The 57,235-nt window shown below is 45.3% G+C and overlaps 1 protein-coding gene across 1 annotated transcript; it reads right to left on the reverse strand.

Moving 5' to 3' along the window:
- Nucleotides 1-7,825: 7,825 nt before the first annotated feature.
- Nucleotides 7,826-37,262, reverse strand: LOC137525517 (uncharacterized). Its single transcript, XM_068246640.1, has 3 exons — nt 36,585-37,262; nt 22,829-22,933; nt 7,826-7,889 (listed from the first exon to the last, which is right to left on the reverse strand). The coding sequence occupies exons 1-3, from the start codon at nt 37,112-37,114 to the stop codon at nt 7,886-7,888; spliced, it is 639 nt and encodes a 212-aa protein (XP_068102741.1). The 5' UTR covers nt 37,115-37,262; the 3' UTR covers nt 7,826-7,885.
- Between the last annotated feature and the right edge of the window lie 19,973 nt (nt 37,263-57,235).

Here is a 57,235-nt window from a genome sequence, read left to right on the forward strand (position 1 = left end):
TGTGAGAGTGAGTGAGAGAGAGTGTGAGAGTGAGTGAGAGAGAGTGTGAGGATGTGAGAGAGAGTGTGAGGATGTGAGAGAGAGTGTGAGGATGTGAGAGAGAGTGTGAGGATGTGAGAGAGATTGTGAGGATGTGAGAGAGAGTGTGAGGATGTGAGAGAGAGTGTGAGAGTGAGTGTGAGAGAGTGTGAGAGTGAGTGAGAGAGTGAGAGAGTGTGAGTGAGAGAGTGTGAGTGTGAGTGTGAGTGTAAGTGAGAGAGTGTGAGTGTGAGTGTGAGTGTGAGTGTGAGTGAGTGTGTGTGTGTGTGTGTGAGAGAGAGAGAGTGTGAGTGTAAGTGTGTGTGTGTGTGTGTGTGATAGAGGGCGTGTGAGTGTGCGCATGTATGTGAGTGTGCGCGTAAGAAAGTGTGTGCGCGTAAAAGAGTGTGTGCGCGTGTGAGTGTGAGAGAAAGAGTGAGTGTGAGAGAAAGAGTGAGTGTGAGAGAAAGAGTGAGTGTGAGAGAAAGAGTGAGTGTGAGAGAAAGAGTGAGTGTGAGAGAGAGTGAGTGTGAGAGAAAGAGTGAGTGTGAGAGAAAGAGTGAGTGTGAGAGAAAGAGTGAGTGTGAGAGAAAGAGTGAGTGTGAGAGAAAGAGTGAGTGTGAGAGAGAGTGAGTGTGAGAGAAAGAGTGAGTGTGAGAGAAAGAGTGAGTGTGAGAGAAAGAGTGAGTGTGAGAGAAAGAGTGAGTGTGAGAGAAAGAGTGAGTGTGAGAGTGAGAGAAAGAGTGAGTGTGAGAGTAAGCGAGTGTGAGAGAGTGAGTGTGAGAGTAAGCGAGTGTGAGAGTAAGCGAGTGTGAGAGAGTGAGTGTGAGAGTAAGCGAGTGTGAGAGAGTAAGTGAGTGTGAGAGAGTGAGTGTGAGAGTAAGCGAGTGTGAGTGTGAGAGTAAGCGAGTGTGAGAGAGTGAGTGTTAGAGTAAGCGAGTGTGAGAGAGTGAGTGTGAGAGTAAGCGAGTGTGAGAGAGTAAGTGAGTGTGAGAGAGTGAGTGTGAGAGTAAGCGAGTGTGAGTGTGAGAGTAAGCGAGTGTGAGAGAGTGAGTGTTAGAGTAAGCGAGTGTGAGAGAGTGAGTGTGAGAGTAAGCGAGTGTGAGAGAGTGAGTGTGAGAGTAAGCGAGTGTGAGAGAGTGAGTGTGAGAGTTTGTGAGAGTGTGAGTGAAAGTAAGTGTGAGAGTGAGTGTGTGAGGATGTGAGAGAGAGTGTGAGGATGTGAGAGAGAGTGTGAGAGTGAGTGAGAGAGTGTGAGTGAGAGTGAGTGAGAGAGAGTGTGAGAGTGAGTGAGAGAGAGTGTGAGAGTGAGAGAAAGAGTGAGTGTGAGTGTAAGCGAGTGAGAGAGTAAGCGAGTGTGAGAGAGTGAGTGTGAGAGTAAGCGAGTGTGAGAGAGTAAGTGAGTGTGAGAGAGTGAGTGTGAGAGTAAGCGAGTGTGAGTGTGAGAGTAAGCGAGTGTGAGAGAGTGAGTGTGAGAGTAAGCGAGTGTGAGAGAGTGAGTGTGAGAGTAAGCGAGTGTGAGAGAGTGAGTGTGAGAGTAAGCGAGTGTGAGAGAGTGAGTGTGAGAGTTTGTGAGAGTGTGAGTGAAAGTAAGTGTGAGAGTGTCTGTTTGAGGACGTGAGAGAGAGTGTGAGGATGTGAGAGAGAGTGTGAGGATGTGAGAGAGAGTGTGAGTGAGAGTGAGTGAGAGAGAGTGTGAGAGTGAGTGAGAGAGAGTGTGAGAGTGAGTGAGAGAGAGTGTGAGGATCTGTGAGAAAGTGTGTGAGGATCTGTGAGAGAGTGTGTGAGGATCTGTGAGAGAGTGTGTGAGGATCTGTGAGAGAGTGTGTGAGGATCTGTGAGAGAGTGTGTGAGGATCTGTGAGAGAGAGTGTGAGGATCTGTGAGAGAGAGTGTGAGGATCTGTGAGAGAGAGTGTGAGGATCTGTGAGAGAGAGTGTGAGGATCTGTAAGAGAGAGTGTGAGGATCTGTGAGAGAGAGTGTGAGGATCTGTGAGAGAGAGTGTGAGGATGTGAGAGAGAGAGTGTGAGAGTGAGAGAGTGTGAGAGTGAGTGAGAGAGTGTGAGAGTGAGTGAGAGAGTGTGAGAGTGAGTGAGAGTGAGTGAGAGAGAGTGAGAGAGAGAGTGAGAGTGAGTGAGAGAGAGAGTGAGAGTGAGTGAGAGAGAGAGTGAGAGTGAGTGAGAGAGAGTGTGAGAGTGAGAGAGAGAGTGTGAGAGAGAGAGTGTGAGAGTGAGTGAGAGAGAGTGAGTGAGTAAGAGTGTGAGAATGTGTGAGAGAGAGTGTGAGGATCTGTGAGAGAGAGTGTGAGGATCTGTGAGAGAGAGTGTGAGGATCTGTGAGAGAGAGTGTGAGGATCTGTGAGAGAGAGTGTGAGGATCTGTGAGAGAGAGTGTGAGGATCTGTGAGAGAGGGTGTGAGGATCTGTGAGAGAGGGTGTGAGGATCTGTGAGAGAGAGTGTGAGGATGTGAGAGAGTGTGAGGATGTGAGAGAGTGTGAGGATCTGTGAGAGAGAGTGTGAGGATGTGAGAGAGTGTGAGGATGTGAGAGAGTGTGAGGATGTGAGATAGTGTGAGGATGTGAGAGAGAGTGAGGATGTGAGAGAGAGTGTGAGGATGTGAGGGAGTGAAAGTAAGTGTGAGTTTGAGTGTGTGAGTTTGAGTGTGTGAGTGAGAGTGTGTGTGTGAGAGTCAGAGTGTGTGTGTGAGAGGGTGTGTAAGTAAGTGAGTGAGAGAGTGTGTGTGTGTGAAAGAGAGAGTGTGAGGGAGTGAGAGTGTGTGTGAGAGGGAGTGAGTAAGTGTGTGTGAGAGAGGGAGTGAGTGTGTGTGAGAGGGAGGGAGTGAGTGTGTGTGAGAGGGAGTGAGTGTGTGTGAGAGGGAGTGAGTGAGTGTGTGTGTGTAAGAGAGAGGGAGTGAGAGTCAGAGTGTGAGTGAGTGTGAGAGTATGAGAGTGTGTGTGTGAAAGAGAGTGTGAGGGAGTGAGAGTGTGTGTGAGAGAGAGAGTCAGTGTGAGGATGACCCTTACCTTACAGCTCCTCTTTTCCCTGCAGGCTTCCCTCTGGCGGCTCCTCTTCTCCCTGCAGTGAGAGTGAAAGTAAATGTGAGAGTGAGTTTCAGTGTGAGTGAGTGTGCGACAGTGCGAGTGAGAAAGTGTGAGGGAGAGAGTATGAGGGAGGGAGTGTCACAGTGTGAGATTGAGTGTGAGATTGTGTGTGTGAGAGTGAGAGTGTGTGAGGGAGTGAGAGTCAGAGTGTGAGAGTAAGAGATTGTGTGAGTGTGTGTGAGCTTTACCTTACAGCTCCGGCGGCTCTTCTTCTCCCCGCAGGCTTCAGGCTTCCCTCCGGCGTCGCCTCTTCTCCCCCCAGGCTTCCCTCCAGCGGCTCCTATGCTCCCAGCAGGCTTCCCTCCGGCGGCTCCCCTTCTATCCCCGCAGGCTTCCCTCCGGCGGCTCCTCTTCTATCCCCGCAGGCTTCCCTCCGGCGGCTCCTCTTCTATCCCCGCAGGCTTCCCTCCGGCGGCTCCCCTTCTATCCCCGCAGGCTTCCCTCCGGCGGCTCCTCTTCTACCCCCGCAGGCTTCCCTCCAGCGGCTCCTCTTCTACCCCCGCAGGCTTCCCTCCAGCGGCTCCTCTGCTCCCCGCAGGCTTCCCTCCGGCGGCTCCTCTGCTCCCGCAGGCTTCCCTCCGGCGGCTCCTCTGCTCCCGCAGGCTTCCCTCCGGCAGCTCCTCTGCTCCCCACAGGCTTCCCTCTGGCGGCTCCTCTGCTCCCCGCAGGCTTCCCTCTGGCGGCTCCTCTGCTCCCCGCAGGCTTCCCTCCGGCGGCTCCTCTGCTCCCCGCAGGCTTCCCTCCGGCGGCTACTCTTCTCTCTGCAGCGAGTGTGAGAGTGAGTGAGAGTGTGAGTTGTGAAATAGTGTGAGAGAGAGTGTGAGGGAGTGAGTCAGAGTGTGAGTGTAAGTGTGAGAGAGTGAGGGAGTGAGAGTCAGAGTGTGAGAGTGAGTGTGCGTGAGATGGTGAGAGGGAGAGAATTAGAGAGAGTGAGGGAGTGAGTCAGAGTGTAAGTGTGAGAGAAAGAGTGTGAGGGAGTGAGAGTGAGTGAGATAGTGAGTGAGAGTCAGAATGTGAGAGTGAGTGTGAGGATGTGAGTGTGCATGAAATAGTGAGAGTGAGTGAGTGTGAGGGCATGAGTCAGAGTGTGAGTGTAAGTGTGAGAGAGTGCAAGGATGTGAGAGAGTGTGAGGGAGTGAGTCAGAGTGTGAGAGTGAGTGTAAGTGTGAGAGAGTGCAAGGATGTGAGAGAGTGTGAGGGAGTGAGTCAGAGTGTGAGAGTGAGTGTAAGTGTGAGAGAGTGCAAGGATGTGAGATAGTGTGAGGGAGTGAGTCAGAGTGTGAGAGTGAGTGTAAGTGTGAGAGTGTGCAAGGATGTGAGAGAGTGTGAGGGAGTGAGTCAGAGTGTGAGAGAGAGAGAGTGTGTGTGAAAGCAGTGTCCAAGGGATCTTCCCCCTCTAGAGCTCCACTTCTCCCCGCGGCTGCCAGGCTTCCATCCGGGTGGCGGCTATACCGGTGTTCCAACACTTTAGCATACCCGACAAATGCTACTGAGCATGTTGGAACACCGGCTCCTCGGCCTGCTGGCGGCGGCGGCAGGTACGTGTCCTGTCCTCTTCCTCCAGCGGCTATGGGGCTCCACTTCTCCCCTGGTGGCTGCACAGGCTCCGGGCAGCGGCGGTGATGTGGGCAGCGGCGGTCATGTGGGCAGCGGCTGAGCGGTGGTCATGTGGGCAGCGGCGGTCATGTGGGCAGCGGCGGAGCGGCGGTCATGTGGGCAGCGGCGGTCATGTGGGCAGCGGCGGTCATGTGGGCGGCGGGCAGCGGCAGGCTTCCTCCAGCTCCTCTTCCCATGGTGGCTGTGACTGACACCTGTGGCGACTAGTATAGACGTCACATGCGGTGTCAGCCAACCAGGGAAGAGGACAGATGTGGGTGGGGAAGCAAGGAAGGGGTGGGTGGGTTAGAAGGAGGGGAAATGGGTGAATATTTTATAGATAGGAGAGCGCCGGCAAGCAAAAGTCCGGCGATGGCGAAATAAATGTCCAGTAATGCAATACCCCCAAACAATACCTGCAGACATATTTTTTTAAAATTTTGAATACAGCATAAGGATCTATATTGCACAAAAGACTCAGACCAGTTGCTGTTGAAATTTGATTTTTATGGTGACAATACCGCTTTAAGGACCAGCGCTGTTTGTTGTGATCTGTGCTGGGTGGGCTCTGCAGCCCCCAGCACAGATCAGGGTGCACGCAGAGCGATCAGATCGCCCCCCTTTTTTCCCCCCTATGGGGATGATGTGCAGGGGGTTCTGATCGCTCCTCCTGGCTGGCATTTTGCGGGGGGGGGAACCTCAAAGCCCCCCTCCGCTGCGAAATTCCCCCCCTCCCTCTCCTACCTGCCACCCCCGTCTCCGTCCTGTGCAGCCAGTGACAGGACGTCCCCTGTCACATGGCGGCGATCCCCGGCCGCTGATTGGCCGGGGATCGCCGATCTGCCTTACCGCGCTGCTGCGCAGCAGCGCCGTACAATGTAAACAAAGCGGATTATTTCCGCTTGTGTTTACATTTAGCCTGCGAGCCGCCATCGGCGGCCCGCAGGCTATTCACGGAGCCCCCCGCCGTGAATTGACAGGAAGCAGCCGCTCGCGCGAGCGGCTGCTTCCTGATTAATTAGCCTGCAGCCGGCGACGCAGAACTGCGTCGCTGGTCCTGCAGCTGCCACTTTGCCGACGCGCGGTATGAGTGCGCGGTCGGCAAGTGGTTAAGATACGCAACACACATAATACCAGTGCCAGTTTCTTACCATCAATTGCCGTATACGTGGAAACCAATTGCCTGCGAAGAACAGAAAGAGGAAGTGAAACTCAAACAGTAGAGAGCTACAGTCACAGAAACATTATGAGACAGACTAATCACAAAAGATAAAAAAAACATCACCTACTGGAGGAAAGACATGGAAAAAGGAAACGCCACTAGTAGAATATCAGTTATTTTACTATAACTAATACTAACCCTATTCTAACTTGAATCCTCTCTCTAACGATACCTAACTCTAACCGACCCCCTTTTGCCACAATATCCACCACTAAACACTTCCTTCTGTCAATTTTTACTATGAAATTGATGCAATTTATTTGGCACCAGAAGTGCCCAAATTACCACAATTGCCTGCAAAGCTGCAATTAACATTGCAGTCTATGCGGAATTCCTTTTACTCCCACCAGCCCAAATTACAAGTTTCAAAAAAGTGTCTTCTATAAATACATTCTTATCTGATTGCCGTGGACAGTCTCGTGTGGTTCTGCAAAAATAATATGTTGTATGCTGAGCTCAAGTGAAATTGAAAAGTTCTATCAAGGGGTGAATTAGGCTGATTTCGCTTACCAAATTGTTCTTGGAAATAGGCCCAAATATTGCAAAATTAATGCAAGCACAGCCCAAGGTGGGGGGGGGGGGGGGGGGCATTGGAACAATTTCAATAGGAAGCGGGGGTATTCTGCACATCTGCTAGGTGAATCATTTGCTCTCAGCATAGACAGCAAGCCCCCAGCAGCCAATCAGCACAGATCCCACAACAGCCATTTATAAAGTTGGGCAGATGGGGAGGTTTTTCACTTGTGATGATCGTAATCTGCAAATTACAATTTTGTACAATTTAGCAGTAAGCTCCATATGTAATTGTGATTTGGAAATTCAACAGAATTTTGTTCCAACTTTAGCAGTTAAAATGGGTACTGGTGGGAGGGGTTGATTAAGTTTTCAGCTGGTGACGTTCCATGGAGCACAGTGCTCACGGCGCACGCTCCCCAAAGACTGACACTATGGAGATGACCACTTCCGGTCCGCGTCTTCCGTCTGTTGGAACGCAGCCAGCGTCCCGGAAGCCCTGAATGCGGTGTTTGCGGGTGCGCTTCACATGGCGTCCTCCTCCGTCTAGCCGCCCATTCGTAAGTACAGTATTGTATTTAAGAGGTGTTTTTGAGGGGGTCAGTGTCCTGAGGAAGCACTCTTTTGTGGAGTGCGAAACAGCTGTCGACAATCTCTTGCATGCTTAATCCTCTCTCTCCCAGCTGACTCCTGCCTGTGTGTATGTATTGAACTTTTAATCATATCTTCAATAAAGGTCTGTTTAAATGGATGTGCCCAGCCGCTCCTATCTCTTCAGCAACAAGCCGTGTGATATTGCTTTTTGGGCTTTGAGCACTCTGGAGTGACCTGTTTGGTGGTCCTGTGCACCTCCTTTCTACTTACTTGCTGGATTTAGCAGTTCATAGCATGGGCATCCGCAGAAAAATTTCCGGGGGGGAAAAAAGGTGGGGAAGAAGTGGTCCGGCGCGCGTAGCAAAGCCCCCCAAAGAAAACAGCACTGTAGTCAACCTAAGTTTGGTCAGAGAGCTCAGAGAAGCTCTTTTGCATAGATAACAAGTGATGTTTCTTAACTCTTCCTGTACTGGAAAAAAACATGAGAATCATGTTTTTGCTACTAATACTCTATTTATTAGCTGTACTATACATACAATCCATTATATCATACATTAATTTCCGCTTCAGGTTTGCTTTAATGCTACTTGTACTGTGCCCAATGGGCACATACAGTATTTACTTATTGCATTAAATATTTGTACTTACCTGAAGTCATTTCTATCATCCTGTTCACCTTTCTCCCCATTATTCTTGCTGGTGATTCTTTTGAGTTGATGGAGTCCGTGTCTTGCTGTGTCAGGGTTATTAGTGTACAGTTAGAGAATTTTCCATTTTTCCATCTCTCTTTCAACTCCTTCTCATGGCCACTGTCTGCCACATCCGTAATAATGACAAATAATTTACCTAAACAACACATGGAATATTATGTGACATACTGGTCATAATAAATCCGTGACTCTTCACTCGTAATGTTTTTACTACTGTATGGTCTCTGAAAAAAGAAACACGGATACGAACAACAACACTAACACTGAAATAGTATAATTTAAAGGGATTCTTAACTGAGAGGTATGTGGATGTTTCCTTTTAAACAATACCAGTTGCCTGGCAGTCCTGCTGATCTCTTTGGTTGCAATAGTGGCTGAATCACACACCTGAAACAAGCATGCACCTAATCCAGTCTGACTTCAGTCAGAGCACCTGATCTGCATGCTTGTTGAAGGGCTGTGGCTAAAAGTATTAGAGACACAGGATCAGCAGGAGAGTCAGGCAACTGGTATTATTTTAAAATGAAAAAAAAAAATCCATATCCTTCTCAATTTATGTTCCCTTTAAAGAAAAAAAAAGTAGGCTACCTGATCCAGGGGGCTGAGCAGATCAGGTAGCTGAAAAAACCACCACTCCTGCGGACCGCAATGGCCCACTTTCACTTTCATGACCTGAGGTTCACGACGCTGCATGGAGAGACTGTGTGTCTCTCATAGTGTTCAGGGAGGCGGGGGGGGGGGGCACAGGGGGCGCGGCCGGGGAGAGAGAGCTGCCCAATAGCATCTCTGGAAACCCTGCAGGAACGCCCCTGGTGGGTGTTTTGAACAGGAAATCTCTCTCCCTGTGTTTACCTCCGAGTAAGCAACAGATATTGTCGCTAGTCTTGGGGGGCTATACCGTGGCGTGGGGAGGGGGAGAGAGCAGCGGTGTGGGGACACAAAGGCATGTCATGAGGCAGAGAACATGCTTCTCTGTCCCATCTGCCCCCTATCTGCCCACCTCGGGTTCCCTTTAAGGTTTCCACTCTTTCTCTGTCACTTGTTATGTCCATTAAATTGACACAGTAGATTGGTTTAGTGTGCAATAGTAAGACTAGTGTTTGTTTGTTTAGTAATAGGCCAGTTTCCTGAACCTACATCCCAGTACCACCATGAAAGAAGTATAGTTAATTAAAAACATACATTATTATTATCATTATTATTATTATTTATTTATAAAGCGCCAACATATTCCGTGGTGCTGTACAATGTAAGAAAACAAACAAGGGATACATAACGATACAGACAATGATATACATCAAACATGAACACTGATACAAAATACAGCACTGCTGATTACAATTTGATTTAACATGATGACTAAAGTGTATAAATGTCTAACAGAGTGCAAGCAATTAAATTAATAACAGTCCATGACACAAAAGGATGAGAGCCCTGCCCTTGCGAGCTTACAATCTAAAGGAATGGGGTGGAAACAAGAGGTGGGGATGTATACAGTATATGTACAGGCAGTGCACAATTAGGTTATTTAGTGGGTGCATGGCCTAAGCTAGAGAATATGCTTGTCGGAAAAGGTGGGTTTTGAGGGAGCGTTTAAAAATTTCAAAGGTGGGAGAGTGGCGAATGTGTTGTGGAAGGGCATTCCAGAGGAGGGGTGAGGCACGTGAGAAGTCTTGTACACGTGAATGTGAGGAGGTAATTGTAAAAGAGGATAAAAGAAGCTCGTGTGCATATCTGAGATTGCGGTTGGGTTGGTATCTGGAGACTAGTGAGGAGATGTACAGGGGAGAGAGATTGTGGAGAGCTTTGTAGGTTAGGGTTAAGAGTTTGAACTGAATCCTCTCATTAATTGGTAGCCAGTGAAGAGCTTGACAGAGTGGGTCAGCAAAGGAAGAGCGAGAGGAGAGATGAATGAGTCGAGCAGCAGAGTTCAGTACAGAATTGAGCGGTGTTAGTCGGTTAGTTGGAAGTCCACCCAGCAATATATTGCAATAGTCCAATCGAGATATAATAAGAGCATGTACTAACATTTTGGTTGAGTCATGGGAGAGAAAAGGTCGGATACGAGCTATGTTTTTCAGTTGGAAATGGCAGGAGTTGGTTAGGGAGTTAATGTGAGGAGTAAATGAGAGAGAAGAATCAAATATTACCCCCAAGCACCGTGCTTTGGGAACTGATGTTATAGACGTGTTGTTAACATTTATTGTAATATCAGGCAAAGGGGTGGACAGGGATGGTGGAAAGACTATTAGTTCAGTTTTATTCATATTAAGTTTTAAGAAGCGAGAGGACATGAAAGAGGAAATAGCGGCCAGGCAGTCGGGAACCCGTGTGAGGAGGGAGTTAAGGTCTGGGGCCGAGAGGTACAGTTGTGTATCGTCTGCATATAGGTGGTATTGGAAACCAAATGAGCTGATTAAGTTACCAAGACCGTGCATGTAGATGGAGAAGAGGAGGGGACCCAGGACAGAGCCTTGAGGTACCCCTACAGACAGAGGATGTGAAGAGGAGACCTGATCTGAATAAGAAACAGTGAAAGACCTTCCAGAGAGGTAGGAAGATATCCAGGAGAGAGAGAGGTCCTTTATTCCTATAGATGAAAGGATCTGTAGGAGTAGAGTGTGGTCGACAGTGTCGAATGCTGATGACAGATCTAGAAGGATGAGTATGGAATAATAGCCTTTGGATTTAGCTGTGAGGAGATCATTAGCTACTTTGGTGAGGGCTGTTTCTGTGGAGTGGTTTGGCCGGAAACCAGATTGGAACTGATCAAGCAAGGAATTTGCAGATAAATACTGACTTAGTTCAGCTTGAATGTGGCGTTCAAGTAATATAGATGGAAATGGAAGAAGTGACACTGGGCGGTAGTTAGCAAGGTCGGTGGGGTCTAGAGATGGTTTTTTAAGTAGTGGTGTTACAACAGCCCTCTTGAGTGAGGATGGAAAAATTCCGGTGGAGAGGGATAGGTTAAACAGCGATGTTAGGGCAGGGATGAGGGATGTGGATAGCTGTGGAATGAGATGTGATGGGATAGGATCTAACGAACAGGTGGTTAGATGGGATTTGGAGATAAGGGAAGAGAGCGAATGTTCGGAGAGTGGAGAGAAGCTGGAAAGAGAGCAGTCAACAAGAGGAGTGGAGGTGGAGTTTGATGTCTGCGTGGAAAACACACTACGGATTTTTGCAATTTTATCTGTAAAGTATGTTGCAAATTCTTCAGCTGATAGGCATGAAGAAGGAGGAGGAGGGGGTGGACGGAGAAGTGAGTTGAAAGTACTGAACAGGCGCTTTGGATTGTGCAAGTGGGAGGATATGAGGGAGGAGAAGTATGATTGTTTTGCAGAAGAGAGAGCGGTTTTAAACTTGTTCAACTCTTTTTTGTAAGTAATGAAATCCTCATTAGTATTAGTTTTTCTCCAACGGCGTTCAGCTACCCTAGAGCACCCCTTTAGCTGTTTAGTAGCTTTGGTCAGCCAGGGTTGGCGACTGACACGGTGTGGGCGGACATTGGTGAGGGGTGCGATTTCATCCATAACTTGCGTGATTGAGCAGTGATAGTGTGCAGCTGTTGAGTCAGGGTCAGTGATTGGTTGTGTGAGGAGAGGTGCCAAGGCATCAGAGACAGATTGCATGTCTATGTTGCGGTAGTTCCTGCGTGTATATGAGCGTGCTTGAGGCAAGGTGGTAGGAAGAGAGGAGGAGAGAGAGAAGTTTAGTAAGTTATGATCAGAGAGCGGGGGAGGAGTATTAGTGAAATCAGTGATAGAACAGAGACGAGTGAATATGAGGTCAAGTGTATGACCATTAGAGTGAGTTGGAGCAGTGGACCACTGAGACAGGCCGTAGGAGGAAGTAAGTGACAGAAGTTTAGTGGCGGCAGAATTGTTGGTGTCAACATGAATGTTAAAGTCGCCCATAATGATGGTAGGGATATCGGAGGACAGGAACTGGAGGAGCCATGCAGAGAAGTGATCTAGGAAGAAGGAGGCAGGGCCAGGAGGGCGGTAGATTATTGCGATCTGGAGGTTAGAGGGAGAGTATAGACGGACTGCATGGACTTCAAAGGAAGGTAGAGAAAGAGAAGGAATGGGGGTGAGTGGCTTGAAGGAGCATCTATCAGAGAAAAGAATGCCCACACCACCGCCATGTTTATTCCCACTTCTTGGCGTGTGACTAAAGTGGAATCCCCCATAAGAGAGGGCGGCAGGTGAGACCGTGTCAGAAGGCATCAGCCATGTTTCTGTGACCCCAAAGAAGGTGAAGGCGTTGGAATTGAAAAGGTCATGGATGAAAGGAAGTTTGTTGCAGACTGAGCGGGCATTCCAGAGAGCAGCAGAGATAGGTGGGGGACGAGGGGGGAGAAGAGGAATATTAATAAGGTTGTGGCAGTTTCGGTGTGCATGTGGTTGGCTGTTTGCAGTGCGATTAGTGTGCAAGAGTGAGGAGCGAGCCGGCACAGAGGGTCCGGGGTTTGGTGAAATGTCACCTGCAAGGAGTAATAGGAGGCAGAGAGAGCGGAGGATAGGGTGGGATTTAGATTTATGGGTAGTTGGAGTATGAAATGTATAGCGCGGTTGTATGAATAAGAAAGTTTTGTGAGAAGCAACCTGTGGAGATGATAAAAGAGAGGGAGAAATGTAGAGGGTGTTGCTGACAGCAGGAGGATGCAGTGAGTGTACAGATTTGAGAATAGCAGGGTAAAGCAGGCTAATCATGAAGAGCAGAGACAACATTATTGCACTAACCGTGAATCAGATTGCTAAAGTCTTGTGTCTGTTCCTTCTGGTCTCTTCTGGCTTAATTCTGGTGTAATTCGGTCGTTCTCTTTGTACTTAGAAACCGGTGTACTTTGAAATACCGGTGCATAAATCGACCAAGGTCTAATCGACTTAGAGTTGCATTCATATAGTAAGCCTGATAAGCCTGTGCTTAGCAGGCCTGATTGTAGACTGACTGATGCAGGCGAGGGAATGAGCTCAGCCTGCAGCAGATCACAATACAACTCAGGTAATTAAGCAGGAAGCTGCTTAATTGTCTATAGGTGTTGGTGCCAAATTAGCATGGAGCCAGAGGAGAGCAGACTAACTCATGGAATATACAAAGCCAGTCACTTAGCTATAGTAAAATTCAAAGTATTACAGCACTTCAGAATATTCACAGATTGCAGTAAAATCGAAAGTTCACATAAGCGCATATCATACCATAAGAGTTAGATTGCGTTCACAGAAGAATTGCAGTAAAATCGAAAGTTCACAGAAGCGCATATCATACCATAAGAGTTAGATTGCGTTCACAGAAGAATTGCAGTAAAATCGAAAGTTTACATAAGCGCATATCATACCATAAGAGTTAGATTGCGTTCACAGAAGGATTGCAGTACAATCGAAAGTTCACAGAAGCGCATATCATACCATAAGAGTTAGATTGCGTTCACAGAAGGATTGCAGTACAATCGAAAGTTCACATAAGTGCATATCATACCATAAGAGTTAGATTGCGTTCACAGAAGGATTGCAGTAAAATCGAAAGTTCACAGAAGCGCATATCATACCATACATGCCCCATACTGTACATAGATAGCAGATCTGGTAATGATTAGAGACAAGTATTCCATATTAGAACACTGTAGAGAATGATTCTGAACAGAATGCAAATTTCAAACACAGCAGATGGCGGGGAGGGGATTAGGGGTGGGGGCGTTACTCACCCTTGATACCGCCTCCGTGCACTGCCCCTCCTCACAAAACGTTGTCCTTCTGGAGAGCTGCCAGAAAACATTGTGAAGGGCAGTCCACGGGGGCGGTATCAACCCGAAGGGCATGACCAGATACTTGTAATGCCCATTGGGCGTGTTGAATGCCGTCTTCCATTCGACACCGTCTCTAATGCGTACCAGGTTGTATGCTCCTCGCAGGTCTAGCTTAGAGAAGATACTGGCATTAGTCACTTGAGCAAACAAATCGTCAATCAGAGGCAATGGGTAACGATTTTTTACTGTGATCTTATTTAACCCCTGATAGTCAATACAAGGTCTAAGGCCCCCGTCCTTTTTCTGTACAAAAAAGAACCCAGCCCCAGCTGGTGACTGGGAAGGGTGAATGAATCCTTTAGCCAAATTTTCCTTAATGTATTCCTGTATGGCCAGCTTCTCTGGCCCTGACAAATTATACAGATGGCCTCTAGGGGGCATACAACCGGATCTTAAGTCTATGGGACAATCAAAACTCCGGTGAGGCGGGAGTTTATCTGCTGATTCGGAACAGAACACATCCGCAAATTCTGCGTACTGCACTGGCACCCCTTTGACCTGTACCTTGGTGGCACAAACAGCAACTCTCTCTAAACAATGATGATGACAATGGGTTGACCAGCTCTGTAGCTGACCTGAAGTCCAGTCAATCTGAGGGGAGTGAAGTTGCAACCAGGGCATACCAAGGATAATAGTAGAGGTTGCCATTCGCAGAACAAAGAACTGTAATTTCTCTTTATGTAACACCCCTATATTACACAACAACAAGGGAGTTTGAGAAAGAGGTTGTCTACACTGTAATGGAGAGTCATCCACTGCTGTGATCAGAATCTGATGGTCTAAAGGGAGTAAAGGAATCCCCAATTTTTTTACAAAATCATAGTCTATAACATTTGCTGCAGAGCCGGAGTCCACAAATGCCTCTGTGGGTGTGGTCTGGCCTTCCCAGGTAATGGAACAAGGAAGGAGCAAACGATTATTGTTAAGAGGTAGAAACGGCTCGCCTAGGGTATTACCTCTAACTACACCTAGGCGGCAGCGTTTCCCGACTTCTTAGGACAATTCTGGACAATGTGGCCCTCCTCAGCACAGTATAGACAGAGTCTTTCTGACCTTCTGCGATTCCTTTCCACTTGCGTCAGCCTCGAGTGACCGATCGGTTCGTCTGGAGGTGGCGAGGGTGGAGAAGAAGCGTAGGAAATGGCTCGGACAGCGTTTTTCCCACGCATTTGTCTCTGATAGCGAAGGTGGCGATCAACCCGTACCGCCAAAGAAATTGCTTCGTCTAGGGATTTAGGCTCAGGGTGCCCTAACATCAAATCAGAAACTGCATCCGATAATCCTGACAGAAAACAATCTAACAATGCATACGTTCCCCATCTAGCTGATACAGCCCACCTCCTAAACTCAGCGGCGTAAACCTCAACCGGATTATGACCCTGCCTGAGGGTTTTCAGTTTCCTCTCAGCAGTGGTAGCAATATCCGGATCATTGTATATAATGGCCATGGCCTTAAAAAACTCCTGGACTGAGGACAAGGCTTTATGCTCAGCCTGCAGGCTATATGCCCATGTTTGTGAATCTCCTGACAGAAGGGTCTTTATGAATGTTACCCTCCGGATTTCAGATCCTGACAGATTGGGCCTCAACTCAAAATAAGATAACACATGATTCCTGAAATTTTGAAAGTCAGATCTATGACCAGAAAACTTCAGGTACGGACATGCGAAGGTCCGTGACTGGAGGGGATCGCACTGCATCAACGGCTGTTTGGAGTACCTGTACAGTCCCAGACAATTGAGTAATCTGAGTCTGTTGAGTATTAATCACCCCGGTAAGATTGTTTACCGCGGTGGTCAGGACTCCAACTTGGTCACGCAGTGCGTCCATAATGTTTGGTCTGCTGTTCTGTAACGATTGGTGTCAGTAAGAACAGATTTCTCTGATTATTGGTGATCTGCAGTATCACCAATAATACAGATGCTATACCTGATTATGTGTGATCTGCAGAATCACCAATAATACTAATATAGCCAGAACCAGGTTAACCAATGTAAGAACAGATGTTTGGTGCAACAGTAATGATAGAGATACCCCAGAGGAGCTGGTGGTGATAGGTATCTCAATAGAACACAAGAGTATTCACCCAGCAAGCTGGATATGTGATTCAGTACAGCTAAGATCACCCGAGGAGGGAGAGACTCAGACTGTACTGCAGCCGGGAATCACCTGAGGAGCAAGTGATTAAGACTGTACTGTGGTCAGGACTTACACCTGAGGAGTAGGTGTTAAGACTGTGCTGCAGCCAGTGGACACCTGAGGAGCAGGTGTTTAAGACTGTACTGTAGTCAGGGCTTGCACCTGAGGAGCAGGTGTTAAGACTGTACTGCAGCCAGTGGACACCTGTGAAGCAGGTGTTTAAGACTGTACTGTAGTCAGGGCTTGCACCTGAGGAGCAGGTGCTAAGACTGTACTGCAGCCAGTGGACACCTGAGGAGCAGGTGTTTACAAAGATGCTGCAAGTAATGATCACCTGAGGAGCAGGTGATTAAGACTGTGCTGCAGTCAGGGTTTCACCTGAGGAGCAGGTGATACAATACTAGAATCCCTCACCAGTGGCTGACCCACTGGTGAGTACAGGATAGTCAGACAGGCAGGATCGGCAACGTACGGACAGATACAGTACAAAGACAGAAGGCTAACTCAGAGTTTAAGTTCAGGCAGAGTCGGCAACTGGATCAGATAGGCGAAAGTACAGAATCAGAAAAGCAGGAGAATAGTCAAGGCAAGCAGAAGGTCATAACAGATAATACAATGCAATTAGTACTTTAAGCTATCAACAGAATCTGGCTAAGTGTGGATGCCCAGCTCCAGCTGGTTCTAGCACACTTTGGGATCTGACTAAGGTCTGAGCGCTAACACGTTAGCATTCGCAACAGCAGACATGGAGCAACTGACAGACTAGTACTATATATACAGAGATGCCCCGCAGCGCCACCCCAGTCATTCAGCCAATCCAGCGTACTGTTGGAGTCAGCTGACCTGGTAGATCAGCTGACTCCCCTTCTATTCGCATAAAGATCCTGTCGCCTGGCGCACGCGCGTGTAGCCCTCAATCTATGTGCAATAGAAGGACCAGGCAGAGCACCAGCATGTAATTGCGCGGCTGAGGCTGCCGGCTGATATGCGGAGATAACCGCCATGCCGCTTGCTTCTGCGGCGGTATCTCCGCTAACCATTACAAGAAGACTGTTCAAAATGAAATTCCCCAGTCTCAGAGGAGGCATTCAGAGAGGTTGTCACTGGTCTGGAAGCTGGCAAGATCCCTGGGCCTGATGCCTTTACCAATGAATTTTTATAAATTATGTGTAACAAAACTCACCTTCCCTTCTGTACTATGGTTAACCATGCATCAAATGAGAGAATATTTTCACGTCTTTTGAATAAGGCCACTATATCACTAATTCCTAAAGAAGGTAAACACAACAAGGACTGTGCTGATTAGCGTCCTATTTCATTGATTAACTCAGACGGACGGTAAGATATATTCCAAAAATCCTGTATAACTGATTGGTGACCCTTTTACACCACCTTCTGGGCCCCCAACAAAATGGCTTTATACCTGATCGACAGATTAGTGACAATCTTACTGTGGTCAATAATTTTGAATTTGCCTGTAAAGTAAAAAAAAATCCCTGCGGTGCTTATAGCTATTGACGCGGAGAAGGCCTTTGACAGGCTGTCCAGAGAATTTATTTTTTCAACTCTAACCCTTTTTAACCTAGGTACAGCTTTTATAGACAGGATTAAGAATGTGTATGTGTACCAGACCACTTGCATTAACATCAATGGACACCTAGCGAGGGAGTTCAAGATATCAAACGGTGTCCGCCAGGCATGTGCCTTATCGCCAGTTTTGTACAGCCTGGCAATGGAAACCAACATCCAGACTATTCAGGCTAATGATCAGATCAAGGGGCTATCAATAGCGGACACTCAGATTAAGCAGCAAGTCTATGCAGATGACCTGATTCTCACATTGACAGATCCCACCATCTCAATTAAAGAAGCTATGTCTATGCTTGCAAATTTTGCACATTGAACCAACTATAATTTGAATGAAAAAAAAATGCAAGTGCTTATTATGGGCTGCAATAGTGGGATTGTCAATCAGATCAAAGCTCAAATAGATCTTAGCTGGTAAAGCAGCAAAACTATTTAACTTGGCATTAAAGTATGTGCCAGCCCGCAAAAGGTTTCTCCGAAAGCTTTAAGGAATCTATATCACAATGTTCTAAGTCACTGAAGCTTTGGAATACACCGATCTTTAATTGTATTGGCAGAGTGTCTATTATTAAAACTACCCAAATTACTCTTTTTAATACAAAATATTCCAGTGCATATTCCCAAAGCCTGGTTTAATTCTATTTACAGTTTACAGTATTAAAAGGGTCCTCCTGGATCCCCAGCGCTATTCGAGGATCAACATCCTACTCTAATCATCCCTTTATTAAGCCGACATAATAGACTTTCCTATCCCTTATTAACAGTGAAAGGACGAGCCAATCTCCCCTCCAGACAATAAAAATCATTATTTTCTTATAGTTTTAAAATAATACATGCTATCGCAATTAAAACCACACATTTAATTTGCCCTTTTTTACAAGTTATTAAAACGTTTAAAATAATTCCCTAGTACAATGTATGGCGCCAATATTTTATTTGGAAATAAAGGTGCATTTTTATTTTTTTATTTGGCATCTATCGCTTATTGCAAGCCCATAATTTCATAAATTACATGATTGTGCCCTTTTGACATACATATTAGTTCAGTACCTAAGTTAACTATTTATGTATTTTTTTTTCATATGCTTGTAATTTATCTAGGTAACTATGGGAAAGGGTAGGAGGTAAGGGGTTAATTTTAAACATAAATATGGGTCTTTTTTATTAAAATAATTGTAATTTACTGTTATAATAATAGTAATTTTACTATTTGGCAACAAGATGTCCTTATGCCTTATTTCCTATTAGTGTACTATACGTTCACTAGCAGGAAGTAATGCATGGACGCGTTACTTCGGACATTACAAATGATTGCGGCATTTCAGCAATGCCGCTGATCATTCACACGAGGACTTAGATTAATGAATGGGAGCTCTTTCTAACTACAATCTACTGGTGGTTCTAACAATCTCAATATAACCCTGCCTCAGTATTCTTATTTTTTTCTTCCAGACTAAAATGCACCATAAAGTACTTTACTTCTATGTTGCCGTCACTTACAGTAAATAGTAGAGATCTGAAATTACCGAAATATTTTGGATTAGCCCATCTTCTTATGGGGGTTCTCAGCATTTATTTATTTTTAAAAACACTTAGTGAATGGCAGTTGCTCCATCCAACTGCCAAATAAGTGAACGGTGAGTAGGGAGGCTGGCCAGCATCTTCGTATAAATCCTTTTCAGGGAATGTCTTTATAAAGAATAAAGGTCATGCTGAGAATCCCCTATGGAGAGATGAACTAGCCCAAAACCTGTCGGTAATGTCAGATTTCTACTACTTACTGTAAGTGACAGCAACATAGGAGAAAAGTCATTTATGGCTCATTTTACACTGGGAGAAATGTACTTCTTATTTGTATGTGTTTTACATTTTAAGATTTTCGCAACAGTTCCTCTTCAAGTACCTATATCAAACACATATCACGCCCTATCGGCTATCTAAGATGGGGACACAGAACATGATAAAAGTTGGAGATGCGGGGCTTGATTCACTGAACCGTGATAACTCAGTTATCACATGTTAAGGCTTTGCATGTGCAAACGTGCATGCTAAGTAGTTTGCAAGTTTATGCCGTTCGCGTGCTAAGTTTTAGCGCGCAAATGGTGTTACGCGTCGCACGCTAAGTGTGGTATGCCATTAAAATCAATGGTGCTTTGCCCGCTCAGTAGTTAGCGTTTGGTAATGAAATTATGAATAGTGCTTACATTAACATGTGTGGTACTATAACGCAGCGAGCGCAAAAGTCTCATGTGCGTTGCATAATGAAATATATACAGTAATAATTCAAGATATACTTTCTGCTCGCATGATCTGCAGTGACTTTGCATGCTAAGTATCATTATCACGTGAATTCACTGCAGATCACGATACTTTGAGCGCGAAGCGTTTGCACGCAAACCTTTACGTGCGCAAACCTTCAAACCTACCCAGCATGATGTCCTACCATATTATTATACTGTATTGTGCCTGGCTGAGGGAGACCTTTCAGAAATCCCCACCCTTTTAAAATTTTGGGTTTGCCCCTGCGATGGTTCTCTCTATTCAAAATCAATATGTAACCAGGCTCAATAATACACCTGACATGTTATATTATTGCATAAAAATTATTCCTATATACTTGTATTATACTAGAGGGTGTGGGCGGGACCGTTTCACAAGGGGAGATTGACGGACATTGTTTGTATGTTTTTTTTATTGTAAAAAAAGAAAAAGACTCAACATTTTTTTCTCACTGAAAGATTAATAAGTGGGAACTGCGTTCCCATTCATTTATCTCCCCTCTAACAGGTGGCAACATGGGAACACAAGCAGAAGCGAGCGGCGGCCATCCGCCTCGGGACATAGATATACCATCTCAAACCTCCTAAAGGAAATGTCAGGCAAAGTAACCTAGGCAAGCTCTTTTTACCCGGAGCTTCCTCCAGCCCCTGGCAGCCGATATGTCCCTCACTGCCTGCAGCTCCACTCCCAGCCACCCGCCCAGGGTCCCCGGCAGTACAGATGCTGACCTCGCGAGGATGTCCTCTACTGCTCCTGCGCGAGCGCCACTGTCAATCACTTGCACGTGGCATGAAGTGTATTGCGCAGGTGCAGTAGTTCTGTGCCTGCGCAGTGCACTCCCCACCATGTGCGAGTGATTGTGGTGAGGGAAAGATCAGCTGCTAGGGTCTGGAGAAAGCCCTGGGTAAGTAGAGCTTGCCTAGGTTACTTTGCCTGACATTTCCTTTAAGTGATTAAACCATCTGATTTTACACTTCTGGCGCCTCTATTATTCACCCAGGTGGAAGGGATCTCTTGCCCTATTTTTCCTATCTACGGAGTGCGAGTTCTTATACTCCTGAGTGGGGACAGGAAAAATTCCTCATCTGCCTATTCAGTGGTTGCCTTAGAGGTAACCCACCTTTGTGAGTATTTCATTGCACATTATGTACTTATATGGGAAACACAAAAGGAAAAACGGAGCGCTCCGATGGTGCGTTACCACTTTTAATGAATTAACACGCTTAAAATCAATGCACTTACAGTGTATGTGCAAGAGTTGCACATTTAAGAGGCCACCAGCGAGTCCCCTCTGCGTCCTGTGCCTGGCCAGGGCTAACAGGGTCCGTGCGGATGGTAGGCAGGTGTGGAGGAGGACAAACGCCGGCTCACGATCCTCTCGGCAAGCCGTCTGACGTCACTACGCGTTTCGGCGCTTAGCCACGCCTTCTTCGGGCCTTTCATTAAAAGTGGTAACGCACCATCGGAGCGCTCCGTTTTTCCTTTTGTGTTTCCCATATTAGCATACTGGCACCACCCAGTTCAAAGAGCAGCGCCGAGGTGAAAACCACTTAAAGGGCCATACCCATCTCTAGCTAGCGCCGGTACTAACACTTTGCACATTATGTACTTACCTGTGCTATACTTGACATACTACACTATAGTGGGTTCCCATTGTACCTCCCCCCTTCTTGTCTCCATTGAATTCAGGTGTTCTACTCCCTTCTATAACCACAGGTGTATAATATCCAGCACCTAGGTTTGCAGACTGCTTTTACAAGCATTTGGGAAAGAATGGTTCGTTCTCAAGGGCTCAGTGAATTCTGACTTATTACTGCGATAGTCCATTCATTAAATTTCCTCGCTACTAAATATTTCCCAGTCAACTTTAAATGGAATTATAACAAAGTGGAAGCAGTTGGATGCAACATAAACTCAGTCTCAAAGTGGTAGTCCACATAAAAACATAGAACTGGGTAAGTGTACATGAAGCCACACATTGTTACAACTTTCTACTACAACCCCCCAAACTTTAGATTAGCTGAAGAATAGTGCGTAGAGAGCTTCATGGTATTGCTTTCCATGGCTGAGCAGCACATCAACAAGAGTGATATTGAGTGTTAGATGCAGGAGTGTAAAGCACTCCAGGAGCATCTTGTACATGTTCTTCCCCAAATGGTGTCCCCATGTGTCCTCCTGTGTCCCCATCTGACCTCCTGTATGCCCCATGTGTCTTGTATGCCCATCTCTCCTCCTGTGTCCCCCGCATTTGTCCTCCTGTATCCCCATGTATCATCCTGTATCCCCCCATGAGTTCTCCTTTATCCCCATGCGTCCTCCTATGTCCGCCAAATGTGTCCTCCTGTATCCCCATGGGTCCTCCTGTGTAGCCATGTGTCCCCCACATCACCCAGATGGGTCCTCCTGTGTCCTCTTCTATCTCTGTCCTTTCCCCCCCCCCCCCCCCCCGTGTTCTCCCTCCCTCTCCCTCGTGTCCCCTGACCCCCAGGTGTAGCGTGAATAGCGACACCTTACCTAATCCATGCTCCATCAGTTCAAGCTGGACACTAGAGGAAGAAGTGGAGAGGAAACGGATGTCTACATTCATCGTGGGCACATAGAGGAGGTAAGCTGTCACTACTCACGCTACACCCAGGGGCCAGGAGACATGAGGAGGGAGGATAGGCACACGGGGGGCAAGGCAAACACAGGCAGGGAATCCCCGAGGTGACAGTTCATATCAGCCTTTACTGTATAAGTATAAACAGGTACTTTTTTCCCACATTTTTGGGGGAGAAAAAGTGTGTCTTACAAAATATATGATATATTTATTTGGTGATTTCCCTTTTGCACAGAATGTTTTTTTTACTGTTTGCACTGAGCCCTTTTTTGGCTCTATAGGTTTCACTACTACCTATGCACTTTGAACACGGGTTCTACGAATGAAGTGGTTCTGAGACATATACAGTATATATATATCTTGATGAGGATGGTCAAAGAGAGATTTATTATTCCTGTTTTTAAATGGTTTTATGTGGTTGAAATATCTTGAAGTAACATTGTATTTGACACAATTTCCAACAGATAGTGCTTTGATTTTTTCCCTTGTCAATTGTGGTCAATGCACATGTTGGGCGGATAGTGCAGCACACAATCTTTTGCACATCTGTTACTTCTCACATTTTCTGGTTCAGTCAGTCCCAGTTTTGTTTTCACATGGTTAGTAATGCAACTTATGAATTAGGCACCAGGCCTACACACAGGAAAATACAACAACCTACTTTGAAGAAATCCAACTATGGAGTGAAGAAGCCTTTTCTGAAGCCCATGCCAGTCCTGACCACAAAAAGCTGTGAGATGATTTTAAAACATCTGATTGTTGTCTGCTGCAAAAATATAGAATAAAACAGGTCAATGCAACAGCAATACTACAAAATCTAATTCTCAGGGTACAATGAATAACTATATCTAAAAAAAAATTATAATCTATTTCTAGTGGGTGTCAAATGTCCAATGAAATTTTAACTGTGTTGCTGTGGAGGTTCCCACCTATTCCAACACACCAAAATAAACATGTGAATAACCAAAAAGTAGCGCTGGATATTTTTATTAAACTTTTTTGCGCACACTTTTTATTCAATAAAAAAGTAATAAAATTTAGCAATGATCTTTACAAACCTCTTTCAGACATAACCTAGTCAATAGAACTTCAAATATAAATTAGTCAATAGAACATCAATTTGTATTCACTACAAATGCCCTCAGACCTTCACTCTCATTCCCACACTCACATTCACTCCGCATGAGCCTTCCATTAAATATTTTAAAAAAGATCAAAAATGTATTTTCTTTATTGAGTACCCATGTGTTCTGTTATTGTAGTTAATGTTGTAATTGATGTGGGACCTCCGGATGAGGTGCTGACGTAAAGCTAAAGCAGCTTATAATGGTTAATTGGCTTTTATTGATAATTTTATTATGCTTAAATAGGTGACTATGGTAGTAATGGAATGTTGTGTTTTCTGAGCCAAAGATATCATTGATGTACCGTATTTTTCGGACTACAAGACAAAAATAGGGGGAGAAAGTCAGAGCGTCTTATAGTGCGAATGTAAGCTACCAGTCTTCCCTCCCAGCTTGCCTCTCTCTTCATCCAGGGTGTTCACACTTGGCAGTCAGCCGTGGGGCTGTGAGGATACTTTACCCTCTGTCCCTGGAGCAACGGCTGATAAAGTTTGCCAGTAAGCCGAGGGTGGAGGGGCATCGCTGCCAATCACAGATACTCATCCTCTCTCCCCTCCATCATTATTGTGTCCCCCTGTGAGGATAGGGTGGGGTCGCTGCCCATCACAGATGCTGCTGTGCATTCTTACAAGAGCTGATGGTCTTGAGGGCCAAGGCTCCGTCATTAGGGCCAATCACTGCATTCACTGAGACTCGTAGTGCCCCTGGGACTACGAGTTCCAAACAAAATTATAATAGACGCATTACAATATTTTTACCCCTGATTGGAAAAACCACTATGTTTTATTTAATTGGTCTTATTGAATTAGTTAATTATAAATAAGACTTTTGTCTTTTACCTGCAGTATGTTTCTACCTCCAGGGCATTATAAGGGTACTTATCCGTTAGCCGGGCGCATCCGGCAGGTGGCGGCAAAACTCCACCAGAGTTACATCTTTCCCTACTATCCATGGTGGCCTGGAGGGGGAATACTAATTAGCGCCACCTGCCGGATGCGCCCGGCTAACGGATAAGTACCATTATAAGTTACTAGCTGGTCGCCCGGCGTTGCCCGGGTATGTAATTGGCTAGTGTTAGCTCTGCCCACATTTTCTAATCCACACAATTACTCAAGGACGACCTAGTTTGTGAGCTTTGTGGTCTTTGGCATCAATAATTGGCATTGAAATGAAATAAATCTAATTGGCTGTGGCTCCACTCTTTTGAAAATCAATAGGTGAATTTTGATTAGCTTTTGTAGGCTCCACCCACTTTTCTGAATATTAATCCCAGTCACCCAGTGACCAACTGTGCAAAGTTTTAGAACCCTGCCATTGACAGTGTAAGAAACACAGAAGTTTGCTTTCTTAAAACAGAAAGAATTTGCGATAATTCAGGTTGGAGTGAGCTTAAAGAGAATCTGTATTGTTAAAATCGCACAAAAGTAAACATACCAGTGCGTTAGGGGACATCTCCTATTACCCTCTGTCACAATTTCGCCGCTCCTCGCCGCATTAAAAGTGGTTAAAAACAGTTTTAAAAAGTTTGTGGCCACCAAAACAGGAAGTAGGTTGATGTACAGTATGTCCACACATAGAAAATACATCCATACACAAGCAGGCTGTATACACCCTTCCTTTTGAATCTCAAGAGATCATTTCTGTGTTTCTTTCCCCCTGCAGCTATCTTCCACTGAAGTGTCAGGCTTTTTCTTCCTGCAGAGTGCAGACAGCTCTTCCTGTATGTAATTCCTCAGTATGTGAAAGCCCAGCCAGCTCAGAGGAGGTTTTATCCAGCTTGTAAAAGATAATAGAGCAGAGAGAACCTGCCATAATCTAAATAACACACAGGCAGTGTGCAGAGAGGGGTCTGGAGGGGGGAGATGCGTCACAGAACCACAACACTGAAGAACTTGGCAGCCTTCCAGACACAGGCTGACAAGTCTGACAAGAGAGAGATAAGTTGATTTATTACAGAGATGGTGATAGTAGAATGTGCTGCAGTAAGCCAGAACACATTAGAATAGCTTTTGGAACTTGTAGGATGATAAAAAACAGGATGCAATTTTTGTTACGGAGTCTCTTTAAAATGTCGCCCAGTGCATCACTGTTGAATATATTCAAATTAACCATTGTTACCCTTAAAAGCTAAACACACCTCCAGAACTGCTGGAAATCAATAATGTGTCATTTTGTTAATTTGCACAGAGCCATAATAATCCAACATGCATACAGATTGTTTTGGATTGTTTGATCCTCATGAATGCATGGCATGGATTAATTTGGCTCTATGCAGTAGGGCTTGTAACACCGAGAGGTACAGACTAACCAGCCAGCTCATGGTGGCCCAGAACTCATTGGAGTGTGTAAGGGACTACAAAGGTCTTAAAAGCCCCCTTACTAAGATGTTAAGAAAAACAAAAGTTTGCTTTCTTAAAACAGAAAAAATTTGCGATAATTCAGGTTGGAGTGAGCTTGAGATGTCTCCCAGGGCATCACTGCTGAATATATGCAAATTAACTATTGTGCCCTTAGAAGCTAAACACACCTCCAGTGTAACAGTATAAGAGTGGCTGCAGTTTACATTTTCCAGTGAAATTTGTATTTGTCTCTGCCCCCTTTTTGGTTATGGGAATAAAAAGTATCCTATACTTTATTCCAGGTAAAGTACTATGTGTGCGCCAAATTTCAGTTTACATTCTAGCAGTGAAATTTGTATTTTTCTCCACCCACTGATGTCCTAATGTTTCCCAGGTATGTATTTGGCTTCTGTTGGCTGTGGTCACTTTTTCTAACCCTAACACACAACTGTCAATAGTCAATGACCAAGTTTGTGAGATTTGTGGTCTTTGGCATGAATAATTTTCATTGAAATGAAACACATCTGATTCGCTGTTTGTGGCCCCACCCCTTTTCTAAATATTTAACCCCAGTGACCCAATGATCAACTGTACCAGGTTTGAGGCTTGTGCCATTAACAGTGCAAAAATGGCAGCAATTAAATATTTGCCTTGAAAATCAATAGGTGAATTGTCATTGTTTTTTGTAGGCTCCACCCACTTTTCTGAATATTAATCCCAGTCACCCAGTGACCAACTGTGCAAAGTTTTAGAACCCTACAATTAATAGTGTAAGAATGGCTGCAGTTTACATTTTCCCAGTGAAATTTGTGTTTGTCTCCACCCACTGATGACTTGGCATTGCCCAGGTATGTATTTGGCTGATGTTGGCTCCGCCCACTTTTCCTATCCCTAACACAAAATTACTTAATGACCAAGTTTGTGAGCTTTGCGGTCTTTGGCATCAATAATTTGCATTGAAATAAAATAAATCTGATTGGCTGTGGCTCCACCCCTTTTCTGAATTTAAACCCCAATCACCCAATGGCCAACTGTACCAGGTACAGGTGATTAACAGTGCAAGAATGGCATCAATTAAATATTCCCCTTAAAGATTAATAGGTGGATTTTGATTGGCTTTTGTAGGCTCCACCCACTTTTCTGAATATTAAACTCAGTCACCCAGTGACCAACTGTGCAAAGTTTGAGAACCCTACCATTAATAGTGTAAGAATTGCTGCAGTTTACATTTTCTCAGTGAAATTCGTATTTGTCTCCGCCTACTGATGACCCGGCATTGCCCGATTATGTATTTGGCTGGTGTTGGCTGCACCCACTTTTCCTAACCCTAACACACAATTACTCAATTACTCAATGACCAAGTTTGTGAGCTTTGCGGTGTTTGGCAACAATAATTTGCATTGGAATAAAACAAATCTGATTGGCTATTTGTGGCTCCACCCCCATTCTGAAATTAAACCCCGGTTTACATTTTCCAGTGAAATTTGTATTTGTCTCTTTTTGGTTATGGGAATAAAAAGTATCCTATACTTTATTCCAGGTAATGTACTATGTGTGTGCCAAATTTCATTCAAATCCGTTCAGCCGTTTTTGCGTGATCGAGTAACAAACATCCAAATGTTATAATTTAAGTAGGCCTCAGTTATTTGGACTGAGTTAGTCAAAAAGGCTTGATGAGCAGACCTGTCCTTTAAGGGGATTTTCTCTGAAGAGAGAAAATCTGCAGTTCTGTTAGCAGAACTAGAACATACCAAGAAGCTGTTCTGAACAAGGCCGCGGGTCTCTCTGACCTGGGCATGTACCACCACCAGAACAGAAAACATTGGCCATGTTTACAAAACATCCACATTCCTGTAAGTAAAGGAAAGGTGACATTAAATATTAATCGAGTAGGCGTGTATGATGACACCACGAGTAGGGTCCACCAATAATCTGATCTAGGGGTGGCGAATATGATGTCACGTTTAACTCTTTCCTAGTCGGTATTAATAGCTGGACGAGCTGAAAAGGGGCTCGCTCTCTGATTCCTGCTATGCTTCAATACTGACTGGAACCCAATTAGTTCTCTAAGTATGTTCTTCCTTTCTGTAATCTGATATAATGTATGCTGTACATAGGTAGTCGAGATGTAACATAGAGTAGATACAAGAAGACCTGGGTATCTTCAGTAGGATAGATACTCAAGTAGCTGTAACGCAACATGGAAGTCTGCTTTGCCAGGAGATGAATGTATCTATCTGTATTCCTGTTTCCTGAATAAATAACGTAAATATCGGAAAAGCCTGAGAAAGTCTATATCCTGTTTGCGGTGTGGAGAGTCAAGTGATCTCACAGTCTGTGAGACGATGGTGTCGAAGCAAGGTGATAAGAACAGTTTATTACAGTTGGTGCCGTGAAAACCCTAGGCCAATCCCAGGTCGTTGATTGGTGATCCAGGTGGGCACAAGAGTCAGTCTAATTGAGACTTCTCGAAGCAGCGACTTACATCTCTGTGAAGCAAGCACAAGAGAACAGGAGAAGCTCAGAGCGAGCTGAGCTGGAAGAGTTAAGAGCGGACTACGGAGGCCAGAGACGAGAAGTGCAAAGCTTATCAAGCAGAGATAAGCTCTGTGCGGAGTGAGTCGGGAAAATCCCAGTGGCAGGGTCGATGTGGGCGCCCTAATTGGAGTGGACGTACGCCACACATAGGGGAAGGCAGTCCAAGAGAATGGGTTTGGCCAGATCCCATTAGGACCTTCAGCGCATCCGACGCCTGTGAGGAAAACTGAGCCAAGATTGCTGGGAGACTCAGAGCTCGTTTCTGGTACAGAGGCCACACACCGCAAGAGATTTTGATAAGGCAAGTATAGTGTTTCATTTGTTTAATTCTAATGCAAGTGTTGGTATTACATGTTGACAGTTTGTTCCTGCAAGGTTTTCTCTCTAAATTTTCCAGTGTATGTTCGTACTGGTTTTCCTGTGTAGGTTTTTTGGTTTGTGTTCTCTCTCTCTCGGGTTGTGCTAGTGGCTGCTAGTGTTTTTTTTTTTTCTTTCTCCTTTGTCTTTCTCCCGTGTATGAGTCTGGGAGGTTTGCCAGATATGGGAGTCCCCCACAGGAGAGATAAGGGGGGGCTGAGGCTTTCGAGTAGTAGAGGGGGGGGAGAGGAGAAGGAGAGAGAGGAAAGGGAGAGAGAGACAGCTGTGAGGTTTTAGTAGGAGTTAATGCATGTGTTAGCTGTTGGAAGTATGTTTCTTTTTTTCCTTCTCGGGGAGCTATACAGATGCACGCAGCCACGGACCTGGGTCGCTTTGAAGGTATGCAACAGTTAGAGTGACAGCTGAGATAGTGGGTGGTGCTACTGTATGGGGCTCGGACGTAGTTTTTTCTTTTTTTTGTCAGCAGGGGTGTTCGGGAGATGTTCTGCTGGGTAGAGTCTGTGGTTCAGAGATAGGAGACTCCACGGTGGAATTTCTGGTATTTCTCTTTTGGGATGTTTTTCCATCCGAGAGTGTGTAGAGCGGTATGCCAAGCTTGGGGAAGAGCTTTTTCTGCTGAAATGTTTAGTGTGCATATACATTGTATGTATGTTCTAACTGGTTCTTTTTTCCTAATGTGTATAGGATTAAGCGGTTGCTACGGGAGATTGATAGCAGCCATTTTGGCTGGCATGCCATGACTCAACATGGCGTCGGGTTTCTGAGAAAGCCACTCCCATCTGCATGATGTATCAGGAGGGGAGGGGGCGGGAAGCGCCCACTGATAGGCACGCCCCGATGGCAGGGGGGAGGATGTGCTGGGGGGGATCCCGGGTCCCACGTCACAGCTGGGCACAAGGCGCCGTGCACGGAAGCAGCTGGTGGGAGGGGGGTCCAGAGTGGGGACAGTAGAGAGATTCTACTGGGTTTCTTGGCTTCCAGATGATTTCCTCAGAAGAAGTCTGGACACAGGGAGTGTCCGCATACGTGAGCCAAGCAAGTTGCAGGCTCACAGATAGGAAGTGTTTCCCAGCTAGGAAAACACGTATAAGTCAGATAGTCCCCAGGGAGTGATTTGCGAGTGCTGCGCAGATCAGGGAAGTATCTGTACTGGGTTGCTTATGGGATTATTCCTGTAAGTGAGGCACCTTGATGGGCGGGGCAGCATGAGTTCCCAATAGATAAGGGGGGACAGCGCATCAGGGGGGGTGCCGGAGGTGGAAAAAAGGGAGTTGACCAATACGGGTTTCCGTCGCCGCTGATGCAGAGCGGTAACGTTTTTTCCGGTTTTTGTCGTGGACAGGGCCAGAGCTTGACTGAGAGGTCTATGCTGGGCTGTTTTTTTGTGCGGTTTTTTTTTTCCGTCCACTGAGTGGTCAAATATGTTTTTTCCAGCTCCTATCAATTGTAGCACAAAGAACAAGGACTGACGGCAGTTCATGGGGCAATTATACAGATGATAGAATTGCCGTTTACAGAGTGACAGTGTGTCAGTACGGTGTTTTCCATGTGACTACCTACCATGTGGGCATTCAGGGATCTGCATACAGGCATGTGACACTGGTATGCTTAGCCCTGCACCCTGTGTAGTTTAAGTGCAAAGTGCTCCTTCCTACAGGGAGGCAGCAACTTTTTTTGGTAGTTTAGGTAGTGGCACGGCAAACATTGATCAGAGGGTACAACACACAGAACTTCTAGCAGAGCTGGTATCGCGATGAAGTTCTAGATAAGTAAATGCAATAATGAGTAAGAGCATTGCAGGCTCACCTGCAAAGCAGCATCAGGTGTGGCATCCGTAATCTGTGCATGCGACGGCCGCGCATGAACAGATAAGGGGGGATGTGGAGTGAGCTGCAATGGGGTGAGAGCTTCCAAAGGGGAAGCGAGCTTCCATAGGTGAAGTCCGCGGGAGCATATTTTAAACAGGTAAGTACTGAGGATAGTACTGAGGTAGGGGGGTGAAGTTTAACTCCAGTCTACCAATAAGAGTAAACAGAGTTCATGAGAACCATAAAGCAACGAGATCAATTACGGTATATATTGATCAATTTAAAGTGTAAAGAGTACAAGCCGCAGGGCGAATCCCAAATCATTAATAAGAATTGATTTGTTTGTATTTCGATTTCAGGTGTTTGGCAATATGGAATTGAGACAGCTGCAGTGCTGGCAGCAAAGATGGAGATGTCAGTCGGATACGCGAAAGGTTCCAGATGCCAATCTAAGCTTGGAGAACAGCGAGATTCCTGAGATTGGAAAGAGACTAAAAAGCGAGATTCCTGAAATTGGAAAGAGACTAAAACACGAGATTTCGGAGATCGGAAAGAGACTAACAAACCTGTCTGAGCAAAGCATAATGCAAAGTGCTAATGTTTTTCTTTCCCAAGGTGGTGCTTTTATAATGAGGAGTACCGTGCTGATGGTGATCCTAGGTTGCCATTTCGTCCTAGGAGAACAAAGAGAGGACATTCTCGGGTATAATAAGGGGTTAATGAGAACACAAGTGCCAGGTGCAGACAAATTTCATGGCACAGTGTGGGTGAAAGGTCTGAAGGGTCAGGTGTGCTGGAAGGGTGACGTGAACGGCAGTGTAAATCTGCTATTGAATGTCACACTCCCAGAATCGATGCACCGATCCAAAGTTTTGTTAAAAGGTACCTTGCAGTACAATGGGTACATGCAAAAGGTGGAGTGTGTGATTCAGGGGTACCTTGTCTTGGTTATGCAGAGTGAGATGGTTCCAGATTGGAGAGGAACGAGCAGGAGGCGTCAATTCTTTTACCAGAGAGACGCAGGGGACAACATCACTCTCTGGAGCTACCAACAGAGAGTGCCTCTGAAACAACTATACACACGTAAAGGCTGGAAAGCCGAGGGTTGGTGGTTCTCGAAACAAGAAGTAAAAATCGAGATCCAGCCACAGTCTCGGGGGACCAAGAGGGTGGGGAGAGCCATCCCGAGTAGGGGAGGGTCCACACAGATAACATCCTCACTACAGGGGTCACAACATGAGACAATACCACACAGTCCATATTCAAGCACTTATCCTCATGCTAGATGGGTAAGTGAGGAGGTACTCTTAATCGAACGATTGCAGAGAGTACATTCTTCCCGACCTAAGGTACGCATTTTGCCCCAGGACATAAGGGGGGCAAAGGTCCAAACAGGACAGTTGGGGACAGCGTTTGTCATTGATATGCTAATCAATTTCCCAGAAGAAAGAGTACCTACCGTATTCTTCTGGGGAGGGCCACAAGGGTTAGCATGGGACGTGAGTTGGATGGATCCGGGGACCTTTTGGAGTAGAGAGGTAGAATCCTGGGATACATCAGGTAGCACCCCGGGGACTCTCTATGACGGAAGGGTGATGGGACTAAAAAGGGGGGGTTTAAAAATAGCGCCCTTAGTCCAGGAGGATGAAGGACCATGGACATATGGTTTTTGCATCCCACAGTCCCTAGAGTTTAAGGGTCCAAATAGATCTTGCATAATGAGAAGGGGAACCGTGACAGTAAAAGTGGGGGTTCCCACAACGCCTAAAGCTCAGGTAGTCACCCTGCCAGGAACTACTCAGGAACCCCACCTACCGTCATGTGAGACACATCAGGTTGTAAAAAGTGACCCTTTCCAGTTAAATCAACTGAGGGCGACTCCAGTTATCATGGAGGCCCAGCTTCAATTGATCACTTGGCAGATTAATTTAGAAGAGTGGGTAATATCTAATATCTGCCCTAACTGCAGCACTGTCACTGCCACCCTGGTACAGTCTTTTATGTCATGGGCACATTCCACGGGGAATAGCGTAGCCAGAAGAAGGTCCCGAGATTTAACAGATACACTCTTGGGAGGAATGGGCGCTGGAATGGGGGTAGCAAACAGTGTAGACATAGAAGGGATGACGGAGGTCATTCAACAATTAGGCACATTGGGACAACAGAATGTGGGTACCCAACACCATCTGAACTTGGTTTTGGAACAGTTAACACACAACACCTATAGAGTTCAGGGGTACACTCAAAGGCACATTCAAATAATTCTTCAGAAGATGATTGAACATGCTAAGGGTACTGCATGGGAGACAGCATGCCTGTCAATGCAAACCGAGTTAACAGCAGATTTTAAGATAATGGCTCAAGCCTTATCAGAAGGTAAAACTCCTTTACAGCTGAGACTTGACAAGGAGCGATTTGTCGATTTTCCGGGGGAAGGATCTTTTGCATGGAGGCACCGAGAGGTGTGGATAAACAAATGGATGGGGTGCGACAATTTTTTATGCACCGCTACTTCCTTAGTTCCTACCGGCGGAGAAACTCAGGTAGTTTTTCCAGTAGTATCCCTGGGTACACCTGTTTCCTCAACACATGTCTTACACCATGACCTGAGAGGTCAACGATTTTTTGTGCTAGACGGGGAGGTGAAACAAGTAGATTTGTCATCATGCTGGCAATTCTCAGAGAGGTACCTGTGTTTGCCGGGGCAAGTCCGATTTAGTGAGGACGCCTGCTGGCTCAATAACACAGAGTGCGCAGCTGCCATCCAAAAGATCCCTCCTAATGCCAAACCAATATCTCCGGTGGCTGAAGGAAAAGTGTGTTTTTTAAACATGAGGTCTAAGGACACATTCATTGTACATTTTCATAATTGTTCCGATAGGGTTGGTCTCTTAAGGGGAACATATTGTGTGAGCGGAGATCCCATACGGATCAAGTCATCTAGGTTTGACTACGTGATTCCTCAAATTGTGAGGAGAACTCTACAGTTCAAAGCTCCACAGGAGGTGCCCATCCTGAGGGATAACACGCCATGGGACAAATGGGTACAGGTTTTGACACAAGATCACACTTTGTTAAAACGGTTAAACAACCAGAACACTAAATTAGAGGTGATATTTCGTCATGATCAAGGCGATCTTAAAGAGGTTGAACATAAATATAATCAGGTGAGTTCCAGTCTGACCTGGTGGAAACGGTTTCTGGCAATATTCCAGGGACATTCGGACTGGGCCTCTGCAATTCAGAATTTCTTCCTACATCCACTGGTCGTAGTGATGGGGGTGGCAATCTTGGGAATCATTATACAGGTGAGTTTGTGTGTAAAATTACGCAAACAAATTAACACGGTACAGAGATTGGTGCCTCATAAACCATCTCATGAACCAATATTTTCAAATTAAGGGATATACAGGGTTACGGGTATAGGTTTAGTAGTACCTAGGAGCTGATTGTATAAAGGCGCTCTTTTAGAAGGCACCTGGCACTGCTCCGTTTTGTAACAACCAAACGAGTTTCACTTTTCTGTGGTCATGCAAGTTTGTGAGTGATACGCAAGTGACGCAAATGCTGAGCATGTGGTATTGAGGGACTTAGAAGTAGGGCTTCCCCAGAGAGCCTGGGTACAGGAAGACCAAGAGGTCTTGCTCTCTCTCTTCCCGGGGTAACCGCCTAGAGCAGAGAAGTTGTGTGAGCACGAACATCGAAAAGTGAAACATACAAGAAGAGAAACAGGTACTGGGAGGTTCAGACGCTGGGATCTGCGGGTCAAGCCATTTTAGGGGGGATTGTTATAATTTAAGTAGGCCTCAGTTATTTGGACTGAGTTAGTCAAAAAGGCTTGATGAGCAGACCTGTCCTTTAAGGGGATTTTCTCTGAAGAGAGAAAATCTGCAGTTCTGTCAGCAGAACTAGAACATACCAAGAAGCTGTTCTGAACAAGGCCGCGGGTCTCTCTGACCTGGGCATGTACCACCACCAGAACAGAAAACATTGGCCATGTTTACAAAACATCCACATTCCTGTAAGTAAAGGAAAGGTGACATTAAATATTAATCGAGTAGGCGTGTATGATGACACCACGAGTAGGGTCCACCAATAATCTGATCTAGGGGTGGCGAATATGATGTCACGTTTAACTCTTTCCTAGTCGGTATTAATAGCTGGACGAGCTGAAAAGGGGCTCGCTCTCTGATTCCTGCTATGCTTCAATACTGACTGGAACCCAATTAGTTCTCTAAGTATGTTCTTCCTTTCTGTAATCTGATATAATGTATGCTGTACATAGGTAGTCGAGATGTAACATAGAGTAGATACAAGAAGACCTGGGTATCTTCAGTAGGATAGATACTCAAGTAGCTGTAACGCAACATGGAAGTCTGCTTTGCCAGGAGATGAATGTATCTATCTGTATTCCTGTTTCCTGAATAAATAACGTAAATATCGGAAAAGCCTGAGAAAGTCTATATCCTGTTTGCGGTGTGGAGAGTCAAGTGATCTCACAGTCTGTGAGACGATGGTGTCGAAGCAAGGTGATAAGAACAGTTTATTACACCAAACATCCGAACGTTCCCATTTATTATATTAGTAGGATTAATCTGTACATTCAGAGATCTTCTGGAACCTCTAGCACAGTGGTCCTCAAACTACGGCCCGCAGGCGGAATGTCCCCCCCCCCCCCGAGTCTTTTTCACTGGCCCCCAAACACAAAATGTAGAACTTACAAATGTGGCCCACTTCATCTTTAAATATCAGCGTTCCGCATATAGAATAGCAGTGCTAGCACCACTAATCCTCATACTGTAGAAGCCAGCTTGCCGTTATCCACTGGCTTCCAATTCTGCAGCAGGTTGTCACCTGGGTATGCTTCACTGTCTGGTGCACAAAGATTTTCTTTGGGCGCTGCATGACTGAATGGCTGCTGCTGAGAGCTCTCCTCTGGGCATGATTGGGGGAATCAATACCTAGATTCAATGTAATGTTTTTCAACATCATTTTATGTATGAAAAACATATGTATTCTTACCACTGCTTTTAAAAATACAGATGGTTTGTGCACATTTGTGTACTGCGTAATCTGCTGATTACGAATATGCAAAATTTTGCATAAAATTCGTCAATTGCGGCCATAAGGAATTACTGTTTGAAAATGTAATTTATTTTGTGTAATCCATTTATAAATTCATGTAATTACATGTAATTTCGTGCTGACTTTAGCGGTCAATAGCAAAACCACCATATTTGCTATTGTCTCTAAAATTTCTTTGTATGTTAAGGGGGACAGTTGGAACAAGTAAATAAAATTCAAAAAGACCTTGTAGTTTTTGAGAGAATTTATATTAAAATTGCAAGGATAAAATAGTGTTTTAACTCTGCTAAATGTAATTTTACCGAGTTTAAAAAACATTTTTCCTTTGAATTTTTAAAAGCAATTATCTTACAGGACATTCGATGCAAACTTAAAAATCTATTTTGTACTCAACTGGAGCTTCTTCCAGCCCCCCGCAGCTGCCCCAGTCCCTCACCGCAGTCCAGTCCTCCTTCGTGTACCCGCCGGCCACCTGCAATGATGGTGACCTGCCGGCAGGGTCGGCTCTTAAGCGCCTGCACAGGCACTCAAAATTGGGTGCATTCATCTGTGGGTGATGCTGCAAGATGTCGAGCTTTTGTGGTCGGTCGAGTGCATGGTGGTTGCGGTGAGCGATATCGGGACGAATGACAAATGCAACAACACCCCCAATGCTGTCCCCCAATGGTCAGTGTGCTCCCTCCGATGCCCAGTGCACTATACATTATGTGTCCACGGCTGACGCTGGCTCAGGGCTGGCTGCAGGCATTGTCCATACACGTGCTCCACAAAGTTGCCGGCGTACACGTGGGCATATGTGTGACACATTTATGTTACCCTGGCCACCATGTGGCACTCGTGTATGGACAAAGGTGCCTGCAGCAGACAAGCGGCAGATGTGGACAGGTAATGTATAGTGTACTGGGCACCGGGGAAGGGGGGGCACAGTGACCACTGGGAGACAGTGTTGGGCCGGTGATGCAGCGTCATAAGGCAGATTCCAGATTGATTTCAGCATGAAATTGATCGGGTATCGGCCTGCGGTGTATGGGCAGGCAACAGATCTCTCTCCAATCAGATTTGATCAGAGAGAGATCTGTCCCTTGGTTGATCCGCCCATATATCGTCTGATGTATGATCACCTTTATAGTTGTTATAATGCATACCTTGCTGGCAGATAATCCGGTGTGTCGTCAGCATCGGAACCTGTTTGATTAACTGTTGTCCTTCCAGATAATTCAGTTTGTCCCCCTTGCTTGTCTGTCTCTTTCTTCTCTATCTCTGTGTTTGTGTCTATTTGAATCTTCACTGACGATCCGCTGCCTCGTATTACTAATGATCCACTTGATTTTCCTGCACTTGCTGATATTTCATCATCTGTCAGTTTCTCTATTTCTTCCCAAGAGTCTGATATTTTCTTGTCTTTGTCCCCGGGACCCTCCAGCTCCTCCATCTCAGCAGACTCCTCCATCCGCGTCAGTGAAGATTTCCCTGTATTTTCTGGGTCCCCGGGATCCTCCAGCACCGCTCTCTCATTAGACTCCTCCATCTGTGTCAGTGAAGATTTCCCTGTATTTTCTGGTTCCCTGGGACCCTCCAGCACCGCTGTCTCATCAGACTCCTCCATCTGTGTCAGTGAAGATTTCCCTGTATTTTCTGTAGCTTGTAGGGTGTCTGTTATGGTGGCTGACTCCATAAGGAACCAGCTTGTTGTCGATTCTTTCTAGCTGTCTGTGGATCTCCAGATCTAGTAAATCATTTCAATTTCAATAAAATATTCCTCTGTGTGTAATATGCTGTATATAAGAGCTGCAGCTGGTGTGAGAGACGCTATAACAAGGTAATCTTCTAGAAATGGCGAGGAGAGATTTTCAGTGTTTACAGGAATAGAAGTTTCTTTCACTTTCATTCTGACTACATACTCTGTGCTGCACTTGTCCTTCCCTTTTATCTCGCTGTATCAGGTGAGGCCTGCCTTTTGCATAGCTCCCAACTGTCCCTCTTTCGGAGGGACAGTCTCTATTTGGGAGCCCTGTCCCTCTGTCCCTCTTTCCTACTCATTTGTCCCTCTTTCAAGACTTTGTCCCTCTTTCTATGTAAATATATATATTTCTCTACTAAAAAAATGTATTTGATTGACTCTAAAGTTTATTCCCATCCTTTAAATTGATATATTCCTAATTTTACAATTTGAATATGAAATAGGGATGATCGTAGTCAGCCAACTTCGCTACACTGGAACTACACGTAGTTTTCCGCAAATACGCGTAGTACAAATATGCCTACGGTACATGAACTACGCACATTATAAAGGTGTCCAGAGGTTAGTTATACTTAGATTATCTGTGATTCTGCAGATAATCAATAGTCAGGTATAATCTGTATTCTTGGTGATACTGCAGATCACCAATAATCAGATTCTCTCTGTGTGCTGACACCGATCGTTACAGCTGGGCTGGGGGCTTTGTTATGCTGGGCTGGAGGCTTGCTGGGCGCTTTGCTATGCTAGGTTCTTTGTTATGCTGGGCTGGGGGATTTGCTATGCTGGGCTGGGTGCTTTGTTATGCTGGGCTGTGGGCTTTGCTATGCTGGGCTGGGGCGCTTTGCTATGCTGGGCTGGGGCGCTTTGCTATGCTAGGTGCTTTGTTATGCTGGGTTGGAGGCTTTGCTATGCTGGGCTAGGCGCTTTGCTATGCTAGGTGCTTTGTTATGCTGGGCTGGGGGCTTTGTTATGCTGGGCTGGAGGTTTTGTTATGTTGGGCTGGGGGCTTTGTTATGCTGGGCTGGAGGCTTTGTTATGCTGGGCTGGAGGCTTTGCTATGCTGGGCTGGGGGCTTTGTTATGCTGGGCTGGGGGCTTGGTATACTGGGCTGGAGGCTTTGCTATGCTGGGCTGGGGGCTTTGTTATGCTGGGCTGGGGGCTTTGTTATGATGGGCTGGGGGCTTTGTTATGCTGGGCTGGGGGGAACTACGCTACGAAAGCACCTACGCAAGTACGCGTTCAACTACGCAATGCCGCGTAGTAAACGTAGTCGTAGACATAAGACCCATAATGTGAGTGTTTGGTGCAACAGTAATGACTTTGAGTAAGACCACCCGAGGAGCAGGTGGTCTCTGGCAGTATGGGCGATACTGCCTTTTGAGAAGTGCAAAAACCGTCTAACAGCCTGAGACCTCCAAAGGGGTGGAGTCCCAGGCTGAAGGTAGGAAGAACCTGTGAGTGAGTGACACCTGAAAGGTGGATGTCACTAGCAGGTCTGGAGACTATTTCTTAAAGCGGAATATAACCCTGCATTTCAACTTTGCTCTAAAACATTATTTACAGCATATTATATGCAAAAAGCATTTTTTTTTTACTAGACCAGCATTGGAAGGGTTAAACCCAGAGGTCTAAAGTTCCGTGGAGAAATATGCAGAAGTTCAGATTGTTACATTCTATTTAGTTATATGTATCTATTGAGAAATGTTACACACTCTTTGGATGTCCTCCAATAGTGATGGGCCGAACCTCCGATTTAAGGTTCGCGAACCCTGTTCGCGAACTGCCGCGGAAAGTTCGGTTCGCAGGAACTTCCACGAACCGCAATAGACTACAATGGGGAGGCGAACTTTGAAAACTAGAAACATTTCTGCTGGCCAGAAAAGTGATGGAAAAGATGTTTCAAGCTGTCTAACACCTGAGATCTTTCAGTGACTACAAGAGGGGACATTTTTTTTCAAAAATACCTTATAGTTTTTGAGAAAATCAATTTTAAAGTAACTCCTTCTGACAGTGGGAAAATTAAACGCCCGCCGACTTTAGCAGTTAATAGCAAAACCGCTTTAAAAGCTAGAAACCCCAAACTTGCAGACAATGTTAAGAAGAACAGTGGGAATACGAGGACATTTTTTTTTTCAAAAAGGCATTATAGTTTTTGAGAAAATCAATTTTAAAGTTTCAATGTAAAAAATAGGAGGCCCAATAAAAGCCTATGGGGGATTTTGTTTGCAGAGATGTAGGGACCCTATCTTTGGAATCCAAGTCTAACAATATGTCTTCTACCTGCATGAGACATTTCGTGAAATTCAGACGTTGCTAACGGCCATGGCTGCAATTTATGTATGTCAGAATCACTACCATTGAAATTGCCCAAATAAACAGGTTTTTGTGACCCTAGGCTATGACTTCTTTGGCCTAGGGGCCCGAAACTCACCAGTTATGATCCCCCTAACAGTTCCTACAATGCTAGAAAATTTGCCCCTGCTGAGCAATTGCCTTTTGAAAAGGTGTGAGATTTTGGAAAGTGAAAGAGGGAGCCAATGAAAGCCTATGGGGGATTTTACTACTTTTGCCCCCCTGTAACTCTGCTTTGCAGAGATGTAGGGACCCTATCTTTGGAATCCAAGTCTAACAATATGTCTTCTACCTGCATGAGACATTTCGTGAAATTCAGACGTTGCTAACGGCCATGGCTGCAATTTATGTACGTCAGAATCACTACCATTGAAATTGCCCACATAAACAGGTTTTTGTGACCCTAGGCTATGACTTCTTTGGCCTAGGGGCCCAAAACTCACCAGTTATGACCCCCCTAACAGTTCCTACAATGCTAGAACATTTGCCACTGCTGAGCAATTGCCCTTTGAAAAGATGTAAGATTTTGGAAAGTGAAATAGGGAGCCAATGAAAGCCTATGGGGGATTTTACTACTTTTGCACCCCTGTAACTCTGGTTTGCAGAGATGTAGGGACCCCATCTTTGGAATCCAAGTCTAACAATAAGTCTTCTACCTGCATGAGACATTTCGTGAAATTCAGACGTTGCTAACGGCCATGGCTGCAATTTATGTACGTCAGAACCACTACCATTGAAATTGCCCAAATAAACAGGTTTTTGTGACCCTAGGCTATGACCTCTTCGGCCTAGGGGCCCTAAACTCACCAGTTATGATCCCCCTAACAGTTCCTACAATGCTAGAAAATTTGCCCCTGCTGAGCAATTGCCCTTTGAAAAGGTGTGAGATTTTGGAAAGTGAAATAGGGAGCCAATGAAAGCCTATGGGGGATTGTACTACTTTTGCACCCCTGTAACTCTGGTTTGCAGAGATGTAGGGACCCCATCTTATGAATCCAAGTCTAACAATATGTCTTCTACCTGCATGAGACATTTCATGAAATTTAGACGTTGCTAACGGCCATGGCTGCGATTTATGTACGTCAGAATCACTACCATTGAAATTGCCCAAATAAACAGGTTTTTGTGACCCTAGGCTATGACCTCTTTGGCCTAGGGGCCCGAAACTCACCAGTTATGATCCCCCTAACAGTTCCTACAATGCTAGAAAATTTGCCCCTGCTGAGCAATTGCCCTTTGAAAAGGTGTGAGATTTTGGAAAGTGAAATAGGGAGCCAATGAAAGCCTATGGGGGATTTTACTACTTTTGCACCCCTGTATCTCTGGTTTGCAGAGATGTAGGGACCCCATCTTTGGAATCCAAGTCTAACAATATGTCTTCTACCTGCATGAGACATTTCATGAAATTTAGACGTTGCTAACGGCCATGGCTGCGATTTATGTACGTCAGAATCACTACCATTGAAATTGCCCACATAAACAGGTTTTTGTGACCCTAGGCTATGATCTCTTCGGCCTAGGGGCCCGAAACTCACCAGTTATGATCCCCCTAACAGTTCCTACAATGCTGGAACATTTGCCCTTGCTGAGCAATTGCCCTTTGAAAAGGTGTGAGATTTTGGAAAGTGAAATAGGGAGCTAATGAAAGCCTATGGGGGATTTTACTACTTTTGCCCCCCTGTAACTCTGCTTTGCAGAGATGTAGGGACCCTATCTTTGGAATCCAAGTCTAACAATATGTCTTCTACCTGCATGAGACATTTCGTGAAATTCAGACGTTGCTAACGGCCATGGCTGCAATTTATGTACGTCAGAATCACTACCATTGAAATTGCCCACATAAACAGGTTTTTGTGACCCTAGGCTATGACTTCTTTGGCCTAGGGGCCCAAAACTCACCAGTTATGACCCCCCTAACAGTTCCTACAATGCTAGAACATTTGCCACTGCTGAGCAATTGCCCTTTGAAAAGATGTAAGATTTTGGAAAGTGAAATAGGGAGCCAATAAAAGCCTATGGGGGATTTTACTACTTTTGCACCCCTGTAACTCTGGTTTGCAGAGATGTAGGGACCCCATCTTTGAAATCCAAGTCTAACAATAAGTCTTCTACCTGCATGAGACATTTCGTGAAATTCAGACGTTGCTAACGGCCATGGCTGCGATTTATGTACGTCAGAATCACTACCATTGAAATTGCCCAAATAAACAGGTTTTTGTGACCCTAGGCTATGACCTCTTCGGCCTAGGGGCCCGAAACTCACCAGTTATGATCCCCCTAACAGTTCCTACAATGCTAGAAAATTTGCCCCTGCTGAGCAATTGCCCTTTGAAAAGGTGTGAGATTTTGGAAAGTGAAATAGGGAGCCAATGAAAGCCTATGGGGGATTGTACTACTTTTGCACCCCTGTAACTCTGGTTTGCAGAGATGTAGGGACCCCATCTTATGAATCCAAGTCTAACAATATGTCTTCTACCTGCATGAGACATTTCATGAAATTTAGACGTTGCTAACGGCCATGGCTGCGATTTATGTACGTCAGAATCACTACCATTGAAATTGCCCAAATAAACAGGTTTTTGTGACCCTAAGCTATGACCTCTTTGGCCTAGGGGCCCGAAACTCACCAGTTATGATCCCCCTAACAGTTCCTACAATGCTAGAAAATTTGCCCCTGCTGAGCAATTGCCTTTTGAAAAGGTGTGAGATTTTGGAAAGTGAAAGAGGGAGCCAATGAAAGCCTATGGGGGATTTTACTACTTTTGCCCCCCTGTAACTCTGCTTTGCAGAGATGTAGGGACCCTATCTTTGGAATCCAAGTCTAACAATATGTCTTCTACCTGCATGAGACATTTCGTGAAATTCAGACGTTGCTAACGGCCATGGCTGCAATTTATGTACGTCAGAATCACTACCATTGAAATTGCCCACATAAACAGGTTTTTGTGACCCTAGGCTATGACTTCTTTGGCCTAGGGGCCCAAAACTCACCAGTTATGACCCCCCTAACAGTTCCTACAATGCTAGAACATTTGCCACTGCTGAGCAATTGCCCTTTGAAAAGATGTAAGATTTTGGAAAGTGAAATAGGGAGCCAATGAAAGCCTATGGGGGATTTTACTACTTTTGCACCCCTGTAACTCTGGTTTGCAGAGATGTAGGGACCCCATCTTTGGAATCCAAGTCTAACAATAAGTCTTCTACCTGCATGAGACATTTCGTGAAATTCAGACGTTGCTAACGGCCATGGCTGCAATTTATGTACGTCAGAACCACTACCATTGAAATTGCCCAAATAAACAGGTTTTTGTGACCCTAGGCTATGACCTCTTCGGCCTAGGGGCCCTAAACTCACCAGTTATGATCCCCCTAACAGTTCCTACAATGCTAGAAAATTTGCCCCTGCTGAGCAATTGCCCTTTGAAAAGGTGTGAGATTTTGGAAAGTGAAATAGGGAGCCAATGAAAGCCTATGGGGGATTGTACTACTTTTGCACCCCTGTAACTCTGGTTTGCAGAGATGTAGGGACCCCATCTTATGAATCCAAGTCTAACAATATGTCTTCTACCTGCATGAGACATTTCATGAAATTTAGACGTTGCTAACGGCCATGGCTGCGATTTATGTACGTCAGAATCACTACCATTGAAATTGCCCAAATAAACAGGTTTTTGTGACCCTAGGCTATGACCTCTTTGGCCTAGGGGCCCGAAACTCACCAGTTATGATCCCCCTAACAGTTCCTACAATGCTAGAAAATTTGCCCCTGCTGAGCAATTGCCCTTTGAAAAGGTGTGAGATTTTGGAAAGTGAAATAGGGAGCCAATGAAAGCCTATGGGGGATTTTACTACTTTTGCACCCCTGTATCTCTGGTTTGCAGAGATGTAGGGACCCCATCTTTGGAATCCAAGTCTAACAATATGTCTTCTACCTGCATGAGACATTTCATGAAATTTAGACGTTGCTAACGGCCATGGCTGCGATTTATGTACGTCAGAATCACTACCATTGAAATTGCCCACATAAACAGGTTTTTGTGACCCTAGGCTATGATCTCTTCGGCCTAGGGGCCCGAAACTCACCAGTTATGATCCCCCTAACAGTTCCTACAATGCTAGAACATTTGCCACTGCTGAGCAATTGCCCTTTGAAAAGGTGTGAGATTTTGGAAAGTGAAATAGGGAGCTAATGAAAGCCTATGGGGGATTTTACTACTTTTGCACCTCTGTAACTCTGGTTTGCAGAGATGTAGGGACCCCATCTTTGGAATCCAAGTCTAACAATATGTCTTCTACCTGCATGAGACATTTCATGAAATTTAGACGTTGCTAACGGCCATGGCTGCGATTTATGTACGTCAGAATCACTACCATTGAAATTGCCCACATAAACAGGTTTTTGTGACCCTAGGCTATGATCTATTCGGCCTAGGGGCCCGAAACTCACCAGTTATGATCCCCCTAACAGTTCCTACAATGCTAGAAAATTTGCCACTGCTGAGCAATTGCCCTTTGAAAAGGTGTGAGATTTTGGAAAGTGAAATAGGGAGCTAATGAAAGCCTATGGGGGATTTTACTACTTTTGCACCTCTGTAACTCTGGTTTGCAGAGATGTAGGGACCCCATCTTTGGAATCCAAGTCTAACAATATGTCTTCTACCTGCATGAGACATTTCGTGAAATTCAGACGTTGCTAACGGCCATGGCTGCGATTTATGTACGTCAGAATCACTACCATTGAAATTGCCCAAATAAACAGGTTTTTGTGACCCTAGGCTATGACCTCGTCGGCCTAGGGGCCCGAAACTCACCAGTTATGATCCCCCTAACAGTTCCTACATTGCTAGAAAATTTGCCCCTGCTGAGCAATTGCCCTTTGAAAAGGTGTGAGATTTTGGAAAGTGAAATAGGGAGCCAATGAAAGCCTATGGGGGATTTTACTACTTTTGCTCCCCTGTAACTCTGCTTTGCAGAGATGTAGGGACCCTATCTTTGGAATCCAAGTCTAACAATATGTCTTCTACCTGCATGAGACATTTCGTGAAATTCAGACGTTGCTAACGGCCATGGCTGCAATTTATGTACGTCAGAATCACTACCATTGAAATTGCCCAAATAAACAGGTTTTGTGACCCTAGGCTATGACTTCTTTGGCCTAGGGGCCCAAAACTCACCAGTTATGATCCCCCTAACAGTTCCTACAATGCTAGAACATTTGCCACTGCTGAGCAATTGCCCTTTGAAAAGATGTAAGATTTTGGAAAGTGAAATAGGGAGCCAATGAAAGCCTATGGGGTATTTTACTACTTTTGCACACCTGTAACTCTGGTTTGCAGATATGTAGGGACCCCATCTTTGGAATCCAAGTCTAACAATAAGTCTTCTACCTGCATGAGACATTTCGTGAAATTCAGACGTTGCTAACGGCCATGGCTGCGATTTATGTACGTCAGAATCACTACCATTGAAATTGCCCAAATAAACAGGTTTTTGTGACCCTAGGCTATGACCTCGTCGGCCTAGGGGCCCAAAACTCACCAGTTATGATCCCCCTAACAGTTCCTACAATGCTAGAAAATTTGCCCCTGCTGAGCAATTGCCCTTTAAAAAGGTGTGAGATTTTGGAAAGTGAAATAGGGAGCCAATGAAAGCCTATGGGGGATTTTACTACTTTTGCCCCCCTGTAACTCTGCTTTGCAGAGATGTAGGGACCCTATCTTTGGAATCCAAGTCTAACAATATGTCTTCTACCTGCATGAGACATTTCGTGAAATTCAGACGTTGCTAACGGTTATGGCTGCAATTTATGTACGTCAGAATCACTACCATTGAAATTGCCCACATAAACAGGTTTTTGTGACCCTAGGCTATGACTTCTTTGGCCTAGGGGCCCAAAACTCACTAGTTATGACCCCCCTAACAGTTCCTACAATGCTAGAACATTTGCCACTGCTGAGCAATTGCCCTTTGAAAAGATGTAAGATTTTGGAAAGTGAAATAGGGAGCCAATGAAAGCCTATGGGGGATTTTACTACTTTTGCACCCCTGTAACTCTGGTTTGCAGAGATGTAGGGACCCCATCTTTGGAATCCAAGTCTAACAATAAGTCTTCTACCTGCATGAGACATTTCGTGAAATTCAGACGTTGCTAACGGCCATGGCTGCAATTTATGTACGTCAGAACCACTACCATTGAAATTGCCCAAATAAACAGGTTTTTGTGACCCTAGGCTATGACCTCTTCGGCCTAGGGGCCCGAAACTCACCAGTTATGATCCCCCTAACAGTTCCTACAATGCTAGAAAATTTGCCCCTGCTGAGCAATTGCCCTTTGAAAAGGTGTGAGATTTTGGAAAGTGAAATAGGGAGCCAATGAAAGCCTATGGGGGATTGTACTACTTTTGCACCCCTGTAACTCTGGTTTGCAGAGATGTAGGGACCCCATCTTTGGAATCCAAGTCTAACAATATGTCTTCTACCTGCATGAGACATTTCATGAAATTTAGACGTTGCTAACGGCCATGGCTGCGATTTATGTACGTCAGAATCACTACCATTGAAATTGCCCAAATAAACAGGTTTTTGTGACCCTAGGCTATGACCTCGTCGGCCTAGGGGCCCGAAACTCACCAGTTATGATCCCCCTAACAGTTCCTACAATGCTAGAAAATTTGCCCCTGCTGAGCAATTGCCCTTTGAAAAGGTGTGAGATTTTGGAAAGTGAAATAGGGAGCTAATGAAAGCCTATGGGGGATTTTACTACTTTTGCTCCCCTGTAACTCTGCTTTGCAGAGATGTAGGGACCCTATCTTTGGAATCCAAGTCTAACAATATGTCTTCTACCTGCATGAGACATTTCGTGAAATTCAGACGTTGCTAACGGCCATGGCTGCAATTTATGTACGTCAGAATCACTACCATTGAAATTGCCCACATAAACAGGTTTTTGTGACCCTAGGCTATGATCTCTTCGGCCTAGGGGCCCGAAACTCACCAGTTATGATCCCCCTAACAGTTCCTACAATGCTAGAACATTTGCCACTGCTGAGCAATTGCCCTTTGAAAAGGTGTGAGATTTTGGAAAGTGAAATAGGGAGCTAATGAAAGCCTATGGGGGATTTTACTACTTTTGCACCTCTGTAACTCTGGTTTGCAGAGATGTAGGGACCCCATCTTTGGAATCCAAGTCTAACAATATGTCTTCTACCTGCATGAGACATTTCATGAAATTTAGACGTTGCTAACGGCCATGGCTGCGATTTATGTACGTCAGAATCACTACCATTGAAATTGCCCACATAAACAGGTTTTTGTGACCCTAGGCTATGATCTATTCGGCCTAGGGGCCCGAAACTCACCAGTTATGATCCCCCTAACAGTTCCTACAATGCTAGAAAATTTGCCACTGCTGAGCAATTGCCCTTTGAAAAGGTGTGAGATTTTGGAAAGTGAAATAGGGAGCTAATGAAAGCCTATGGGGGATTTTACTACTTTTGCACCTCTGTAACTCTGGTTTGCAGAGATGTAGGGACCCCATCTTTGGAATCCAAGTCTAACAATATGTCTTCTACCTGCATGAGACATTTCGTGAAATTCAGACGTTGCTAACGGCCATGGCTGCGATTTATGTACGTCAGAATCACTACCATTGAAATTGCCCAAATAAACAGGTTTTTGTGACCCTAGGCTATGACCTCGTCGGCCTAGGGGCCCGAAACTCACCAGTTATGATCCCCCTAACAGTTCCTACATTGCTAGAAAATTTGCCCCTGCTGAGCAATTGCCCTTTGAAAAGGTGTGAGATTTTGGAAAGTGAAATAGGGAGCCAATGAAAGCCTATGGGGGATTTTACTACTTTTGCTCCCCTGTAACTCTGCTTTGCAGAGATGTAGGGACCCTATCTTTGGAATCCAAGTCTAACAATATGTCTTCTACCTGCATGAGACATTTCGTGAAATTCAGACGTTGCTAACGGCCATGGCTGCAATTTATGTACGTCAGAATCACTACCATTGAAATTGCCCAAATAAACAGGTTTTTGTGACCCTAGGCTATGACTTCTTTGTCCTAGGGGCCCAAAACTCACCAGTTATGATCCCCCTAACAGTTCCTACAATGCTAGAACATTTGCCACTGCTGAGCAATTGCCCTTTGAAAAGATGTAAGATTTTGGAAAGTGAAATAGGGAGCCAATGAAAGCCTATGGGGTATTTTACTACTTTTGCACACCTGTAACTCTGGTTTGCAGATATGTAGGGACCCCATCTTTGGAATCCAAGTCTAACAATAAGTCTTCTACCTGCATGAGACATTTCGTGAAATTCAGACGTTGCTAACGGCCATGGCTGCGATTTATGTACGTCAGAATCACTACCATTGAAATTGCCCAAATAAACAGGTTTTTGTGACCCTAGGCTATGACCTCGTCGGCCTAGGGGCCCAAAACTCACCAGTTATGATCCCCCTAACAGTTCCTACAATGCTAGAAAATTTGCCCCTGCTGAGCAATTGCCCTTTGAAAAGGTGTGAGATTTTGGAAAGTGAAATAGGGAGCCAATGAAAGCCTATGGGGGATTTTACTACTTTTGCCCCCCTGTAACTCTGCTTTGCAGAGATGTAGGGACCCTATCTTTGGAATCCAAGTCTAACAATATGTCTTCTACCTGCATGAGACATTTCGTGAAATTCAGACGTTGCTAACGGTTATGGCTGCAATTTATGTACGTCAGAATCACTACCATTGAAATTGCCCACATAAACAGGTTTTTGTGACCCTAGGCTATGACTTCTTTGGCCTAGGGGCCCAAAACTCACTAGTTATGACCCCCCTAACAGTTCCTACAATGCTAGAACATTTGCCACTGCTGAGCAATTGCCCTTTGAAAAGATGTAAGATTTTGGAAAGTGAAATAGGGAGCCAATGAAAGCCTATGGGGGATTTTACTACTTTTGCACCCCTGTAACTCTGGTTTGCAGAGATGTAGGGACCCCATCTTTGGAATCCAAGTCTAACAATAAGTCTTCTACCTGCATGAGACATTTCGTGAAATTCAGACGTTGCTAACGGCCATGGCTGCAATTTATGTACGTCAGAACCACTACCATTGAAATTGCCCAAATAAACAGGTTTTTGTGACCCTAGGCTATGACCTCTTCGGCCTAGGGGCCCGAAACTCACCAGTTATGATCCCCCTAACAGTTCCTACAATGCTAGAAAATTTGCCCCTGCTGAGCAATTGCCCTTTGAAAAGGTGTGAGATTTTGGAAAGTGAAATAGGGAGCCAATGAAAGCCTATGGGGGATTGTACTACTTTTGCACCCCTGTAACTCTGGTTTGCAGAGATGTAGGGACCCCATCTTTGGAATCCAAGTCTAACAATATGTCTTCTACCTGCATGAGACATTTCATGAAATTTAGACGTTGCTAACGGCCATGGCTGCGATTTATGTACGTCAGAATCACTACCATTGAAATTGCCCAAATAAACAGGTTTTTGTGACCCTAGGCTATGACCTCGTCGGCCTAGGGGCCCGAAACTCACCAGTTATGATCCCCCTAACAGTTCCTACAATGCTAGAAAATTTGCCCCTGCTGAGCAATTGCCCTTTGAAAAGGTGTGAGATTTTGGAAAGTGAAATAGGGAGCTAATGAAAGCCTATGGGGGATTTTACTACTTTTGCTCCCCTGTAACTCTGCTTTGCAGAGATGTAGGGACCCTATCTTTGGAATCCAAGTCTAACAATATGTCTTCTACCTGCATGAGACATTTCGTGAAATTCAGACGTTGCTAACGGCCATGGCTGCAATTTATGTACGTCAGAATCACTACCATTGAAATTGCCCAAATAAACAGGTTTTTGTGACCCTAGGCTATGACTTCTTTGGCCTAGGGGCCCAAAACTCACCAGTTATGATCCCCCTAACAGTTCCTACAATGCTAGAAAATTTGCCCCTGCTGAGCAATTGCCCTTTGAAAAGGTGTGAGATTTTGGAAAGTGAAATAGGGAGCCAATGAAAGCCTATGGGGGATTTTACTACTTTTGCACCCCTGAATCTCTGGTTTGCAGAGATGTAGGGACCCCATCTTTGAAATCCAAGTCTAACAATATGTCTTCTACCTGCATGAGACATTTCATGAAATTTAGACGTTGCTAACGGCCATGGCTGCGATTTATGTACGTCAGAATCACTACCATTGAAATTGCCCACATAAACAGGTTTTTGTGACCCTAGGCTATGATCTCTTCGGCCTAGGGGCCCGAAACTCACCAGTTATGATCCCCCTAACAGTTCCTACAATGCTGGAACATTTGCCACTGCTGAGCAATTGCCCTTTGAAAAGGTGTGAGATTTTGGAAAGTGAAATAGGGAGCTAATGAAAGCCTATGGGGGATTTTACTACTTTTGCCCCCCTGTAACTCTGCTTTGCAGAGATGTAGGGACCCTATCTTTGGAATCCAAGTCTAACAATATGTCTTCTACCTGCATGAGACATTTCGTGAAATTCAGACGTTGCTAACGGCCATGGCTGCAATTTATGTACGTCAGAATCACTACCATTGAAATTGCCCACATAAACAGGTTTTTGTGACCCTAGGCTATGACTTCTTTGGCCTAGGGGCCCAAAACTCACCAGTTATGACCCCCCTAACAGTTCCTACAATGCTAGAACATTTGCCACTGCTGAGCAATTGCCCTTTGAAAAGATGTAAGATTTTGGAAAGTGAAATAGGGAGCCAATGAAAGCCTATGGGGGATTTTACTACTTTTGCACCCCTGTAACTCTGGTTTGCAGAGATGTAGGGACCCCATCTTTGAAATCCAAGTCTAACAATAAGTCTTCTACCTGCATGAGACATTTCGTGAAATTCAGACGTTGCTAACGGCCATGGCTGCGATTTATGTACGTCAGAATCACTACCATTGAAATTGCCCAAATAAACAGGTTTTTGTGACCCTAGGCTATGACCTCTTCGGCCTAGGGGCCCGAAACTCACCAGTTATGATCCCCCTAACAGTTCCTACAATGCTAGAAAATTTGCCCCTGCTGAGCAATTGCCCTTTGAAAAGGTGTGAGATTTTGGAAAGTGAAATAGGGAGCCAATGAAAGCCTATGGGGGATTGTACTACTTTTGCACCCCTGTAACTCTGGTTTGCAGAGATGTAGGGACCCCATCTTATGAATCCAAGTCTAACAATATGTCTTCTACCTGCATGAGACATTTCATGAAATTTAGACGTTGCTAACGGCCATGGCTGCGATTTATGTACGTCAGAATCACTACCATTGAAGTTGCCCAAATAAACAGGTTTTTGTGACCCTAAGCTATGACCTCTTTAGCCTAGGGGCCCGAAACTCACCAGTTATGATCCCCCTAACAGTTCCTACAATGCTAGAAAATTTGCCCCTGCTGAGCAATTGCCCTTTGAAAAGGTGTGAGATTTTGGAAAGTGAAATAGGGAGCCAATGAAAGCCTATGGGGGATTTTACTACTTTTGCACCCCTGTATCTCTGGTTTGCAGAGATGTAGGGACCCCATCTTTGGAATCCAAGTCTAACAATATGTCTTCTACCTGCATGAGACATTTCATGAAATTTAGACGTTGCTAACGGCCATGGCTGCGATTTATGTACGTCAGAATCACTACCATTGAAATTGCCCACATAAACAGGTTTTTGTGACCCTAGGCTATGATCTCTTCGGCCTAGGGGCCCGAAACTCACCAGTTATGATCCCCCTAACAGTTCCTACAATGCTAAAACATTTGCCACTGCTGAGCAATTGCCCTTTGAAAAGGTGTGAGATTTTGGAAAGTGAAATAGGGAGCTAATGAAAGCCTATGGGGGATTTTACTACTTTTGCACCTCTGTAACTCTGGTTTGCAGAGATGTAGGGACCCCATCTTTGGAATCCAAGTCTAACAATATGTCTTCTACCTGCATGAGACATTTCATGAAATTTAGACGTTGCTAACGGCCATGGCTGCGATTTATGTACGTCAGAATCACTACCATTGAAATTGCCCACATAAACAGGTTTTTGTGACCCTAGGCTATGATCTATTCGGCCTAGGGGCCCGAAACTCACCAGTTATGATCCCCCTAACAGTTCCTACAATGCTAGAAAATTTGCCACTGCTGAGCAATTGCCCTTTGAAAAGGTGTGAGATTTTGGAAAGTGAAATAGGGAGCTAATGAAAGCCTATGGGGGATTTTACTACTTTTGCACCTCTGTAACTCTGGTTTGCAGAGATGTAGGGACCCCATCTTTGGAATCCAAGTCTAACAATATGTCTTCTACCTGCATGAGACATTTCGTGAAATTCAGACGTTGCTAACGGCCATGGCTGCGATTTATGTACGTCAGAATCACTACCATTGAAATTGCCCAAATAAACAGGTTTTTGTGACCCTAGGCTATGACCTCGTCGGCCTAGGGGCCCGAAACTCACCAGTTATGATCCCCCTAACAGTTCCTACATTGCTAGAAAATTTGCCCCTGCTGAGCAATTGCCCTTTGAAAAGGTGTGAGATTTTGGAAAGTGAAATAGGGAGCCAATGAAAGCCTATGGGGGATTTTACTACTTTTGCTCCCCTGTAACTCTGCTTTGCAGAGATGTAGGGACCCTATCTTTGGAATCCAAGTCTAACAATATGTCTTCTACCTGCATGAGACATTTCGTGAAATTCAGACGTTGCTAACGGCCATGGCTGCAATTTATGTACGTCAGAATCACTACCATTGAAATTGCCCAAATAAACAGGTTTTTGTGACCCTAGGCTATGACTTCTTTGGCCTAGGGGCCCAAAACTCACCAGTTATGATCCCCCTAACAGTTCCTACAATGCTAGAACATTTGCCACTGCTGAGCAATTGCCCTTTGAAAAGATGTAAGATTTTGGAAAGTGAAATAGGGAGCCAATGAAAGCCTATGGGGTATTTTACTACTTTTGCACCCCTGTAACTCTGGTTTGCAGAGATGTAGGGACCCCATCTTTGGAATCCAAGTCTAACAATAAGTCTTCTACCTGCATGAGACATTTCGTGAAATTCAGACGTTGCTAACGGCCATGGCTGCAATTTATGTACGTCAGAACCACTACCATTGAAATTGCCCAAATAAACAGGTTTTTGTGACCCTAGGCTATGACCTCTTCGGCCTAGGGGCCCGAAACTCACCAGTTATGATCCCCCTAACAGTTCCTACAATGCTAGAAAATTTGCCCCTGCTGAGCAATTGCCCTTTGAAAAGGTGTGAGATTTTGGAAAGTGAAATAGGGAGCCAATGAAAGCCTATGGGGGATTGTACTACTTTTGCACCCCTGTAACTCTGGTTTGCAGAGATGTAGGGACCCCATCTTTGGAATCCAAGTCTAACAATATGTCTTCTACCTGCATGAGACATTTCATGAAATTTAGACGTTGCTAACGGCCATGGCTGCGATTTATGTACGTCAGAATCACTACCATTGAAATTGCCCAAATAAACAGGTTTTTGTGACCCTAGGCTATGACCTCGTCGGCCTAGGGGCCCGAAACTCACCAGTTATGATCCCCCTAACAGTTCCTACAATGCTAGAAAATTTGCCCCTGCTGAGCAATTGCCCTTTGAAAAGGTGTGAGATTTTGGAAAGTGAAATAGGGAGCTAATGAAAGCCTATGGGGGATTTTACTACTTTTGCTCCCCTGTAACTCTGCTTTGCAGAGATGTAGGGACCCTATCTTTGGAATCCAAGTCTAACAATATGTCTTCTACCTGCATGAGACATTTCGTGAAATTCAGACGTTGCTAACGGCCATGGCTGCAATTTATGTACATCAGAATCACTACCATTGAAATTGCCCAAATAAACAGGTTTTTGTGACCCTAGGCTATGACTTCTTTGGCCTAGGGGCCCAAAACTCACCAGTTATGATCCCCCTAACAGTTCCTACAATGCTAGAACATTTGCCACTGCTGAGCAATTGCCCTTTGAAAAGATGTAACATTTTGGAAAGTGAAATAGGGAGCCAATGAAAGCCTATGGGGGATTTTACTACTTTTGCACCCCTGTAACTCTGGTTTGCAGAGATGTAGGGACCCCATCTTTGGAATCCAAGTCTAACAATAAGTCTTCTACCTGCATGAGACATTTCGTGAAATTCAGACGTTGCTAACGGCCATGGCTGCAATTTATGTACGTCAGAACCACTACCATTGAAATTGCCCAAATAAACAGGTTTTTGTGACCCTAGGCTATGACCTCTTTGGCCTAGGGGCCCGAAACTCACCAGTTATGATCCCCCTAACAGTTCCTACAATGCTAGAAAATTTGCCCCTGCTGAGCAATTGCCCTTTGAAAAGGTGTGAGATTTTGGAAAGTGAAATAGGGAGCCAATGAAAGCCTATGGGGGATTTTACTACTTTTGCACCCCTGTATCTCTGGTTTGCAGAGATGTAGGGACCCCATCTTTGGAATCCAAGTCTAACAATATGTCTTCTACCTGCATGAGACATTTCATGAAATTTAGACGTTGCTAACGGCCATGGCTGCGATTTATGTACGTCAGAATCACTACCATTGAAATTGCCCACATAAACAGGTTTTTGTGACCCTAGGCTATGATCTCTTCGGCCTAGGGGCCCGAAACTCACCAGTTATGATCCCCCTAACAGTTCCTACAATGCTAGAACATTTGCCACTGCTGAGCAATTGCCCTTTGAAAAGGTGTGAGATTTTGGAAAGTGAAATAGGGAGCTAATGAAAGCCTATGGGGGATTTTACTACTTTTGCACCTCTGTAACTCTGGTTTGCAGAGATGTAGGGACCCCATCTTTGGAATCCAAGTCTAACAATATGTCTTCTACCTGCATGAGACATTTCATGAAATTTAGACGTTGCTAACGGCCATGGCTGCGATTTATGTACGTCAGAATCACTACCATTGAAATTGCCCACATAAACAGGTTTTTGTGACCCTAGGCTATGACCTATTCGGCCTAGGGGCCCGAAACTCACCAGTTATGATCCCCCTAACAGTTCCTACAATGCAAGAAAATTTGCCACTGCTGAGCAATTGCCCTTTGAAAAGGTGTGAGATTTTGGAAAGTGAAATAGGGAGCCAATGAAAGCCTATGGGGGATTTTACTACTTTTGCACACCTGTAACTCTGGTTTGCAGAGATGTAGGGACCCCATATTTGGAATCCAAGTCTAACAATAAGTCTTCTACCTGCATGAGACATTTCGTGAAATTCAGAAGTTGCTAACGGCCATGGCTGCGATTTATGTACGTCAGAATCACTACCATTGAAATTGCCCAAATAAACAGGTTTTTGTGACCCTAGGCTATGACCTCGTCGGCCTAGGGGCCCGAAACTCACCAGTTATGATCCCCCTAACAGTTCCTACAATGCTAGAAAATTTGCCCCTGCTGAGCAATTGCCCTTTGAAAAGGTGTGAGATTTTGGAAAGTGAAATAGGGAGCCAATGAAAGCCTATGGGGGATTTTACTACTTTTGCACCCCTGTAACTCTGGTTTGCAGAGATGTAGGGACCCCATCTTTGGAATCCAAGTCTAACAATATGTCTTCTACCTGCATGAGACATTTCATGAAATTTAGACGTTGCTAACGGCCATGGCTGCGATTTATGTACGTCAGAATCACTACCATTGAAATTGCCCAAATAAACAGGTTTTTGTGACCCTAGGCTATGACCTCTTCGGCCTAGGGGCCCGAAACTCACCAGTTATGATCCCCCTAACAGTTCCTACCATGCTAGAAAATTTGCCCCTGCTGAGCAATTGCCCTTTGAAAAGGTGTGAGATTTTGGAAAGTGAAATAGGGAGCCAATGAAAGCCTATGGGGGATTTTACTACTTTTGCACCCCTGTAACTCTGGTTTGCAGAGATGTAGGGACCCCATCTTTGGAATCCAAGTCTAACAATATGTCTTCTACCTGCATGAGACATTTCATGAAATTTAGACGTTGCTAACGGCCATGGCTGCAATTTATGTACGTCAGAATCACTACCATTGAAATTGCCCACATAAACAGGTTTTTGTGACCCTAGGCTATGATCTCTTCGGCCAAGGGGCCCGAAACTCACCAGTTATGATCCCCCTAACAGTTCCTACAATGCTAGAACATTTGCCACTGCTGAGCAATTGCCCTTTGAAAAGATTTGAGATTTTGGAAAGTGAAATAGGGAGCCTAAGTGAAGCCTATGGCAGAATTCAGCATTTTTGCACCCCTATAATTCTGGCTGGTTATCATCACCCGCCGACTTTAGCAGTTAATAGCAAAGTCCCCTTACATCCTAGCAACACCAAATTTGCAGGATATGTTAAAAAGATAGCAGGAAACAATATTTAAAGGATTTCCGAGGCCACAAATGTGAAAAAAGTTAAATACCTTTTCATAATCCAGATCCATGGAGGACGCCATCCGCGCCCTCCCATTCATTCCCCCATGGCTCCCGCAGTAATACCGGCCCGGTCGGGTCCCGACTCCCGACCCCTCCGAACAGGTCGGGTTCTCATTCCCCACTCAATATGGCCGCCACAGATTGCCGCGGCTGCGCAGTCCGCACAGACGCAATTGCACCTGCGCAGCTCTAGGGCCTCCTCCTGCATCAATATGCGTGCATACATCGGACGCATCGGGAGGAGGACCTAGAGCTGCGCAGCCACAATCGCATCTATGCGGACTGCGCAGCCGCGGCAATCTGTGGCGGCCATATTGAGGGGGGAATGAGAACCCGACCCGTTTGGAGGGGTCGGGACCGACCGGGGCCGGTATTACTGCGGGTGCCATGGCGGAATGAACGGGGGGCACAGATGGCGTCCTCCATGGATCTGGATTATGAAATGGTATTTAACTTTTTTTCATACTTGTGGCCTCGTAAGTCCTTTAAAAAAAAAAAAATTTTAAAAAAAAAATATATATATATATATATATTTTTTTAATTATTTTTATGTGCTGAGTGTGGGAAGTAAATGAAAAAAAAATGACGTGGGGTCCCCCCTCCAGAGCCTCTGTAACCCCTTGTCCCATATGCAGGCTGGGATAGCCAGAATGCAGAGCCCCGGCCGACTGGGGCTTCGCACCCTGAGCTATACCGGCCCGCATGGTCCATGGTATGGGGGGGCTCCGGGGGGGGGGAGGGGCGGCCAAGCCTTCCCCTCCTCTCCCCCCCCGGAGCCCTTGTCCAATCAATGGACAAGGGGCTCTTCCCCACCTCCAGTGCCCCAGGAGGAGGTGGGGGTGACGACTCCCTGGGGGGGTTCATGGTGGCATCTGGGAGTCCCCTTTAAGAAAGGGACCCCAGATGCCCACCCCCCTCCCAGGAGAAATTAGTATAGGGGTACCCTTTACCCATTTCCACAAAGGGTTAAATGAAATAAAAACACAACCACGAGAAAAGTATTTTATTATTCTAAATTAACCATAAATACTTACCTGTACCTTTAAAAAGTTTCCCCACGCCAATATCCACGGTAAACGATCCAACGAACTGTATCCTCTTATGTTGTGATCTTCAATTAAGTTGATTGAAGATTTCCGACGCCTCCCACATAGCAGAGAATGCCTCCTTTTGGACGCATAGCTGCCGTCTCCTGCTGTCTCTCCCCACCTCCTCACCTGTCACTCTCACCTAGCCTGACACCCATGGGTGCACTGGGTGCCAGGCTAGGTGAGGGTGACAGGTGCAGGCA

The sequence above is a fragment of the Hyperolius riggenbachi genome, chromosome 7 (assembly GCF_040937935.1).
Source record: "Hyperolius riggenbachi isolate aHypRig1 chromosome 7, aHypRig1.pri, whole genome shotgun sequence".
NCBI lineage: Eukaryota > Metazoa > Chordata > Amphibia > Anura > Hyperoliidae > Hyperolius > Hyperolius riggenbachi.

Bases quoted from the DNA above. Each gene is read 5' to 3' on its own strand.
- LOC137525517 (XM_068246640.1), bottom strand. From the start codon at position 37,114: ATGGAGTCAGCCACCATAACAGACACCCTACAAGCTACAGAAAATACA. The intron at 22,934-36,584 runs GTATGCATTATA...ATATTTTTGCAG, and splicing joins CCGGATTATCTGCCAGCAAG to CAGACAACAATCAGATGTTT.